General features: G+C 42.7%; 10 protein-coding genes across 15 annotated transcripts; 5 read left to right on the top strand and 5 right to left on the bottom strand.

Moving 5' to 3' along the window:
- Positions 1–5,275: 5,275 nt before the first annotated feature.
- Positions 5,276–6,559, top strand: LOC107278763 (transcription factor bHLH150). The gene has a single exon (XM_015772631.3). The coding sequence runs from the start codon at positions 5,441–5,443 to the stop codon at positions 6,167–6,169; it is 729 nt and encodes a 242-aa protein (XP_015628117.1). The 5' UTR covers positions 5,276–5,440; the 3' UTR covers positions 6,170–6,559.
- A 2,552-nt stretch (positions 6,560–9,111) lies between these two features.
- On the top strand, positions 9,112–15,021 carry LOC4327703 (probable folate-biopterin transporter 4). 2 transcript variants are annotated; one of them, NM_001409243.1, is made up of 7 exons: positions 9,112–9,657; positions 10,755–10,882; positions 11,884–12,105; positions 12,196–12,648; positions 12,736–12,933; positions 13,712–13,849; positions 14,467–15,017. In NM_001409243.1, exons 1-7 carry the CDS (start codon positions 9,550–9,552, stop codon positions 14,726–14,728), a joined length of 1,509 nt encoding a protein of 502 aa, NP_001396172.1. In that variant the 5' UTR covers positions 9,112–9,549; the 3' UTR covers positions 14,729–15,017. The 2 variants fall into 2 exon arrangements, with proteins under 2 accessions (NP_001396172.1, XP_066163199.1); XM_066307102.1 differs by having other exon boundaries at positions 9,432–9,657; positions 10,763–10,882; positions 14,467–15,021.
- Positions 15,022–15,187: 166 nt separating this feature from the next.
- LOC4327702 (kinesin-like protein KIN-14A) lies at positions 15,188–24,150 on the bottom strand. 2 transcript variants are annotated; one of them, NM_001409241.1, is made up of 20 exons: positions 23,939–24,150; positions 23,007–23,293; positions 22,671–22,926; positions 22,445–22,527; positions 22,295–22,348; positions 20,970–21,041; positions 19,827–19,889; positions 19,469–19,550; positions 19,281–19,376; positions 19,038–19,208; positions 18,852–18,958; positions 18,575–18,753; positions 18,285–18,446; positions 17,934–18,184; positions 17,584–17,747; positions 17,003–17,293; positions 16,605–16,915; positions 16,327–16,505; positions 16,145–16,234; positions 15,188–15,751 (listed from the first exon to the last, which is right to left on the bottom strand). In NM_001409241.1, the coding sequence occupies exons 1-20, from the start codon at positions 24,006–24,008 to the stop codon at positions 15,681–15,683; spliced, it is 3,039 nt and encodes a 1,012-aa protein (NP_001396170.1). In that variant the 5' UTR covers positions 24,009–24,150; the 3' UTR covers positions 15,188–15,680. The 2 variants fall into 2 exon arrangements, with proteins under 2 accessions (NP_001396170.1, NP_001396171.1); NM_001409242.1 differs by lacking the exon at positions 16,145–16,234.
- A 3,209-nt stretch (positions 24,151–27,359) lies between these two features.
- Positions 27,360–30,047, top strand: LOC4327701 (GDSL esterase/lipase At4g10955). The gene is made up of 2 exons (XM_015774671.3): positions 27,360–27,703; positions 28,866–30,047. Exons 1-2 carry the CDS (start codon positions 27,588–27,590, stop codon positions 29,827–29,829), a joined length of 1,080 nt encoding a protein of 359 aa, XP_015630157.1. The 5' UTR covers positions 27,360–27,587; the 3' UTR covers positions 29,830–30,047.
- A 1,181-nt stretch (positions 30,048–31,228) lies between these two features.
- Positions 31,229–38,424, bottom strand: LOC4327700 (large ribosomal subunit protein eL20z). 3 transcript variants are annotated; one of them, XM_066311366.1, is made up of 4 exons: positions 37,125–38,424; positions 32,709–32,787; positions 32,447–32,561; positions 31,229–31,473 (listed from the first exon to the last, which is right to left on the bottom strand). In XM_066311366.1, the coding sequence occupies exons 1-4, from the start codon at positions 37,771–37,773 to the stop codon at positions 31,420–31,422; spliced, it is 897 nt and encodes a 298-aa protein (XP_066167463.1). In that variant the 5' UTR covers positions 37,774–38,424; the 3' UTR covers positions 31,229–31,419. The 3 variants fall into 3 exon arrangements, with proteins under 3 accessions (XP_066167463.1, XP_015620879.1, XP_066167462.1); XM_015765393.3 differs by lacking the exon at positions 37,125–38,424 and adding an exon at positions 33,488–33,782; XM_066311365.1 differs by lacking the exons at positions 31,229–31,473; positions 32,447–32,561; positions 32,709–32,787 and adding an exon at positions 35,327–36,287.
- Positions 38,425–42,206: 3,782 nt separating this feature from the next.
- LOC4327698 (C2 domain-containing protein At1g53590) lies at positions 42,207–47,907 on the top strand. Of its 2 annotated transcripts, none has more exons than XM_015766200.3 (12): positions 42,207–42,521; positions 43,278–43,352; positions 43,528–43,652; positions 43,814–43,909; positions 43,995–44,126; positions 45,147–45,299; positions 45,387–45,428; positions 45,507–45,555; positions 45,913–46,008; positions 46,082–46,265; positions 46,485–46,605; positions 46,864–47,907. In XM_015766200.3, the coding sequence occupies exons 3-12, from the start codon at positions 43,563–43,565 to the stop codon at positions 47,671–47,673; spliced, it is 1,773 nt and encodes a 590-aa protein (XP_015621686.1). In that variant the 5' UTR covers positions 42,207–42,521; positions 43,278–43,352; positions 43,528–43,562; the 3' UTR covers positions 47,674–47,907. The 2 variants fall into 2 exon arrangements, with proteins under 2 accessions (XP_015621686.1, XP_015621685.1); XM_015766199.2 differs by having other exon boundaries at positions 43,512–43,652.
- A 2,014-nt stretch (positions 47,908–49,921) lies between these two features.
- Positions 49,922–52,157, top strand: LOC4327697 (uncharacterized). The gene is made up of 8 exons (XM_015788733.3): positions 49,922–50,112; positions 50,207–50,298; positions 50,666–50,732; positions 50,856–50,886; positions 50,992–51,132; positions 51,558–51,583; positions 51,664–51,737; positions 51,815–52,157. Exons 1-8 carry the CDS (start codon positions 50,071–50,073, stop codon positions 51,873–51,875), a joined length of 534 nt encoding a protein of 177 aa, XP_015644219.1. The 5' UTR covers positions 49,922–50,070; the 3' UTR covers positions 51,876–52,157.
- Positions 52,158–52,361: 204 nt separating this feature from the next.
- On the bottom strand, positions 52,362–53,492 carry LOC4327696 (protein ASYMMETRIC LEAVES 2). The gene has a single exon (XM_015788621.3). The coding sequence runs from the start codon at positions 53,490–53,492 to the stop codon at positions 52,743–52,745; it is 750 nt and encodes a 249-aa protein (XP_015644107.1). The 3' UTR covers positions 52,362–52,742.
- A 780-nt stretch (positions 53,493–54,272) lies between these two features.
- LOC4327695 (uncharacterized) lies at positions 54,273–57,337 on the bottom strand. Its single transcript, XM_015788843.3, has 4 exons — positions 57,064–57,337; positions 56,079–56,213; positions 55,833–55,919; positions 54,273–54,727 (listed from the first exon to the last, which is right to left on the bottom strand). Exons 1-4 carry the CDS (start codon positions 57,190–57,192, stop codon positions 54,566–54,568), a joined length of 513 nt encoding a protein of 170 aa, XP_015644329.1. The 5' UTR covers positions 57,193–57,337; the 3' UTR covers positions 54,273–54,565.
- A 2,794-nt stretch (positions 57,338–60,131) lies between these two features.
- Positions 60,132–62,296, bottom strand: LOC4327694 (zinc finger protein NUTCRACKER). Its single transcript, XM_015779463.3, has 3 exons — positions 61,989–62,296; positions 61,505–61,901; positions 60,132–61,270 (listed from the first exon to the last, which is right to left on the bottom strand). Exons 1-3 carry the CDS (start codon positions 62,110–62,112, stop codon positions 60,304–60,306), a joined length of 1,488 nt encoding a protein of 495 aa, XP_015634949.1. The 5' UTR covers positions 62,113–62,296; the 3' UTR covers positions 60,132–60,303.
- Positions 62,297–67,754: the final 5,458 nt, after the last annotated feature.

Here is a 67,754-nt window from a genome sequence, read left to right as displayed (position 1 = left end):
TACATTTGCAGTGATACGTATGTGTGTGTACATACATACATACATACATACATACATATATATATATACATATATATACATATACATATATATATATATATATATATATATATATATATATATATATATATATATATATATATATATATATATATATATATATATATATATGTATTCTCTCCTTCTCTCTATATATGCATAGCTATATGAAACAAAAAGAAAACTAAGATATGCAACAATATAGGATAAAAACGTATTGCACACCTGGCCTCCAGTCAAAATTATTTGACGTACGTTAGAAGATTGAGAGGAGAGGAATAGAGAAGATTGAGAAGATACACAAAACGAGGTGAGCCATTAGCGCATGATTAATTGAGTATTAACTATTTTTAAACTTCAAAAATACATTAATATGATTTTTGAAAGCAAATTTCATATAGAAATTTTTTTTAAAAAAAACACGCCGTTTAGTAGTTTAGAAAGAGTGCGCCTGGAAAACGAAATAAACAAACTCACTTTCACCTCCCTTAGAACACAACTACTATATCATACTCCCTCTATCCCATAATAATATAAAGGATTTTAGAGAGATATGACATTTCCTAGGACTATGATTCAGAACATGAAGCCTATCTAGATTCGTAATCCTAGAAAGAGACGTATCCCTTCCAGTATCACTTATATTATGGGACGGAGGGAATATATTTTTAGTGGAGAGAGTATTCATTAATTATAGGGTCCCCTTGTCCTCTTGGCCACTTTAAAAGCCAGAAAATCGTAAATAAAATAAGTATATCGATATTCAAACTATAAATACCAAGAAATTGAGAAATCCATGAAATTAAGTTACATAGACAAAACTGTTTGAAGCCAAAAAGAAAAGTGAAAAAAATAGAAAAGTCGTATCAAAACGACTTTTTTTTTAAAAAAAAAAAAACTAGTGTTCTAAATTTTTGGGTCCCAGCCTAGTTCGTGTTGGCTCCTAATGCCGACTATGGTACTCATCATATCACCAAAATATGCATGGACTGCATGGTACAGGCACCTACTCTGAGACACAACGTACGTCACCTGAATATGCATGGCATTCCAAGCTTTGCAACGCGGCATAGTGATATCCATATCTAGGTTCACAAGGTCAAGAGGATGGATGCTGGCGATGACTCCTGAGCACGGTTGGAGGCAGATTGCAGTAGTAGTTGCATGGAGAGAATTGCCTGGAATGGAGGGAGGCCAAGTGGTTATACAACTATGCATGGGAGAGGAAAGAGAGACTACGTACGTCACATGAATGTTATATAGGTTAAAAAAACCTTAATATTGATTTACATAATACTGTATAAAGTGCTCGACTAACATGGCCCAATATTAGACTCAACGGTGATGAAAATATGAATTGCGAGATACTAATAGCTTTTCTGTATATATTTTACTTCGAACAATGGAGCTAGCTCCGGGGTAGGTTTGTGTGACCACCCGAACTTCGTGGTACTAACTTCACCCACGGTTGTTAGCATCTAACAAAATCAATCGATGATTGGGAAACATTAATAGTCATTTAGGTTCGATAACACTGTTGGCTCCGCTACTGTTTATTCTTGCTCATGCATACTCCTCGATCTAGCTAGTCCTTATCAACAATAGCTTAAGCTAAAGCATATGTATCTCAATATTTTTCTAGGGCTTGAAGAGTTATTAGAAGGTTGTACACGATTAAAACTATAAATATGGTACCTCCTTAAAGAAAAGAAATTTAGCTAAGCTCGTACTATATAACAAAATTGCAGGTATATTGATAGATTAAAGAGCTAGCTATATTACATCACAAGTTTGTTTTGCACATCGGTCAAAATTTCACCCTGTGTAATACCCTTTGACATAATATATTCAAGTGTGCATTTCGCTCCCGATAACCCGTCAAAAAAAATAATCTCAAGCTGCTAGTGCTTAATCAAGCTCCACACCTAGCTAGCACCACCAACATTTCATTATTATTCCCTCTTAAACAAAATCGTCCTCCTAGCTAGCATGAGCCGGCCACTATACCAATCTAGCTAGCTCTCGTAGCTAGCCGGCTAGCTACAGATACATTGCAAACTAAATAATGCATACAATCAATCAATGACGATGTGGTGACCACATGCACATATGGATGTCTAGCGCGCCGTATAGCTCTAGCTAGCTCCCAAATCAAGTCCCACTCCCACCTCGATCAATCGTGTTTCGCACCCATGAATCTCTCTGTGACGACCGCTCGCTCAAACCTGCAAAATTGCTAGCCGCACCACGACGTGCCTACACAGAAACCATGAATTAATGCAGCATATATGCATGCATGGTTGGGTGCTCCACCGGCCCACCCACTCTCCTCCCCTCTACCCCATGCTGCACCACCACCACCGCCATTGATCACCACTACTTGGATGATCACTTATCAATCGAGTACAGCTAAGCTAGCTCTATGGGCTCGTGCCTTTTGCCATAATGCTAGTAGAGAAAAGGTCTTTACTCCCGGTTCGGAAACCCCCTGTACTCCCGGTCTTTTGGCGTAGATAAGGCTCTATGGACGTTGTGCGTAGATAAGCCTCTATAGACGTTGTTTTAAAGAGTGAAGGACGGATTATCATATTTATTTGTCACATTTACAAATTTACCACTAGTTTTTTAATTTTGTAATGTTGTCACTCAATGACAGTTCTAGTGATTTCTTTTTTAAAAAAAATAGTGGCAATGTTGCATTAACGATTCAAACCAGTGACAAATTTACAATTAACCATTTTTAGTCTGATGGGCATTTAGTTGATTTTTTAAAGGGAAATTTAGTTGATTTGACGATCATAGTCTAGGTAAGGGATGCATATAGGAGAAAACCATAAAGAATAAGGAAAGAGCTAAGTTTAATGGATTATTTTAAGAACAAAAGAGTTAGTGTAGCGGGTAGCAAAACAAATGATGATGATAGAATATAACGAGGTCACAGTATTTATGTTAGGCCGTTAGTATAATGTTTGTGAAACATTTACTATATTTATAGAATTTTAAACAAACATAAAGTATATGTGGATTGAAACCGCAGAATTAACCACTATAAAATATAGTCACACGAGTATACCAAAATCCAGTGCACTTTCTGGTGGGGTTTTGCAATTTTCCTAATTGCCGAGAACTCTAGTCCTTCTGACCATGTGAGTATGTGAATGTGACAGCAACCACGCACGAATCCTCCACAGTGGAATGATAACAAGAAGGAGAAAAAGGGAAAGCCTCTTCTTTTCCCCTTTTCCGGATTTTGATAGATCGGTAGCGACGACATGTGACCTGCCGGCCGGATCCAACGTGCTCGCACTTGCTATCTACTAACATTAGCTTACATTACATGTACATATGTTCATGATAATAATTATCTTGGTCATCAAGACATCAACGTGTCATTAATCAACAACATCTGTAGTAATAATGATGCAGCGACAAGAGGACCAAAAGAGCTGATCACTGCAATTCCCATCCCAAACATTCCAATTAGCTGCTTACTTACTGCTATACGTACTCAACTGCTGTGCTAAGTTCAGAAGAACCACACGTTTATCTGTATCAGATACAGAGCAAATAGTTCCCTTGATGTATAAAGCTCAAAACCAATTATTCCGACGTTGTCAGGATGATTTGGTCAGTGTTTTTTTTTAGTTAGAAAGGGAATAAATAAAAGATGATTGACAAGTCATGTTAACTAGATAAGGGGGGGATTAAATTAAACAGAAATAGTGATGATCATTGGGCTCTGTTTTCCAGTTGTTTGTCCACTAAGAGAAAAATAATGAGCAAGCCACTATTCTGTTTTTTCTCATCTGTTTCTTAACTTGGACACAAAGAATAAAAGTTTAGAGAACTTGATTAATTAAATTAATTTTCTCCCTGCTCATGATGTTAGTCAGTAGTCACCGACTTTAACGACGTTGTTGTTAGATGAAGCCATAATGTCATCTCTTCCAGAGGAATTTCTACAAAACAACACCTACCATCTCTTTCTCAGACCTTTTTAGCTTTCCCAATAGACAAATTAACCTACGTGTGCTAGCAAACTATGTTATACATACCGATATGATTCAATTGGTATGTGAATGAGTTACGGTGGCCCATTTCCCTATATAAATGAGGTTAGAATTATTTGCTAATAGGGTCTATATGTTAATCAATCACCCAAATAGCTAATTAACTGGTACTAGTAGGACCAATCTAATTTTCAATAGATCAATGTAGGGCCATTTTACTTATCAACAATAAGCAGAAAGGGAAGACATGACAGCCAAGATGGTGTCACGGAGTCCTCTCCAGAAAGCAAAGCTTGGAGACAAGCTCATTCGCAAGAGGAGGCGCACATGGAAACCACAAACACAAAAAAAAAAAAACAATCAAGAAAGCAATCTTGCAATGGCGATTAAATTAGTAGCAGTGTGTTAAGCATTAAATTAATGGAGAGCACAAGATAAAGAAGGGCCCCCATCAAAAACCTTAGGAGGGGAATCACATGAATACACATGAGGCTAGCCGGCCCATCCCCGGCGAGTGGGCCCCCACCCTGTTCACATGTCTCCATCTCACCCCACTAAACAACTCAAAGAAAAATCATATTCCATTCCACACTAATCCTCAACATAATATTTTACCAAACTTTTGAAATAAGAAAAAAAAACTTTTAAGATCACTTGCTTTTTATAATACAGAAGGAATCATATAAGAAATCTGTTTAAAAAAACTTGCATACTAACTTGAGACGATCGGACTCCTAACTGCAGTTCATGATTTTCTAAAAATATATATATCCAAGCAAACTCCCACAGTGAATTTCATCTTAAGTAAACCATATAATAATAATAAGACTAAAATAGACTTTACCTGTTGCAACGCACGGGTATTTTTTTCTAGTAAAACATAAAAATAAATGATAGGATTGTTACAACTTCTAAAGTGTAGCCACCCCATTGAACCAAAGTGTAGGTACTCAACTGCAAATTCCCCCGAACACTTCGGTGGCGGAAGGCCAGGCGTGAAATAGTACAACACCAAAGCAGCCGCGCGCACTCAACCGCGACAGCGCCTCGCCTGCCCTCTGCCTACCGCGAGGCGCGACTCATACCTCGCTCGTCTCACCTCACCGCCAAATTCCACACCAAACCGAACGATCAAAAGGCGAGGCGAACACCACCACCACCACCACCACCTCACCACGACACCACTCCCCATGTCTAATCCACTCCGCTAATCACCACCACCCCCCGCACCAAATAAGTACACCCAACCCCAACTACGCCACAAAAGAAAAGCTTACCTCTCTCTCTCTCTCTCTCTCTCTCTCTCTTCTCCTTTCCCTCTCCTCCTCTTCCCACCACCACCACCGCCGCCGCCGCCTGATTGGTGGTAATCGGAGGTGGAGGTGGGCGTGATGATCTCTACAGGCAGCGGCTCGTCGTCGGCGGCGTCGTCTTCTGCGTCGTCGTCGGGGGTGAGGGTGGCGGGCATGGCGAAGGTGCGGGGGAAGGCGGGTGCGGGTGCGGGCGCCGCGGCGGCGGCGGCGACGAGGACCAAGTGGAGGAGCGGCGCGCAGGAGAGGATCTACGGGCGGCGCCTGCTCGACGCGCTGCGGGCCACGCGGGACGGGGCTGCAGGCGGGGGCGGGGGCGCGCCGCCGCAGCCGCGGGCGGTGAAGGCCGCGGCGGACTCGGCGCTGGCGCTCACCGCGCGGGGGCAGTCGAGGTGGAGCCGCGCCATCCTGCTGGCCGGCGCGGCGTCGTCCAGGCGCCGCGTGCTCGTCAAGGCCGGCGGGAAGATCCGCCGCGGCGGCGGTGGCAACAGCTGCCGCCGCCCGCAGGCGCGCGCCGCGGCGGCGGCGGCGGCTAAGGCGGCCGCGGCCGCCTCCTCCGCCGGCGAGCCCCCGATGCTGAAGGAGAGGAAGGTGAAGGAGCGCCTCCGCGTGCTGGGCCGCCTCGTCCCCGGATGCCGGAAGCTCCCCGCGCCGGCGCTGCTCGAGGAGACGGCCGACTACGTGGCCGCGCTGGAGATGCAGGTCAAGGCCATGCGCGCCCTCGCCGACGCGCTCGCCGCCGCGCAGCTCTCCTCGTCAACTCCGCAGCAGGCGGAGGCCGCCGCCGACGAGACCGAGATGGAGAGGTGAGGGTTTCGTGGTCAATCGTGAGTTCATCACACGATCGATGATGCTGGATTCGATTCGATGGCTCGGAAATTGGAACGGCTCGGGGAAAAAATAAGGGCGATTAATTAGTGGATTATTATTGCGAGAGGGTTTGGGATTTGAGGAGGGTAATTGCGATGATTGATGCTGCTGATAATGCTGCTGCTGCTGCTGCTGCTGATGATGATGATGATGACGATGATGATTTGTAAATTCTTGATACTTGTATAAGTAATGCTGCTCTGCTCCTCTCTTGTTTTTTTCTCCTTGATTCTTGAAATGTTTTTCTCCTCCTGATTTCCAAATCATGTTGGGGATTCCTGATTTCCTGTTTCATCTTGATTAGTAGTATTATGCTGTGATTGGGGATTAGTGTGTTTTGCCCTGTGTTAATCAGGGATTATATGTTCTCTCTTTTTTTTTTTTTGCTTGCGAAGAATTGGAGAGAAAAAAATGTGAATTCTCTCAAAATAGGTATTATCTCCCAATCTCCCATACTATCCACTTGTCAGGACGATTTCTTCGTAAGATAAGGTACAAAAACATGCAAATTGATTGACAGAATCTGAAAAAGAAATGCCTATGTAGCTATAGCACCAGCAATTCGAGACTCGATTAAATACCAAATCGATGTATGAACAGTTCGTACTTTGCTTATCGCAAATCTGGATGACCAAGAACAAAGAAGCAATCCATGATAGCCAATTTGGTCATTGCGGGGAAAGAATCGCACAGTGCTAACCACACTGCAGCTACTGCACTTTCGCAAAATGGATTTACTGTTATTAAATTTCTAACGATTTTGCTAGATATTTGTCATCAAATTTCTCCCCCTAATATTTGTCAGATGTAATTACAGTACAATCGTAGTGTAATTATACTGTAACTTGCATGTAATTACACTGTAACTATAATGTAACTTGTATGTAACTTTCAAGAATCTCTCGGTAACATGTTATTTCAGTAAAATAGAGGTCGTGGGAACAAATTCTTTCATATATGTGTGTGATGTGATTTTTTTCTTCCTCCATAGAACAAATCTTGTAATAGATCTAACGATTCAAAATTACGTGAAACTTACATACAAGTTACACTGTAGTTACATGCAAGTTACAGTGTAATTACATACAAGTTACATTGTAATTACACTACGATTGTACTATAATTACATCTGTCAAATTTTTAGTAGAAAATTTGTCGACAAATGTATAGGTGGTCCCAATTTCTAATGCCGTCAAGACACGGCAATAGTGTGCGGATTGAACTAATAATTGGGTAATTAAACAAGAACGCGTAAGGCGAAAGCTTCCTCTGATTCCTCTCTGGTCTCCCCTGAGTCCTGACCCTTCTGCTACCGGATCAGATTCAGACCGCCCTGACACTCGTTGGATTACCAGAAAGTTGCCGCATTTGCTGACAAGAAGATCTCTGAAATGCCTTTTTTGCTGGTAAAAATGTTCTCTGCACGAGCGATCGACAGCACGGTGATGTGCACCCTGCATCTCCTTATCATCGTCGACTTTTCATTTTTGTTCTTCAGGTTATAGCATCCTGCATCCTGCATCCTGCTCTTTTCGATTTGAAGAATGGGAAATGGGGCTTGTCTTGAGCTTTTGTTGCTTGTTCATCTAAACAAACTTCCCGTCAAAATCACATCATCTTAGCAGACTTGTGGTTGAACTAAAGAAAATATGATTTGGTATGCACGTGAAAATCCTGAAAAAAAAGGTAGGACTAGTTGCTTGGATAGGAAATTACAATCGGTTAAAAAAAAGAAAATAAGATTGACAAACATTACTCTGGGTTTGCTAATTAGCGCACGTGTATTATCAGTGCACATTTATTTTCCTTTCCAATAGCACTTTCATACGAAACTTTCTTCTCAAATCATTTTTAAGGCCTCAAAACTTTTATCTTGGATTACAAAATTTTCAACTTAAAATTTGAAAACTTTTATTAAAAAGTGCATGTGCAAACGCACCTGCACAAAATAGCAATTTCGGCATTACTCTCAACCTGAACAGTACAAATATACAATGATCATCCCATTTACCAGAAGGAAAGGAAAAAGATTGTACTGTCTCGTCACTAGATAGTTATAAATGAGTGGGTATCTTAATGATTCTGTGATCACTGTTTCATATATATAAGTTTTTTTGTTAAATTAGGAGTAAAAAATGTGACCATTCATTGTTCCATTCCTTAAAAATGAGATTGCTTAGGACACTTAAATTTGTGTAATTTGCTTGTAAACATTAAAAAAGTATCATAGCTAAAAAGACACCTTACAAATTACCAATTTGCTGGAAGATACTTTCGGCTCAATTAAAGTAAAAAAATTCTTCAGACGATAATACCCATTGAGCCATAGGCTTCTTACATGGTATTGGAGTGAAAACTTAGAAATTATACAAGTCTAAAGTATCCTAAGTACATTGCTAGCATATATCATATTCCAACTTTACTCTAGCCTCATGTTTGAAACTTTTGGCTCTTAGAGCATTCTTATCTTTTTAAAAAAATTCTTCAATTGAGTCTCAAGTGTCATATAGCAAAATTTGTAAAAAAAAAAAAACCCTAAACACTACCAGTGCTCTTGCAACGCGGCAATTCTTACCGAAGAGGAAAAAATAAAAGAAAAAGAGTAATTTTTACTTTGGGCCACTTTTTATTACCGGTGTTTCGCTTTGGACCACCCTTCAACAAATGTTTTCAAATTGGACCGGTTAAGTTTACCATTGTATCACTTTGGACTACCCTCAACTCTCTTATTCATCTACATCCAATTTTTCATATGTTAAAGAAACGGTCTAAATACAGCTAAAGAGGTTTATTGACAAATAGGATCTGGCATACTCGAGGTCGTTCATATACTTGAGAAGAGAATCGGGGTGGTCCAAAGTGAAACAAATGTAAGATTACCCAGTCTAATGTGAAAATGTTAGTTGAAAGGTGACCCAAAGTGAAATACCGGTAATAAAAGGTGACCCAAAGTGAAATTTCCTCAAAGAAAAATAACCATTTCTAATTGAACGGTCAATTCTTACCCATTCATGGTTCGATTAACCATGAATCGGTTAACCGAACGGTCCAAAACACTGAGCCAACTGCCAACCAAGGCAAAACGGGCCAGTCAACGGACACGTCACCCGGTCAGCGCCATCGAGCTCACGCCGCGTGTCTCCTCTCCTCCTCATGCCGAGGAGACGACGAGCACGAGATCTCTCTCTCTCTCTCTCTCTCTAGCTTCCACCTCCTGATCCACCCGAACCCTAGAATCCACTGCGACGAGCAGCTGAGGAAGAGGAGGAGGAGGAGGAGGCGTTCTCCTGGGAGGGGACCCCGTCCCGCCCGTTTCCGCCATGGCGGCGGCGGCGGCTTCGTCCTCCTCCTCGCCGTGGGCGGGGCGGATGGCGGCGGCGTTCGGGGCGCCGTTCCTGTGGCTCGTCTGCCTGATCTACTTCATCCAGGTTCCGCTTCCCCCTCCCCCTCTCCGCGCCCACCATTTCCTGCGACGCGATTGATCCCCGATTCTTTTGGAACGCTCTCCGTTCGTTCGATCGTTCGTTAGATAAGAGTTACGCGGCTTCCTGGGAGGAGTGACGACAGCTGTCCGAAAACCTCGCGTTTGGATCCATCAGCAAACGCGGAGCGGAGGCGAGATGCCAGACGAGTTTGAGATCGACATGTGGTAGTGTGGTACATCCGTGTGCAAGAGGCCGAACTGGTCGCTGTCTGTATAGAGATCGAGGAGTGCTTATAGGAATTTGGGTTCGGATGATTACATGGTCCTTTTGCTTCCTTCGCTTTTGTAAGGCAATCTTGGATTGTTTTTGCCAGGTCAAATCGTGCTCTCTGTGTAGGATGATATTATGGATTGCTTCTTGTGTCTTGGGTTTGCCTAAATAAGTAATTATGTCATTCATTTTAAGAATTGGAGGTCTGATGGCTGCATGAACACATTTTTCTTTTAAATATGAAATCGAAGGTAGTTCATTTGTGATCCGTTGTAAGGATTGGAACTCATTTAGGGCATTAGGAGGGTAGAGTTATTTCTATGATAGATGACTCAATATGTTTCATACTAGATTTAACTGGTTGGTTGGTGTGCAGACTTAGGTAGTGAAAGTTTCTCTAAAAAGAGCTTAATGTTGATGGAGAATCTCAGATTTGTGAAACTATGGAATGCTATACGAGTTCAGCTTCGGACTGTAATGTCTGAAAACAGCCTAGTGTGATAATTTCACAATTATAGCAAGGATTGGTGGTATGTCATATGTCTTAGCATGACATGCAATGGGATGGGGACCAAATTTGTTTATTTGTGTTGTGAGCTCATGTGCCATGCTTTGGTGATATGTCAAATGTTAGCATGTTCAATTAGTTGTAAATTCCTTGTCTCAATCAGAACTCTTCAAGATAAACTGTATTTTGTAGTAGAGCTAACTAAATATAAAGAAGGCAGTTTTGGTTTACCGAAGCTTATTTTCGCCATTAGTTGAAAGCTTAACAAAGCACTACACCTTTTACTTTGATAGATTTTAATATTTATTCTGCAATTCTTTAGGGTTTCAGGTCTTTTGTCTGGACAGCTGTCTCGTACCAAATGAAGGACATGATGAAACTGTCACCATCAACATCACAGTTTTTGGTCTCAGTTGCATATTTCCCTTGGAGTATAAAGCCTGTATATGGGTAATGTTACTTCTGTTTGCTTCTGCTGTGAACTGAAATTTAATCATGTTCCCTACAACCTAATTATGTTTTTTTTGCTACAGAGTAGTTTTTGTAATGTACTGTTTCAAACATCATGTGCCTTACACAGTTACACCTTAGTTTCAGAAATCTTACATGTAATTATACTTCTTACAACAACAGAGTTTCCCTGACATGTTTACTGTGGCTTATCTCTATTGCAAGTGATTAAAGTGTAGTTGCTTACAAACAGATGGGTGCTCAATATTTCCTGAGCAAGCAACAATTATTACTTACTGCCTTCGGACAATTTGTCAATTATGACAATTATAAATATTCTTTTGTAGCATAAGAGCTAAACAATTTGTCAATTTTATATTTACTGCCTTCACACAGATTAACACGATTAATTCTAAAGGATGTTTCTGAATAGGGTATATATCAACTAATTTTGGAAATTATTTTACTTTAGTGGAAAATGGATTAATATGTGCACTGCATTTGGAGACCCGACAGTAAATGTGAAAAGGCAAAAGGAAGTGCTGCAAGCACTCCAACATCGATGGGTATTTTTTTCTGTTGGATCGCTTAGTTTTCCTCATGCATTTATACCCACTCAAATGTTTGCTGCATACTTGCTGTGGAGCTGTGCATTATGGCATTATGTAACAGATAGTCCTGTGTAACATTAAAATCACAGGTCTTAGAAATTTCTTCTATGTTGAATTGCACGGCTTGTCGGCTTCTGAGCACTGGCTGCCCATTACTGTAAAACATCTATATGCGTTTGTGTATAACTATAATGAGTTTCAGATTGTACTGTACAAAATCCAGATACTCGTTACTTCCGGATGAGTCTCCTCTGACTACGTCAGAGGGACTTTGTCACTGACATGTGGGACCCACAAAGGTTGGGCCCACACATCAGTGACCCACGTCCCTCTAACTTTACGTCAGAGGAGCGCGATCCGTTACTTACACATGCATCTTTGTGCCTGCAGGATTTTGTCAGACTGTATTCCCATCAAGCAGAGGAAGCGTACGCCCTATTTGATCATTTCTAGCTGTCTATCTCTATTTCCGTGGCTAATCCTTGGGATGTCAGAACCTTTGAGGAGCTCAAGCAATTTTCTTACTGCTTTGCTGATAGTACAGAACTTGGGATCTGCCATGGCAGATGTTGTTATAGATGCAATGATTGCAGAAGCAGTTCGATCAGCTGGGTGAGTATCTTAGTGTAATATTTTCACTGGTTAGCAACTACTATATGATTACAGATTATCTGAACTCAAAACTTGACTATATTTTTCCAGGCCAGAATTTGCTGGTGATCTCCAGTCACTATCTTGGTCATCAATGGCAGTAGGGGGGATTTTTGGGAGCTTATTGGGGGGATATGCACTGTCCAATCTCCCTATACATGTTATATATATTATTTTCTCGGCGCTTCCATTGTTTCAACTAATTTCCTGCATATTTGTTGAGGAATCTCCAAAAGGATTTGAGAGTAGAATGGATAATGCTGCACCTAAACATGTCGAGGATCAAACTATTGATGCTTCTCCCGGAAAAAGCTCTAGTGAATCATATAAATATGAAGATACTAGAAGGCGAAAAGGAGCTAGGAGAAATAATAAAAGGAAATCATTGTCCAAACGACCTGAGGACCATGACAAGAACAAGTCAACTAACTTAAGGCCATACTTGTCTCTGAAATCAGCATTCTTCAGTTTATGCACAGCATTCAAACAACCAACTATTTTACGGTAACTAATCATGTTATGATTTCATTTCCTCTTATGTTTACCCCTGTCACTGAAGAGACTAATTGATATCTTCTTTTTACCTGCCAGACCTATGGCGTGGTTTTTCTTTTCGAATGTAGCAATTCCAAATATCTCAACAGTCATGTTCTACTATCAAACAGAGGTCCTACATTTGGAGGCATCCTTTCTGGGGACTGCACGTGTAATTGGGTGGTTCAGTCTAATGCTTGGCACATATATCTACAACCGCTATTTTAAACACAAGAAACTCAGGAATATTCTCATGTAAGTTATTTTTTATATAAATGCAAAACCATATGCATTACTGGCACGTGTTAGGAAGTTGAAATGTTGACATATATATGCTTAGTGTACTCACTGAGAATTGCTATTGGATAATTTGCTAAGTTTATCGAAGGAAGAATTACCAACCTCCTCCCTAAAATCTGATACCCTCTTTGTTTGCTTTCTCCAAACAATGGGCTGTTTTGGATTAGTGCCAAAAACGTGCCCTACCAATACTTTGGTAGTTTGAACAGTGTATCTGGTGATTTTGGTTTGAAGCCAAATCATTGGCATTGCCAATGCCCAATTTGATATTTTCTATATTCTACTCAATGCTTGGTTCTAAATTGGCCTCAAACCAAATACAACTCTACCCTACCAAAAAATTGGTAGTACCAAAACTTGCCTAGGTTTTGGCACTACCAACATTTTGGTAGGGTATTGAACCAAACAAGCCCAATGTGCACCTTAAATAACCCCAGGAGAGAGAAGTGTTTAAGGTGCACTAAACATATGAAAACAGAATGCATGCTGGATTATTTCCATTTGCGTGAGCATCAGAATTCATGAGGGATACATTATGCCATTGTCAGTTACCTTTTGTTCTGTGCTTTGGCCCAGTTAACAACTACGTGTGCACATGCTGTATGATCTTTTATCCTGTTACAAAATGCATATATAATTCTTTATGAGCCATTAGCTACAATACAAATATGTTTTTACTTACTTAAAGCCTTCATATTTATTACTTTTAACATTTGCTGTTCTTATCCCGCAGGTTTGCACATGTTGGTCTTGCCATAATTGGCGTACTGGACATTCTTTTGGTGTTGCGGTTACATGTTCACTATGGAATTACAGACAAATACATGGTCTTGTGGGGTTCTGCTTTGGCTGATGCAATTAACCAGTTCAAGTATATACTTTGGCCTCCATTTTTTTAATCACAATATCTATTGCTTAATTGATAACAAGCCCTTGCAGTGTTTCGAGAACCAGTTGTAGATTGGTTTCTGCTATTTGACTTGGGTCTTATTGTGCTTTGGTTAGGCACCATTCTGAAACTAGCCTATTTCCACAATATCTGGATAAGAAATTACATAACCTTAATAATATTCAGATGAACATATTAGTAAAATGGCAGGTCATGAACTTCATATGACTAACTGTGACCTCATCATTAATTGTCCTCCATCTGTGCATTTTACTTCAAATTGAGAAAAATGCTCTTTATTATCTAGTAAGATCACACCTATTACCATAAATAGTTAGTACTGGTTTAGTCACATCGAAATATTGTTGTTTTATTACCAAGTCAACACTAAAACAAACATGTGAAATTAATCTTTCAATTTAGGGCTTGTGATACAATTATGGGCATCACTATTGGTGTTTACCGTTTGTTGTCTTCAGTTTTGTAAATTACAATCTCATCTGACTCTCTTTATTTCCATCTGTTATTCTTGTGCCCCTCCTTTTATGAAAAATATAAATCAGAATACAATTTCTGAAAAGAATATTCTCATTTGTCAGGATGATGCCGTTCCTCATCCTCTCTGGGCAGCTTTGCCCTCCTGGAATCGAGGGAACACTGTTCGCTCTGTTCATGTCCATCAACAACTTTGGCTCGACTTTAGGCTCATTCTTGGGAGCGGCTCTGGCGTCAGCTTTAAGCATCTCATCAGCACAATTCGACAATCTGGCGCTCGGCTTAGGTGTACAGCTGATTGGCACTCTCCTACCGGTTGGATTTTTGTTTCTGATACCAAAGGAAGTTACAGGGCTAACGTCATAGGAAGAGGGATACACATACCTGACCATCATTTTCTTTTTTCCGGATTGGTTTGCAGTCTTAAGTGCTGGAGTAATTCAGAACAGAAAAATTAAAGGTAGCATGATGAAGGTACTAAGGTAGTCAATTCTGTTGAAAGATGTATACATGAATACACTAGAGTGAGGAAGAATACAAATAGACAGTAGATGGTAGGCATTGCCAAGAGTTGAGCAAAGGTTATGTACCTGCGTAATGTACTACAGTGGAAGTGACATTTTTTCCCCGGAGAAATTGACATTACTGACATTGGAATCTCTCTCGTGCTTTTGTTTTCTTTGCCCTCTAGCGGATGAACCTCCTAACTTTTCTTTTGTGCGATACTACTGTTTATTGGAACCTCATGTGTCAAACTACTGAAAACAGACGCTATTTTTTGTTTATTGATAGGGCTTCATATCATAGAAACAGGATGGAAACAGGGGCTGATAAGAAATGAACATTGCATCATGAAAAAAGTACAGAAGTATGTATGACAATTTGAGACACTGCTATTTTCCCTACTCCCGATCACAACTCATCCAGGCCCGGATCACTTGCATTCATTTCGTTAAGAAGTTTACAGCATATCAGAATGCAACACAAGTACACACAACCGCCCGAATCACTTGCATTGCATTTCGTTAAGTCTGCAGCATATCAGAACGCAAGACAAGTACATAGCCGCTGTTTCGCCTTCCCATCTTCCAAGGTTCAATCTTTGTAACCTCCTAAAAAGTCCCAATCGTTACAAAGAATGTAACCTAGATGTTGCCCTACTCTGAAGTCTGAAAAATGGGGTTTCCTATGAAGATGAGACTTTTCAGCATAAACAGGAGCTAAAGTTCACCGGTGACTTGGAAGAATGTTTCAGCCTTGGCAAAGGCTTGTACCCCCTCAGCTTGAAGTGAAACTTTCTTAGTATTTCTCTTCAGACTCACAGCCATCTCTTCGCCTTTGCAGCTGAATTCACCGGGGGTGGTGTCTTGGCACCTCTTTTATCGCTACCTGCAAACCAAACAAATTGTTCTTCAGTAAGAACTGAGGATCATCATTCATCACACAAAACCTCCTTTGTTTTAACAGGGGGCAGAAGGATCTAAAGTAAAACAAATCAGATGGGTCTTTTGTTTGACAGAATTTTCCTCTTAAGAATGCAGTTCGGAATGAATAAAATACAGTCTAAAGCATCCATTACGAGCTAACAATATTTTCAGGAAGACACATATAGGCTCAAAGGGTAATGGCAAGAATCACGGATGTTAATGATGTGGCCTTGGGTTGCACTCCGGTATGTCTATCAAGATTCAAGCATTACTATATTTTTGGGAAACGGCAAAGCAAGCAGGTAATAGTGGCATGGGAAGCTAAGGATCGGTCAAGAAAGATTAGAGAATTCACATTGATATTGTTCAGGCCATCTGACCCAGGAGAATGGCAGTGGCTTGTACTCGCTGGCAGCACATGCACTGATTGGGCTATTTTTAGCACCTTCCATCAAATGACAAGACAGCCTTTGTCATCACGATTTTAAGGATTTGAAGCAGAGAAAATTAGAATTTTCTTGGTTCAGAAAAACTTACCTATATCTGACTTCCCTCCTAGAGATGATCTACGTGACATGGTCGATGGTGGTGGTGGGAGACCTGTTAGTGATTGTCTTCTCCTTAACCTTAAATCAGGTGTAATTGAAGATGGGACATCATTGTTTGTGCTATTAGCAATTTTAGCAGGAGTTGCTTGTCCTAAATGTTGAACATTCCTGCAACATATTTACAAACAGCAGAGAAAGATTCAACACATACGAAACACTGTATGTTGGTTTGTGATAAGAACATACTGAAGAGCATGCTATACCCACCTTCTTTCAGAGCCATGGATCAATTTTCCTATGCTGCTTTGAATGGATTTTCTTAGATGTGATCCTTTCTTCGTTGCATTACTCGAGGTCATTTTCTCCAATTTGGCAGAAGAAGAAGGTTCATCGGTCTGACCAACTTCCAAGTTCAAGTTCCTTGATCTACAAGGTGTTCTCAGGAGAGTATCCAATCCTGATTGCTTGGACGAAATATAAGCATCAGGGTGTAGTCCACAAAAGGGAACTGTGTCCACTGTAGTAATTATTTTCTCGGTCTCCTCTCTAACTGGATCTTCAGAGGATGTTGCAGACATCTATTTACAATTGGTGAAGAAAGGCAACGGGTCAGTTGCTACAACATTAGACAATATGAAGCTATTGAGATATAAGAGCAAGAGTACCTGCATTACTGATCCTTGGTGCATGATGTGGTGATTGAAGCCATCAATGCTGTCATGAATTGTAGCATGATCTCTGTTCAACTTTGTCACTGAAAGAGGGGACTTTGGTCCCTTTCTGTCAGGTATGCTACCTTTGCCAATACCAGTATTCTCTAGGCTTAACCTACGTGGCCTTGGTGGGGTGCGCTCCGGTACTTGTTTTGCTCTCTCCCTCACCACTGTATTTTCCTTTAGTTTAAATGATGATTTTTCCAGCTCTTTGGCTGCAAGTGCCCTCTTGAGATTTTCTACCTGAAAATAGGTTGTACATTAGATGTATTTTCTTCTGTTTGTAGAACGAATGAAAAAAAAAGGTCAGATAGTATGTGGAACAGTAAAAAATATATATACATTTGTTCCACAAAGATAAATGTAAACATTTTGTTGGGAGAAAACAAACTTCAGTCCAGCATTTCAATCAAAACAATAATTTTACTGCATTACAACTTCTTAATAGGACGATCACATTATATTATTCATTGTAGCAAATCTAGCATTCATGTGCTTAAAGAAACATTTATGTGGTAACAGAAAAAATGTACCTGCTCTTTAAGCTCCCTTATTTCATTGCTTTCTTTGTTTGCATGTGCAGTTCCAAGTTCAACGCAAGAAGCCCTTTGAGCAAATTTCAATGTGCTAAGAGTTTCTACATATGAATCTGCCTCCGGACTTATGTGGGCAAACATTAGCGTCTTCGCGTTTCCCCCTATTGTTGGCGAACAGTTGATCGGTGTTATTGCTGGAACTTGTATTATGATGCTAATAAAGTGTGAGATAATTCAAGATAAAGGCATATACCATCAAGAGGGACGGATCAACATGTTGATCAGTCATATTGGTATCCATAGCTAAAATAATTGGTGCAAACATGTTTAAAGGGAGAAATATATACCTAATGAACTCTGCAGCAATTGGGTGAGTTTGCTATTTCTGTAGGGAATGTGAGAATTCTTCTGAGCTAAGGCCGTGATAACATCTCCCAGGCAGGAAAGTGACTTGTTAATGTGCTGAGCCTCCTTCAACCTGTCTCCTGTGGCTTCCGACCTATCAACTCTTTCACTTCCTGCAAGATCTACCAAATGCAAACTGCTACGGGTTACATTACCAGACATGTCCTTCCCATTAACATGGACAGTCAAGATACTGCAGAAAAAAAAAGATTAAAATGTCAATTGCAAAAAAAATATTAGAAAGACAGCAAACCAAAAGGATAACTAGCAAAAAGATATATGCTGATAAAAACCTATGGGAACGACTGCTTCTATGGTTCATTGCTGTTGGACTGGAAGCCCGGTGCTTTTCACCCAGAAGCATCAAATTGATAACGTCAGAGGGAGACTGCACTGGGCACTTTTTTGCATCTGGAAGGTTCAACAGACCGTTGCTTGAAGTCCTTATATCTAACGTAAAATCAATGTCAGGGACTAACACCAACAAATTTTCGACACAAGTAAAACTCCCTTGTGCACCATAGCAAATTTGATAGTACTAGAAAGAAACTAGCAATAATAGCATAAAGGCATAAAAGGATATTTAGTGCTTGAAGTGTCTTCATTTAAAAGGTCACGAACTTGCTCATTGTATATTTCAACCATCTGTACATGTATATCATACTTTACATCTTCCCTAGAAGTTGATGTCTTGAAGAGATCGTTCAGAGCCATATAACTGATTCCCAAATCTTGAGATGACAACCCACCAGATGGACCACACTAATCATCATATGCACCATAAAAGAACAATTAGATGTGATCAAATAAGTTGTTAAGCAAATAAGGAGCAACTGTACAAAATATGGTTTATTTTATACCATTGTATGAGTTTTTCCGGAACCTGTCTGCCCGTAAGCAAATATGCATACGTTATAGCCATCCATTACCGATCTAATCAAATATTGTGTCTCCTTATAAACCTCATCTGTAAAAGAAAAACAATATGAAGACAAAACAAACGGATAATGGCTGATACCTCTTTGTACAGTTTACACCCATGTTACCTTGAGTAGTTGTTGGCCCAAAAATTTTGTTGAACTGGAATATCTTACGTGTAGTTTGCGGCTTAAGTGGATCACAGACCATTATTGAGCCATCATTTCCAATATGTTCAATCGAAGAAATTGACTCTGAGTTAATAAGTGGTCTTATCCGGCAGAATACTCGAATATTTCCTGAAAAGGAGTTCCCAGAAATTATTCCAATAATAACATTAATGGCCAAAAATGGACTATACCATGTGATACCTCGCAATTCTTGAAGCAAGTTATACAAGCTTTTGTTTTCTTTCACAGCTTGGTTATAACCAAGAGCTGCTTTGGAAAGCCCTTGTACATTATCACCTGTAAGTTTAAGTTGCATTGTTATTCCACATCATTAATGTTTGATGTCATTTTCTCGGATACCAAAAAATGACTAGGTTCAAAGATTGCACCTAATTTAATGATATCATCTTGAAACTGGGTCTTCAAAGTCCTAAAGTCAATTTTAACCTCTTGAAACATAGACTTCAGCTCCTGCAAAATAAGCCATTTAATTACAATTGGATACAAAAACAGAACACATATAAACCAAGTAAATTACCAAGAGGAAAATAAACCATTAATATCAATCTACAACAGACCTTGTATGGTAATGTGGATTTCAGAAACACAGAATAAAATTCATAATGTAACTGGTAATAATTGATATAAACAAGAAAAATAAATAATCATGAATTGAAATGAAACCGTGAGTGGATGATGGTAACTGTTAAATCTAAATATAATATACATAGCAGCATGATATCTCACCAAAAGTTCAGATTCCTGTGCTTGCAAGAGGCGCCGTCTATTTTCAACCTGTGAATTTGAACTCTACAAGGCACAATTGGTATAATGTATCATAATTATGTACAGGTTGACTACCTGACTGCTCAGTAATACTTGGAATGACTGAACATGCAAACTCAGAAGGAAAAAATGATTTTATATTATACATCAAGGCCTTAAAATTGCTTCAAGACTTTAAAATAAGAATGCTACCAAATTTTCCTTAAATATTTTCTTACATTTATAGATCAATACAACACAACTAGAAGTGTCCATATGGCATATGCTATTAGTGTTTTAGAAAGATCATAATCATGTTTGCAAATTGTCTAAATCCGATTTTCTTTAAAAAAATAATTACCCTACCACATTGCCAAAATATAACAAAATGCGACAATGACAACACAACTAGAAGTGTACATATGGCATATGCTATCAGTATTTTAGAAAGATCATAATAATATTTGCAAATTGTCTAAATCTGATTTCCTTAAAAAAAATAATTACCCTACCACAAGCCTTATGAATGATAGGCCCTATTACGGCATAACCAGTTTTTTAGACCCTGTCAGTTCTAGAACAAATTCGGGAAATCTTGAGACAAGGGTTTGAATCGAAGAAAAGAACTTATTTCAGCAGACAAAGTGTCATGAAAATTAGTACACCCTCTGCTACGAAAGTATTTGTCAAGGAAAATCTGTGCATATGATTTTCATATCCAATCTAAATAATTAAAAGGTATTAACATTCGGAGTTCTAAAATTTTACGTGACCAGGAGTATTATGTCTACTAGTGAATTTCTTAGAATTTAGTATGAATTTATTCCGTTCTTGGATTTAGTAAGTACTAGAATTTATTCTGCATCTCAATTGTGAAGTGTGTTAGTAAGCCTAATATAGCTTGTGAATAAAATGCAAAATAGCTCATAACTTTTTAACACAATGACCAAAAGATAAAAAATATACAATATGTCAAGCTAAGAGAATGCATCACTGCTTAAATACAGAATTTTGTTCTTCGCTTACAACTGCTAACATAACCAAAACCAGCTCCTACTTTTAGTCTTTTACTAATAAATGCAAAGTTGAATTGAAATTCCCAATAAATAATTGCAAAAATGGTACCTCAATAGGTGGACATGATTCATTTTTCACTGTAACACCTTCTGGAGAAAAGAGTTGAAGAAGAGGTTCGAACTGCATTAAAAAGCATCATTTCTGCTATAGTTAGTGCCGACTGAAATATTACTCAAATTCAGAAAGTACCTATTAACATTGACAAATAGATGAATAAGCTACTAGTCGAACCAAAATGGTCATAGTTTATTGCGCAAAATGCACAAATTTAACAGCATAAACAAGAAAAACCCGGTAGTACCTTGGTGCAAAAGTCAGATAATATAAAATGTGACAGATCAGATATGCCAACTTCAGCTTTTTACCATATGTTACACTTCCTAAATATTATCATTCAGCACAGTGAAACTAAACAAAAAATTTTAGTGGTCAACATATTGAACAGCACAACAAGGTGACCCTAGTTATTATCTCTAAAGGGTGTATTGCATCCATGCATGTACAGAATACAAAGTAAAGTGGGATATCTGTTAGTGGTAGTATAGAGGAACAACACAGTGATAATTAGAGATATAAACAAGTTATGATTAAATTATGCAATATAATTGATCATCTATGGAAGGCAGGGTTACACATCACATATATGTGAAACTGTACACTTGATGAAGAAGAATACAAGATGCATGGAAACAAATAGGATGGTACAGATTTAATTGAGATGGTGATTAGGGAATAGAAAAATATTTGGTACAACAACCATCTGAATAGACATGGACTTATGATTGACAAAAAAAGTTTCCAATGCTCTGTTGCAAATAATAGCACTTCAACTAATAGGGTAGGACCACAGCTGAAAATTGCTAAAAATCATTTGATCAATCGCTTAGCTTGCATATATGACACAAGGATGGTTGAAAGCACTGCAAAGATGTGCTTATTTTTTTTCTGTTTGAAGCAGAATGTACTCAAATTAATACCAAAAAGTGCCTGAAGATGCCTCAAAAGAGTTCCATGATTAATCACCCCCATGAATTTCTGCTCCAAACTAGATGCTATTTGCAAAGGTGCAATGAGAATGACATAATACTATACTTTAGGTGACAAACGACATCAAGCTTCATCGTTGCAATCATTGTGTAGCATTACCATTTTTGCGGGTGGATAGCTATAACTTGTATTTCTCAAATATCCTATGTTATCATCATATACCAATATTCCATGTTTCAATAGGTCAAATTATTTGACTCACATAACAGTGGAGATAAATGCTGCCAATAGGATAACTTATACATGTTGAAAAACAGTCTAAGCAAAACGAAACCATGGATGAAGTAGTGTTTTAAACATAAAAAGTAGATGGCATTACAGTGTACCTGTTCCTTTTCCAGTTGACGTGATAAAATAGTTCCAACCAACTTATATGGATCCTGGAATAGTGATCAAAACATGTCAAAAACATGGATCATGATTTAAACAGTACAATACATGTAACTGGAATCCTCATATCATTTTTTACTAATAACCTTTTTCAGAGAATCATTGTCCAAATTTTCTTTACAACTTATCATGCAGTCCAAAATAACCTTCTGAAGTCTTTCCATTGCCTCTGAAAATGCACAATAGATAGCTGGTTACATTGTTGATGATGATATCAATGCAAAGAAGTTATTATGTACATGTAAAAAAAAGCAGGCAATAAAAGTTATACATAAACTGTATCATGTGTTCCAAGAGAAATGCATCACAAACCTTGACAATTAGGACCCACATTTTGATTTGGTTGTCTCTCGGTATCAGTCTCTACCAAATCTAGACGTTTTGGGGTGGAAGAAGATCCGGAACAAACATATTCAGACTGAACATGACTTGCAGAACGTGTTGCAAGAGGTGATTTCAAGTGCTTGAGGTGCCCATAACTTCCTCCCCGTTGCCTCCACTCATGATAAGACTTCAAGGAAATGACACAATCGACAATCTTGCCTACTGACCCAGCATCAATATTGTCCTGCAGAAGCAACACAATTTTCTGGGTGATTACACATCCCACCATCAGGATTAAATTGCTAAGCATAGTTAAGTAGCAACCTTTTCCAAATCAGAGGCCTCAAAGCATGGAAGCTTCAGCTCTTGAACAGCAACCAAGAAGTTCCGGATGTTCTCAAAATACTGGAAAGCCGTCGATGGCTGGCTATCACAGGAGGCATTAGCCACGACCTTTGGCACAGCGCCTGGTTGTATTTTGTTAATTGCCTTGCATAGGACAATGCCATTCCTTACAGCGGCAACAAATTCTTGCTCCGATGGGCACCGGGAGAGGCCGAAGGGCCCTATCACGCTCTCAAGCCAGGTTGCAGCCTGGTGCCGTCTCAATGCTTGCAGAAATCAAAGAAACTACAATCAGCCAACGAATTTAACGAAAACTAAACCAGCCAGCATTAGAACAGCAAAGAAATTTTGCGTGCTACATTCTATTAACATTATTTACAGTACTATATTATTCTGGAGACAAGGATGGGATCCATGTGGCTATTGCTTATAGAAATTTATCTACGGATCATTGGGATTGAAACAGCACGAGACAGCTTGGAGAATCACTGAGAACTAGCTCTCTAAACGCATTCCTTGCAGAAACCACGGTCCAAGCAGAAGAACTAGCTCTCATAATAGCAAGACTATCGCGATTTAATCAATAGAAGCAAAAGCTATGCATCATATCGCGTAAGATTGATTCGGGGCCTCCGCATAGAAGCGCCCAAAAACGATCACGAAGTGGAACCCCAGCGCGAGATTCTCGCAAGCACTCCACCTAAGTTAGCAGAAATGCCCCCACCAAAAAAAGACCAAGAGCTTTTGCCCCCCCACAAACCCGCCTAAACTCTAAACCCCAAGCAGCAGAGCAACCCGCAAGCAAGCAAGCAAACCATGGAACCCTCGACGAGAACGCCATGAGAGCGATCGATCCACCGATCGAAGAACCCCCTCGATCGGTATCGGGCCCGTGGGAGAAGAGATCTTACCAGCCTCCTCCGCCTTCCGCGACGCGAGGCGGCCGTCGCGGAACGACACCCTCCGCGGCTCCGCCGCCATGCCTCCCCCTCTCCCGCGCTCTCAACCCCCGCCCTCGTTCGCCACGAGCCGCCGCCGCGGCGCCCTCGCGACGCCCTGGGGCTTCTGGAAGCTTCGATTGGGAGGAGGAGGAGAGGGAAGCGAGACGGGGAAGGGGATTGGTTTGAATTCGAAATGTGGGGTGGGTAGTGGGGTGGGCCCGGTCTCCGAGGCGGTCCGAGATCTCGACACGGATCGGACGGACACGCTCGCCCCGCTGGGTGGGTGGTCGGTGCGCGTGCGGTGCGGCGCGGCGGGTGGGGAGCTCGAGGCTCACGCTTACACGTGGGGCCCGCGGGTGGTGGGGCCCAGTTGTCATCGGCTGCTGCACGAAGCAGGGCCGACAGCGTCAGGTGCTCCGTCGCGACTGCATAGGCACGGCTTAACAGCTCTATATACCGACCGACGGCCGACGAGACGGCAGCTCCGCAACGATTGAACACTGTTGCTTTGCTTTGCTTTTGATTTGGGATATTAGGAGAAACGAGAATGCTAGGGGACGGGATACCGTCCCCCAACAGGATAGCTCCTATCCACACGTGATTTTTATCCATACACTCACTTGTCGCCGTCGTCGTCCCCCGCCGCTGCCGCGCCCGTCCCCCGTCGCCGCCGCTGCCGCCGCGCCCATCCCCCGTCGACGCCGCCGCTACGCCCATCCCCCACTGCCGCCGTTGTTGTCCCCCGCCGCCGCCGCCGCCACGCCCATCCCCCACCGCCGTCGCGCCCGTCCCCCGCTACCGCTGCCGTCGCCGTCCTCGTCTACAAGGGACGGCTGTTGGGGGCGACCGCGCGTGTCGGGGTGCTCCTCCCCCAACGGGATGTCCAACCATATTTAGTAGGAATCACCTGATACCTGGTAGGTATCATCCGATACCTCGCAAGTATCACGTGATACATGATAGAAATCGTCTGATACCTCGCGAGTATCATGTGATACGTGGTAGAAATCGTCTGATACATGACAGGTATCGCATGATACCTCGTGAGTATCACGCGATACGTGGTTGAAATCATCTGATACCTGACAGGTTTCACATGATACCTCGCGAGTATCACGCGATACGTGGTAGAAAATCGCATGATACCTGATAAGTATCACATGATACTTGTAGGTATCACTTGAAACGTGTGTAGAATCGTCTGATATCTGATAGGTATCACACCTGATACCTACTCGGGATCATCCTGTTGTGTAGAATCGTCTGATACCTGATAGGTATCACACCTGTCGAGGAGAGATCCTCAATAGCGGGGAATCGTGAGACCCCCCATTTGTGAGTTCGGCCTGGGGCGGAGGCTCATCTCTTGGAAATCACTCGCTCGTCCCTAGGATTACCGGCAAGCTTGCACGCAGTCGGATTATACAGGTTCGGGCCGCTATGGAGCGTAACACCCTACTCCTGTGTTTGGGATTATGGATGTGTTTTACAAAGATTTCTTCACTCTAGAAAGCGCACTCGCTTCCTCTCTTCTGGAGTTCAGGTTTTCTCGGCGTCCCCCCCGTCTCAGTGGGCAGGGTCCTCCTTTTATAGCTCAAGGGGATACCACATGCGCCGCCTCTACCTACCCTCTCTCGGAGGGGGATCCCACTCCACTTTTCCTGGGCTTTAAATCGTGCCTTCTCCCGGAAGCTAAGCAACAACCGGTTCTCGAGTGGAACCAGGTGCCGGCCCCCGCCTGACACGGTGGACAGCCCTGTCATTCCCTCATAAATGAACGATGACCTGTGACAGCCCTTCCTCGAGTGACGCTCGGACGTGACGGGTCATACCCACCCCCACTCCGCCGGGTACAAGAGCGACGTGAGGACATGATTGCCCTATCCGTCGGATGTGACGGTGTCAGGCCGGTCACAGATCGGTCACATCCGTTGGACAGAGGTTAGCTAGGCGCGCCGCACGTCTGCCCTTACCGCATTAAATGCGGTGAGGGACAGTTGGGGCATCGCACATTTATGGCTGTTCAGCCTGTGCTCTCGCTCTCTCCCTCCGCCGCGTGGCAGCCGGGTGAAGGCCTCGGGGCGAAGCCGCGGGATAGCCCGAGGGGGTGACGCCATGCCCCGCGCCCCCCCCCCCCCCCCCCCGGCGCTTTCACGACTCGCGTGACGCACGAATGGGGCTAACTTGCAGAGTCACGTGGCCGGAGGGAAAGTAATTCCCCTCTACTTCACACACATACCCCCGGGTCCATATCTCCGACAACACCTGATACTTACTCGGGATCATCCCGTTCGAAAAACGGGATACCGTTATATTGCAGCCCCCTAGGAGAAATTGTTTCTACTGAATATCACGCCCTCCATCCCAAATAAGTGTAGTTTTGGGTTTTCATGTTCAACGTTTGATCGTCCGCCTTATTTAAAAAAAATGACTAGTATTTTTATTATTATTAGATGATAAAATATAAATAGTAATTTATGAGTGACTATTTTTTTTAAAATTTTCAAATAAGACGGATGGCCAAACGTTGGATATGTGTTCCTAATAACTTAAAAAGGTAATGCTGAAAAGTAAACTACGATAACAAAAAAAATCAACTCTAAAATTAAGTTTTTAAAATTTAAATTTTCGCTAGCTATGGCTGAAAAGATTAAAAGCACGTAGAGCTCTAAATTTTGGGCTAATTTGGTTTGAGATCTAAATTGACCTTACCAATATTTGGCAATTTCAATAGTGTTTAGTGTTTATTTAGTTTGGAGCCAAATTTTGATATGCCAAATTTTGATCGCCCACCTGCACCCGCTCGATGGCGGCGACGTCTAGCGGTGACTTCTGGAGTTAAGACAAGGCCAGCATCCAACTGGAGGGGAACGAGAGAGGTGGCTGGACTGTATTTTCCCATCTATCAGCCACTTGTTCTTTCTCTCCGTGACAAATACTTATTTAGTCAACTGAGTTTGACTTGTTTTGGGACATCGATTTTCGGCCTGACACATAGTAGCCGGCTTCTACAATGTATTTGGTTCGGTTTTTTCTGCCCGCGTCGGTTTTTGTCTCACACCGGAGCATCCTATTAGAATATTGCACTGAACATATTAAAATATATATACACCATACTCGGCATAAGAAACCGAAAAAAAAAACAACACAATATTCGTGCCCATATTAAAATTTGCTAATCAAATTCTCGAACTTACGTCTTCTGCCTTTAAATAAGTGACCTAGTAACACCTAATGAAAAGGTTATTTCTGTTAGATTCCGTTTGTTTCCTAGCTACAGATGACCACCACCAACAGGCAACAGCAGCAGCGTGGCGCCTTGACCGTTTGACCTCGCAACCGAACACGCAAAAGTACAGTAAAAAAACGACCTGGCGAGGCCGTTGCGTGCATCAGCGCGCGCGAGATTTCCCACCCGCCGCCGCGTTGGCGCCCCGTATATTCTTCCCCGCCCGCACGGGCCACGGATCCATCCACCCCCTTCCTTCTCTCCGACGTTGACGAGCGCCTCCTCGATCGGCGGCACCGGCGCGCCGCCCCCCTCTCCCGCCTTCCCTTTCCTTCTCCGCTAATCAACCGGTGGTGCGAGAGCGAGAGCGACGGGCGGAGGGGATCGACGATGGGGAGCAACGGCGGCGGCGGAGGTGGCGGGAAGCAGGTGCTGTGGGAGTTCCACGCGACGGGGCCCCGCAACATCTCCAACCCCAGCTGGAGGGACCTCATCCGCTCGAGCTGGTTGGTGGTTCGCGACCCATCCCTTCTCCCTCCCTCCTCCTTCCGCTGTTGGATCGTCCATGAACATGCACATGTGCTCCCATTCTTGGTCACTCGCGTACGGTTTTTGTTTACATCATTACTACATGTCTGAGATGTTTGGAGTGTTAAGGCCATTCCCAACCCAAAACACTAGACATAGTTTCCATAAACTCTACGTCATCGAGAAATTAGTACTAGACACTAATCTTCCAATGCAAACACCACTATTCCATATTTAAATTTAATGCTACTTATCTCACATGATGTCTTGGATGTTGTGTAGAAACGATGTCATTCTCTTTCCTCATTTATTCATTTATCATATTATTTTTCATCCTATGTGGCAGCTTATTTAATGCTATAGACACCATTCTAGGAATGGCCTTACGCGTGCTTGGGTCACTTGTCTAGAACTGTGAATTGTTACGGGATTTTTACCTGCCTGCCTGAGAAATGGTTAACTCTGCGTGGAGTTCAGGGATTTTTCGTGCTATTTGATCGAACCTCGTGTCAGTCGTGTGCATGGAGCTTAAGGATTCCTGGTGTTTCTTTATGAAACCTACAGAGCTAGTCCTAAAAGATATTATGTATAAAATACAGTTGCCCATTGAGAAGTCATACATAAGTACATAACTGAAAAAGCAGAGGAATGTGGTGCAAACAGCTGTTGCAACCAATTGCCGAGGTAACGTGTGTTCGTCATATTTCAGTATGATGGCAACTAGATAGTACCATGCCAATATCATGTTTTTTTTAATCACCAGTCAAGGCTGTAAACAAATTGAATGAAGTAGTAACTAGGATTGTTGGCAATATGTTAGTTGACCGCTTGTCATACTCCAGCTTGTAGAATGCTGGTCGTGTAGTGGAAATAATTTTCAGGTAAAGGAACATGTCAAATTTTATGGCTTTAACATGGTGCATTGAACAAAATATATATATATATACTACTCTCTATGTGCAGTGTCGTGTCCATAATTTTGCTTAAATGTAAATGAAATTTAGTCCACATTCTTGTCCTAGGGATATGAGTTCCCTGTTTTGTTTCCATTTCTGGAGATCATGCCTTTTTGTAATGTTTGATAACCAAACTAGTAATGTGGGTAGCACTGATTTAACAGCATTATTTATGCTTCTTCAGGACAGATCCCAACTACCGAAGAATTGCGGTTTCATGCTTCGTGCAGGCTGCGTATCTACTGGAGCTAGACAGGCAGGAGAAGAGAAACGGTGAAAGCGCCCTTGCTCCTAACTGGTGGAAGCCATTCAAGTACAAGCTGGTGCGTCCTCTAATTGATTCTAGAGATGGATCCATATATGGTGTGCTGCTAGAATGGGACCAGCTTGCTGCCCTATCAGACTTGATAGTGTTGAGACCTAATGGCGCCCCGAAGGTTGTCCTCGCGATAAGGGGAACAGTACTTAAGCAGTCGACAGTTGTGAGAGACCTCGAAGACGACTTCCGGTTCTTCACCATGGAGAGCTTGAGGGGCTCTGTCAGGTTCACCGGTGCTCTCGAGGCGCTCAAGTCGGCGATCGACAAGCGTGGCAGCAACAATGTGTGCATTGCTGGGCATTCCCTGGGGGCAGGCTTTGCTCTGCAGGTTGGCAAGACTTTGGCTCAAGATGGGATCTTTGTAGAATGCCATCTGTTCAATCCACCATCAGTCTCACTTGGCATGGGGCTGAGGAAACTTCAGGAGAAAGCCGGCAAGGTCTTGAAGAGATATGTCAGTGGAAGTTCTTCAAATGCTACAGAACTTTCTCACCCAACAGAGGATGGAGGAGCAGCTTCTGAAATTGGAGAAGAAAAGCTGATCAAGGAGGTAAAGAGATGGGTGCCAAACCTGTACATAAACAGCTGTGACTACATTTGCTGCTTTTATGCTGATCGCAGCGGTGTCGCCACTGTTACTGCCGAGAAGCATGATGGCCATTCTGGGACTCATTCCAAGCTGTTTGTGATTGCCAAAGGACCAAAGAAGTTCCTTGAAGCTCATGGGTTGCAGCAATGGTGGTCAGATGATTATGAACTCCAGTTGGCCGTTCATGATAGCAAGCTCATGTATAGGCACCTTAAGTCGCTGTATGTGAATGAATCATAGGAAACTGAATTTTGTAAATGCATCGTGTTCTTTTGCTTCTCTAGCCAAGAAAATGTGAATTTTTCTTTTGAATGGCGCATGGCACAAGCCTCGTACATTCTTTTTTTTTTTTTGACCTGGAAAAACAATCCCAGTGAGATCGCTGGTCACCAACTTCACCACCTCAGGGGGTACATCATCCCAGCTAAGAATGTTGTGAAGCTGATCATTACAACCCAGTGCCGCTATAGCATGCGCTATTTTATTACAATCCCGAGGGCAATACTTAATAGCAAAAGAACTAAAGCTGGAATTTACAAAATTATTCATTTCATTCATTTGATTGCACAGAAACGCACCTGGTATCTATATCCATTCCTCAGTGACCCAGGTTTGTTCTCAGGGCCAAACTGTTATGACAAAGCCTCCATATGAAGTGTTTCACCTTTCTCGGAACCTGCATATTCCATACCTTCTTCCAGAAAAAGATCAGGCTTGTTACTCTCATTGGATGTAGCTGCATTTCCTCTCCTTTGTCTCTGTCTCTCCCAGTCTCGGTGCACTTTATATGCCGATTTCACCAAAAACAACCCCTTCTCGTCATAATGCCATGCCAGTACATCATCCATCTCAATGTGCACTGGGATCAAGCGAATTGTGTCAATATCCTACTCCCAGAAAGTTTGCCTTAGCAACTCAAGATCCCAACTCCTAGTACTTAGATCAATTAGTTCCTCCACCTCCGTTATAATATTGTTGCCTCTCGGCGTAATTGGTTTCCTTGTTTGGCCACTGACCAATACGGGTCAGACCAAATATTTATGTGTGAACCATTACCAACTCTCCATATCATCCCATTCTTCAGTACCCCAAGGCCTCGACAGATACTCCTCCAAGTGTAGGACATGCTTGCTGTTTGCTTTGCCTGCAAGATGTTCCCCTGTGGGAAGTATTTTGCTCTTCGGACCTGGGCACACAGAGACTCAAGGTTTTGCAGTGATCTCCAACCCAAACAACTAACTGTGAATGTGAATATGACTTTTTTTTTTTGGTAACCCAAACAGCTACCTTATTGAGTATAGTTGTGGGATTATGTGTCCAATGTTTAATCGTCCGTTTTATTTGAAATTTTTTATGATTAATATTTTTATTGTTATTAGATGATAAAACTTGAATAGTACTTTATGCGTGACTTTTTTTTATTTTTTTCACAAACTTTTCATAAACCCTACTGGACTTAAAATGGGACGGAAGGAGTACATTACTACTTTAAGCTCTGCGATGGGATAACAAATCCAGACTTCATCAGACACTTCTTGTCAGATCGAGCAAGTGACTACTACTAGATCACCAGTTGACAGTGACAAAAGTTGAAAACCAAGCCACAACTTCTATTTTCCTGTCACATTAGATGTAGGTATTCAAAAGGCGAAATCGTCTCAACCTGATTTATTTATGACCATGAACAAGGGCATCCGTTCTCCTTGTTAAACATTAAAAAATCAAACGGAAAAGAAAAGCTGAATAAGGTACATCGCAGACGACATACTAAATGTTTGTGCATCCATGAGATATACAGTATGTACAATAACGACACAATGTAAAATGTAATTAAGCAGCTCCAGCGGTAGCTCCGATTATTATAGCAATGGTGGCAAGGACAGCCTGTTACATCATAAAAATGCCATTAGAGTGACTGGAATTTTTTTAAAAAATACAAGGTACGACTGAAACTAGATAACTGATCAATCTAGAATTTCATCAAAGCCATTTCCACTTATCATTACATTAGCTGTTGGTGTTACCAAGAGAATATGCATCAATGAACGAATTATGTTAAAGTACGACAATGTTCTCTGGACTTGATCCTTCATGTATATATATGCTCTGGCTACATACATGTCCAAAACTCGTGTGGATTATAATGGTATTGGCTCAAGCAAGCGTGCAACTGGTGAAGAGCAGAGATGCTTCAAACATGAAAAACAGTAACCTAAGGTATGCACTGTATATGATTGAACGAAGTTAACTCTATTGTTTTTTTCTGAACCAACATTGAAAAAAACATTGAAAAAAAGATCAGACACAACAAGTTCATTATTGTACCTGTAACCTATTTTTGCAGTACTTTTTTTGCTGGAATGCTGAGGCTAACATCTATAAAGTCATCAGTCCAATTCCTAGTTCCCTACTTGCTCCTGATGCATTATTCAGTATTTGCACAACAAAGTCTGATAGTTGCTTTGTTTTTAGAAACCAAACTTCACGCCTTACAAGAGCAAGATGGACAAATAGCCGATGTGCTTGACCATTCGTTTTTGTTTCATGAAGATTATTCATGTAAACAGCTATACGAGGAACCCAAAACAAGCGCGCACAAACTTCATGTACAATCCTGAGGTGAACTAATATTTACATCAGCATGTCATGAGAAATATATTTTCAAGTTTCAACACACAAGTATGACAAATGGAATTATGTATTCCTTGTAAATGACTAGTACTGATCTGTTTGATCACACACACCGAAAAAGAACAGATGGAATAGGCAGCAGAAATGGTACAATGCACTGCAGTAAGAATCAAAACAAATAATGTTATAGTATCGGATGAACTCAAGAATAAATTATGTTACTTACCGCTATAGCGCATGCTACATATCCTGGTTTCTCCCTGTAGTCCACTCTAGAACACCACAGTAGGAATGCTCCGACATACCAAGGAATAGCACCGAGGAAGAAACCGACTATGAATCTAAAAAACAAGGGTTTGTCATGAGGATAAGCAGGTACAGTTCAAGAAATGGCATGATGCACCTAAAACTTTTGGGGTACTTTTTCCAGATTTCAAAGATGATGTTGCTACAATAAGAAATAGAAGAACAAAGCAATGCTCGCTTACAAAAACCAGCCAATGCCAATCCCACAGCAAGGAAGGCGGTCATGACCATGTCCACGAGCACCTGCTTCATAATCTCGAGCTGAAAGAAGAGCAACGAGGTTACAATGTACTGGTAATTTTGTAACAAAACTTATCTGAATAAGTACTAGTTAATTTGGAATATAATAAATACATAAAGACTGGACTAACTCAATTCTGTAAAGGACTGCTTTTTATGTCAGAAAAATCGAACTCCATGTGCCAAAATATTTCACCGTTGATTACATACAAAACTCCAATCAAACTAAGGTACTAAAGAGGTGTTAATTTTGCCATTAAGCACCACCCCAGTAGTCACTACACTAGCTGCCCAGGTTTATGGAGTAATGGAGCAATGAGTTTTAAACAACAGGAGCACACTACTCGCCTACAACTGGACATCACGTAAGTTTCAAGCAGACCACCTAAGATTTTGCATATCTTGGACCAACAACACGAAAAAAATTGCATAATGGCAGTAAATAAAAACTTCAATTCCACAAAGCACGGTAAATTTCAAGCAGATAGATCCCGGATCGCGTGATCATGCCAAAGATCTGTAAGAAAACGCCCTCTAATCCTCCAATTCACCTCAATTTCGACCAATCACTCATCAACCGGTTCTAGATGGTTCAGATCAAGCAGAACCCCTCCACGATTTGAGCCCGATCACGCACCACCGAAATTCCAGTGATCCAGTCCAGACCTAACCTAACCCGCATCCCTCGTGATCCCCCAAACCAGGCAGGCCAGAACATTACCGGGAATGCCCTGGTACCCGCCGCGGGGGCGGTAGTATGGATCGCCCTGGCCGTAGAGCCCCGGCGGCGGCGCGGGCTGCGGGTACCCGACGACCGGCGGGCGCGGGGGCGGGTAGCTGGGCGGGCCCTGGAACGTCCCGTACTCTCCTCCTCCACCTCCTCCTCCTCCTCCGCCGCCGCCGCCCTTGGCCTTCTCGCGCTCGTCGCCGCCGCCGCCGCCCATCTCGTCCTCTCTTCCTCCTTGCCGCGTTCACACTGGTGACGAGAGCCCAGGCGAGGGGCGTTTAGACAGCTTGGATGTACAGCGACGGGGTCGGGGGGCCTCGAGCGCGCGTGGTCCGTCCGATGCGTGACCGACGGTCCAGATCGTACCTGGGGGATCCATTCTACTGTTCCTGTCGCGAGAAAGGAATTAATGGCTCGTGACGCTGATCGACGAACGGGACCGTGCCATCTTATTACTACGACCGTGTCGGGCCCTCGATAAATCGGTCGAGAAAATTGACATTTTGCCATTGTCAAAACATGTTTTGCTAGAATAACACTTTTAAAAATGATTTCGTTAAAATATCACTCTCAAACAGGGGCAACATGTTGCAATGCCATTTCATCCATTTCTTCTCAATTTAATGATTTTTTCTTGCTGAGATGATAAAAATACCCTTGGATCCTATCTCATCTCTCTTCTCTTACCTCATCCTCTCTTCGTTGCAGATGGTGGGTGGCGCTGGCGCAGCTCGAGACCATCGCCGTACCGCTACGAGATGAGAAAGCTGGCCACGTCGGGGATGGTGCCGACGCCGCCCTTCACCGCCCTCACCAGCTTGACGGCGAAGCTCACCGGGTTCACGCACAAGTTGCCGGCGGTGGCGACGGCGACCGGGAACGGGGAAGGCAGCGCGCCTTGGGACGAGGAAGGCGCCGGCGTGGACGGGGACGACAGTTCGGCTCGGCGGCGCGGCGCACCAAGCACTCGACCTGACCGCGCGCCACGGTGTCATCCCCTTCTCCGATGAGCTCCTCGATGTGGGCAGCGACCTGCTCACGGCGGAGCTCCTTGTCGAGGGGACCTGCTCGCGCGCGCAGCCGCAGCCAGCTCCACCCGCAACGTCCAGTCGCTTGAGCGGGCCCTTCAACCTCATCGGGGAGAGAGATCGACGCCGGCCATGGTGGAGCTCGCCATTGAAGAGGGACTTTAAAATCCACCACGGAGTTAAGCCGATTTGAGTGGGATTTGTCGGGGGAATTGATGAGGAGGACGAGAGGAACTGATTTTTGCATTCAAATTTGGGCAAGAGCAACCAAGGAGGGAGATCAATTTGGGGCATGAGTTCATCGAAGAGAGAAGGATGGTGGTGGACGAAGGTGGAAGACGCTCCTGCCAAGCAGGCCCCACGGCTGAGGCAAGGGCATTTGGGTCAAACCAAATAAGCAAAATGGTGGAAAACATTTGCAAATAATCAAAATTGGTTAAAATGGCAGTGTGGCAAGATGGGGTCATTTGAAGATGGCATTATAACGAAGCCACATTCGGCGATGGCATTCTGGCGAAACCCCAACCCGAGAATGGCTAAATATCAATTTTCTCTATTAGATATCCCATCGTTTCACTTGTTGGAGGAATAAACCAAGCAATATTTACAAATGGAGGAATAAACCAAATAACATATTTACAAATGAGAAATAATTTGAGAAAAAAGTTTTATATATGTGTTCTTAACGATATAAAAAAACCGAAAAATAAACTTCAATGAAAACCCCTAAAATCAACTTCAAATTTAAGGTTGAAAATTTAAATTTTGGCTGATAAGCATAAGCGTAAGCTAAAAGATGAGAATGTGGGATTGGAACTCGAAACATTTCGCTTTGGTATTATGTTAAAAGTTGTATACATCGACTACTAATGCAATTAAAACCATAGGGAAAAGTACGAATTACCCCCCGAACTACCGTGGTCGTCCGAATTACCCCTCCCCCCGAACCACAAAACCGGGCATTCTTCACCCCCAACTATGCAAACCGGATAAATTACCCCCCTCGACTCAATCCGCGGTGGTTTTGGTCCACGTGGCGTACATGTGGCAGTCCAGTTAGTACACGTGGCAGTACATGTGGCGTACGCGTGGGCCCACTTGTCAGTTTGTCCCCTCTTCTCTCTCTTCTCGCCAAGAACGGGCGCCCGCGGCGGACCTCCATCTCTCTGTCACCGAGAGGCAACGGCGGAGAGGGGCGGCGACGACAATGTGCGGAGGCGGAGCTCGGGTGGCAGAGGAGGAGCCTGTAGCTGCCGGCGCTCGGGGCGGCGAAGCTCGAGAAGCCCGCAACTGCCGGTGCACGGCTCGTCGAGGCGGTGGAGGGGGCGCTCGCAGAGCAAGCAGATGACGGCGGCGGGCAGAGCTCGGGCCGGTGATGGCGATAGGCGGAGGCGAAGCTCGGGCGGCGGAGGAGGCGCCCGCAGCTCGGACGGCTGCGGCGGGAGGACGCGGCGGCGGCGGGCGGCGCCAAGGATCCCCCCTGCTCTCTCTTGCGCATGCTCTCGGAATGGCAGCCAGCGGCGGGCGGACCTCATCCGGGCAGTCGGCGGCGGAGGCGGTCCTCGCCCGGTCGGCGGCAGGCGGCGGAGGCGGACCTCGTCCGGTCGGCGGCCGGCGGCGAAGGCGGACCTCCTCCGGGCGGCCGGTGGCGGAGGCCGAACCTCGTCCGGGCGGCCGGCGGCGGAGGCGGACTTCGTCCAGGCGCGAGCCTCCGCGGCGGCGCCCTCCACCGCCCGCAGGTGCGCCACCGCGCCTCCTCCAGCCCACTGCCGCCCCGTGAGAGAGAAGAGAGAGGAAGAGAGGATGAGGAGATGACAGGTGGGTCCCACAATTTTTTTTTATAAATAGAGTGCTGACTGGACTGCCACGCGTACGCCACGTGGATCAAAACCACCGCGGATTGGGTCGAGGGGGGTAATTTGTCCGGTTTACATAGTTGGGGGTAAAAAATGCCCGGTTTTGTAGTTCGGAGGGTAATTCGGACGACCGCAAAAGTTCGGGGGGCTAATTCGTACTTTTTCCTAAACTATAGAATTGATGATGAGAGAAGAACAGCCAAAACTAAAAAAAAAAAAAGAGGAGAAAGGTAGGCTCCCATCGTTGAGTAAGCCAAACGGCATATTTGCAAATGAAAAGAAAATTTCTAAACAAAACTTTTATATACATGTTCTTATCAATCTAAAATCAAAGGCTGAAAAATAAACTTCGGTAAAAAAAAATCCTAAAATCAGCTTAAATTCATATTTAAGGTTCAAAATTCAAATTTTGACTAATAAGTACTCCATCCGTAAAAAAAAAACTAGATTTATTGTAGTTCATATTGATTATACTGGAAGGGGATTGGGTTAAATCCGTTAATTTTTTTTAGGACGGAGGAAACATAATAATAATAATAATAAGGAAAAAGTACGAATTACCCCCTGAACTATCGCGGTCGTCCGAATTACCCCTTGAACCACAAAACTGGACATTCTTCACCCCCAACTATACAAACCGGACGAATTACCCCCCTCGATCTAATCCGCGGTGGTTTTGGTCTACGTGGCGTACACGTGGCAATTCAGTCAGCATTCTATATATATATATAAAATTGTGGGACCCACCTGTCATACGGTTCTCTTCAATCTCTCTCTCTCGGGGCGATGCACGGCTACGGGGCGAGCAGGAACGGCGGGCGCGGGTGGCGGCGAGCGGCGGTGTGCGGGGGCGGACGGGCGGCGCGGGTGCGCGGGGGCTGACGGTCGGTGGGCGGCGGTGGCGGAGGTGGGGGCTGAGGGCGGCGGCGCGGAGGCGGCGGCTGAGGGCGGCGGGGGCGGCGGCTGAGGGCGGCGGACGTGCCGCCGGTGGTGGTGTTGCCGCCGCGTCGCCGCTCGGCCTAGACGACGCCGTCGCCGCCCCCGCGCACCCGCGCCGCCTCCCATAGATTGAAGAGGATTGCTCAACTAGAAGCGCAGCGAGCAGAACGAAACACCGAGCACAGCTCATCCTCCTCCGACGACCCGGCGGCGGCGGCGACCTTCGACGACGGCGATTCCCCCACGCCGCTGTTCGCCGTGGGGACCCCCTCGTGCTTCCCCTTCCCTTCCTCCTCGACTCCTCGCCCTCCCGCACGAGTTTTCCCCCCACCAAGCAGAACCGGATGCGGCGCGCAGGCCTCCCCGGCGGCACCCTGCAGGTGCTCCTGCAGGCACGGTCGAGGTTGGCGAACGCGCGGCGCACGCACCGGAGCTCCTCCCGGTCCACCTCGCTCATCCGGCGTACCGCCGCTCCGCCGCCCGGGGATCGTCGTCACCGTTGGTCATAGCGGCGGTGATGGCGTCGTCTAGGCCGAGCGGCGACGCGGCGGCAACACCACCACCGGCGGCACCTCCACCGTCCTCAGCCGCCGCCTCCGCGCCGCCGCCCTCAGCCCCCACCTCCGCCACCGCCGCCCACCGACCGTCCGCCCCCGCGCACCGCCGCCGCCCGTCCACCCCCGCGCACCGCTGCTCGCCGCCAACCGCGCCCGCCACCGCCCGCGCCCGCCGCCGCTCGCCGCCAGCCGCGCCCGCCGTTCCTGCTCGCCCCGTCGCCCTGCATCGCAGAGAGAGAGAGAGAGAGATTTTGAAGAGAAGACCATATGACAGGTGGGTCCCACAATTTTTTATATATATAGAATGCTGACTGGGCTGCCACGCGTACGCTACATGGACTAAAACTACTGCGGATTGGGTCGAGGGGGGTAAATGGAGAAAGCTACGCATCGGACGTCTGGAGATTTGCAAATCTCCGGACGATGTTCCACTGTATGTTGAATGAATGTTGCAATGTTCCATCGCTCGAAAAAAAAAATGTTTCAACATAAAATCTCCAGACGATGTTTCACATTATGTTGAATGAATGTTGCAATGTTTCACCGCTCGAAAAAAAAATGTTTTAACAAAAATTGTTTCTTGATGTTTCATCTTTCATTGAATGTTTCACCGTGTTTCACCGCTTTATCGAAGATGTTTCAATCGAATGCAACACTCGATAATGTTGTCTGCAACAAAAAAAACCAATATATGCAACATCCGAAGAAACCAAATGCAACATCCACTACCGATTTAAGAAACATCCAGAAAAAATGGATTGCAACATCAGGAACACACTATGTGCAACAAAAAACATGTAGTGTGCAGCCTCCTCACCTTCGTCGCCGAGCTCAGAACCCTCTCAGGTAATGGCGTCTCAAGCATTTCCGTCGTGCTGCCCCGTTGCCGCCAATGTGGTTGCCGGCGCTCACCGCATCCCGCTGTCGGAACTGCTGCACCGGCCACCACTCGAGCGCATGGTAGTCCTCGCCGGCGACGAGCACCACCCTACGCTTCCTTTTCCATCTGTCGTCGGGGAGAAGCTGAAGAACAGCGGCGCGCGGTCGTCGCCGTTCGACGCCGCCCGACGCCTCCATTGCCAGTGCCACCAGGAACACGGCCACCGCGTCTGCCACACGACGCCGCTGATGAACGTCGCCGGCGACACCAGAATCCGGCCATCCGCGACGGCAGCCCCGCCGTCTACAGCGGCGGTGGCGGCACCGGCGCCGGCTGATGACGCCGTAGCCGCGTATGCAGCGTGGAGACGTTGAGAAGAAGTTGAACGAGAGGTTGGGGATGAGAAGGAAGAGGATAAGATGGGGAAAGGTGGGCCCCATCGACCGTCCGGAGTTTGTCTCGTATCGGACGCTCGATACGAAGCATTTTCGGGGCTAATTCGTCCGGTTTATATAGTTGGGGGTGAAAAATGACTGGTTTTGTGGTTCAGGGGGTAATTCGGACGACCGCGATAGTTCGAGAGGTAATTCGTACTTTTTCCTAATAATAATAATAATAATAATAATAATAATAATAATAATAATAATAATAATAATAATAAGTGAAAAGATGAGGCCGGTACTATCTTCACGTACCCTAATTAGTAATCACTAGCTTATCAGGATAAATAAAGAAGGAGAGAGATCTGGGCGCCGACCATTCGGACATTTCGAAGAATCTGGCTCTTGGAAGAAAATTTAAGCACGGTGTCTCGTATGATCGTCTCATTAGGATTGGATTCTCAGATAGCCCATTACCACAAGCCAAAAATTAAATTTTGAACATTAAATTTAGAGTTGATTTTAAAGCTATTTCATTGTACGTAGTTTATTTTCTTCATTTGCTTTTAAATCATTATAAACACGTATATAAACGTTTTACTTATAAATTATTTTTTATCTACTAGAAAAAATGCACGTGCGTTGCAACGGGTAAAGGCTATTTTAATTTTATTATTGTTATACGGTTTAGTTAAAGTGAAATTCATCGTGATAATTCGCTTAGATATATTATTTTTTTTCTAGAAAATCATAAGCTGTAATTAGGAGTCCGATCATCTTAAGTTAACATATAAGTTTTTTTAAAGATATTTCTTATACGATTGCTCATGTATTTCTGAAAGCGAACAAACTTAAAACTTGACTCAAATACGGAAATATAGATCTGTATTTCTAAAAGCGAACGAACTTAAAAACCAACTCATCAACAGATGACGTACCAAAGTACCGGTAAAAACATCTTTAATTTTTATAATAGTAGAGATAGAGATAGAGATAGAGATAGGTATATCGTTTAGCTTATTCCCTTTTAATCTGCTCAATCACACAGTAGAATTAACGCCAGATGTCACAGATAGAATGCTCTCTGGTGCACCATCACTACTCACTCACAAGAGAACGACCGGACCAGGGGACCCTGCACGCTGCTGGCTGGCTCAACATGGCACGTACTCCATATATGCACGAATTCCACGGGCCATCGCTTTCTGAATCCTGACAATATCTCCAGCCTAATTAACTACAGCAACAATCGTACGTGGACGGTGGACCCACGGCATCGTCTCTGGTCCCGGGTAATCCCAAATTCCCAATATCCAAATGGATTATATCGTCGACAATAATTGTTCTGCTTGATGATGAGCTAAGGAGAAATAATTACGTACTGTGGAGTGGACACTTGTTTAGCTTAAGCCTTAAGATAGGTTTCTTGCGGTTAAGATATGGCATGGTCACCAAAGCACCAATTAACGTGCTCCAGATCGCACGGTGGGCACGGGGTTTGAGATTAGCGTCGGCACGTGAGGACGACGTGAGCTGGCAGGTGAGGTGAAGCCATCGCCCGGGAATATCCGTGTCGGCAAGATAAACAAGTCCGCGTCTCTGGTTATTTATTTAGTACAAAGTTAGTACTAGTATTACAAGCTGATGTTAGGTGTTGATGTGTGGCTGGTTTGAGGTTGATTATATAGTTTTCTATTGTAGTTTATTTTACAGTATTTATTTTTAATTAAATAGCTAAGGACATTACTAGTATATAGAAGTATATTTTATATTTTAGTTATTAATAAATAATATGAATAATTATAAATATAAGTCAAGAGATGATCTGATATTTGTGGAGGGGTCAAGTTGCAGAGTGTTAGTCGACAAAACTAGTCACTACTTCACGACTGTAGAGTATTTTAGTTGATTTACTTTTGACATACCGGGGAAAACCGTGCAGGTTAGTATTTCACTGATGTCATGGTGTGTAGGGTTAGTATCTGACTGATATCATGGTGTGGAATTCAATTAATATGCTTTTCTTGTTTGTTTCTAACTTGATATAGATCTTATAAACATTTTGGTCCTTCACGCCTCATCAAATTTTCAGTCCACTACACTTACAGACCACTGGCCGTGTAAAGATTGTGTATACGTAATAATGGAGTTAGAAAAACTATTTTTTTATGTTAGATAGGACTAGTAATATTAGCCTTCTAATATGATGTAAAACCAACCATAAATAAAAGCTTTTTATTTATTTGGTTTGTTATCGACTCAACCGTACTTAAAATTGATAAAGCAACAAACAGAACATGTATAATAATAACTATTTCTACCCTGACACAGTTTCCTTCCCTCGAAGTTTCCACTCTTAAGGCAGTGTTCCGCGTGCACGTTTTTTAAAAAAGTTTCTATATAAAAATTGCTTAAAAAAGTTAAATTAATCCTTTTTTAAAAAAAATAGCTAATAATCAATTAATTACGCTCTAATATACCGCTCCGTTTTCCGTGCATAGATGATAGGTTCGCAACCCTCTCTAACGAACACAGCCTACTACCACCAAAATATACCCCTACCCTACATTACCAAAATTTAGCAATTTATTTTTTTCATATTACTAAGGGTGTGTTTGGTTGCAAGCCACACTTTGCCACAGTTTGCCACGCCTAAGGTTAGGCAAATTTGACAGGTGTTTGGTTGTAGCCACAGTTGTGGCAAGATTCCCCTCCAACAAATTGGGTCCCACGTGTCAATGGCTCAAAAAAGTGTGGCAAGATTCCCTTAGGCTTAGTAAGTTGTGGCTAACAATTTGATCACTTCACCTTAGACAAGGTGTGGCAACTTTTGTTGGCAAGTAATGGTAAAGTGTGGCTGGGAACCAAACAGCCCCTAAAACTTGATAGTGTTAGACAACAACCAGTCACGAAAGAGGTTGTGCCCATTGGCACATGATGACATGAACCTGACCGAGCCGGAGTTGAGTTGGGTGCGCGTGCGCGAGCACCTTTTTCTGTTGGTCGACGTTGGGTGCCTTTCTGGCAACAGTTTCTCACTTAGGCCCCTACCATTTCCCAAAATAACTTTTCCGGACCAGACCACGCCTCACTCTCGTCGGCTCGTCGCCTTGTCCGCGCGTGCGCCACCGTTTCCACCCAGATTCGCGCCCGCCACTTCCGACTAGCTCTTCGCGGCAAAAGAGATCGCCGGCTCGCCGGCCGGCCCGGAGCGCGGGGGTTCCGCTTCCGCGGCGGAGCAGCCGTCGGCTGGGGAGGGGAGATGGACGCCGGCGAGCTGCCCATCGTGTACCACATCGGCATCGTGCTGGCCGCGCTGTGGGCCGCGGGCTCCCTCGGCTTCCGCCACTCCGTCCTCTTCCTCCTCGCCTTCCTCTACCTCTACATGGTACGGTGCTCTTCTGCCGCTGCCGCCCGCGCCTCTCGCTGATAAGTTGATGCGACTTTTTTTTTTATCTTTTTTGAGCTCCTTTACGGCATATGCTTAGGTGACAGTTGTGATGGATGCATCGCTCTCTGGGAGGTTTTTTTTTTTGCCTTTTGTTTCTATCAGAAAATTTCCTTTCCTTTCCTTTCTGCGATGCGACTGATTTTGTATCTGATTCCGGTTGCAAATTTCTTTCCTTTCTGCGATGTGACTGATTTAATATCTGATTCCGGTTGCGCTTTCTTTAAACTTGAGTGTATAATTCTTAGTGTGTATGGGAGAAAATGATGTATATCGACATGCTTTGGAATGGTTGAACATGCTATATGGTTGCTTGTGTGCTATGGACTATGGTTGGTTGATTACCACTGGGACATGGTGCTAATTGATAGTTCTCTATCCATATGTATATATCAGCTGGTACAATGGTAGGGACATCAATACTGCCCTATTAATCTTATGTATTCCATAATTTTTGTATTTTGGCCCTTTTTTATGGAATTATTTGGTCACAATTGGATATGTACTAAAGTTCATGTTATGGAATAGAATTTATTTCTCTTTTAAATAAAAGAGATAGAGTGGAATTCATAGTTTCATACTTCCAATATAGATGAATCGGCATGTCTTACACATCAGATAATCGAAATGAAACAAAAATATGTTACTCTTTCGTTCCAGAACTAAAGTAAATATTGTGTTACCTTTTCATTGTAGGTAAATGCTCGCTGTGCAATGAAATTGCGGAAGAGAATACAACATGAAGAAATGAAATCTGCCTACCAACGAAGAGTATGCTCCTTTCTATGATCTATGATTTGTTCTTCTTTTATATTTTGCAAGGATGAACCTGGTTAACTAGGCTCCCACATTCTTTTGCTACTTTTCTATTTCTACTGAGACGTCTGAGAACGCTTGAGTAGATTTAGCTCATTTTGTTTTATGTATCAGCTGCTATCTGATGCAGAATCAGTACGCTGGTTAAATTATGCAATAAAAAAGATGTGGCCTATCTGTATGGAGAAGATCGTCTCACAACTTCTACGACCCATAATACCATGGTTCTTGGATAAGTTCAAACCTTGGACAGTTGTACGGTTTCCTTCTTGCCTCTTGCTTTTGCAATTGATGAGATTCCACTATATGAATTGTACCTTGAAGTTCTAGTTTTGCCATGAAGTTCTATAAATTTATTTTTATTTCTTTAAGTAGGCATTGCCCTCAATAGCTCAACTGTTGTAGTTATCCCGCAGAGTAAAGCAGGAGTTCAGGAGCTTTATATGGGCAGGAATTCACCACTGTTTACTTCAATGAGAGTTTTACCTGAGACATCAGATGATGACCATTTGGTGGGTACTAATGTCTTCTGATTTGAGTATTTCTTTTTCGTCCATGGTAAAAATTGTAATGATTTTTGTGCCATCTGATGGCCAGGTTCTGGAGATAGGGATGAATTTTCTATCTGCTGAAGATATGAGTGCTGTACTTTCTATGCAGCTGCATAAGAGTGTCGGACTTGGAATGACTGCAAACATGCATCTGACTAGCATGCATGTTGAGGGAAAGGCAAGTTCTACGTTTTTAAGGGGATGCAATTTATCTACTTAGCTTCATTATTCTGTCACTAACAAGATCAACTTAACATACTATTAGAAATAATCAACTTTTAAAGCCGTTACAGCACATGGATTTTCAAGTTCTGTGTTGTTTATATCTAATGGTAAGTTTGATTTCGGAGATACTACACTAAGTCCAATCACTAGATTTATTTGTATCTTTTACAGTCTGCTTCATTAGGCACACTTAACTTTTTCAGGTTTTTTTTCAGTCTATTTTGATCTTGAAATCATCCAAGCTATTTGTTTGTGGTTCTAACGAAAGCAGACAGATATTTGGTGCTGAGACAAGTATGGTGTATTTCCCTCTAACATAAGAAAGCTCCTTTCATCCTAAGTGGATTGAAATTTATGTTATGATGATGTTGCCTCTGATATCCAAATAGTATGTGAACAAACTATACAGATTAACAAGATACACATATTGCAGAAGTCTCTTGATCTTCCGTGTTCATTATACTCAAATTAACATGTTAACTCAAAACTACATGAGTAACATAATTCTCCCAAAAAAAAATTGATGACATAATTTTTTTATTAACCTCTTGCTAAAAAATGGTCAATGCTCTCTACTAACCTTGCTTGAAAAAAACAGATAAGGACATTGTTGACCCAGCGAAAGGAACAGAAAAAAAATCCTTCGTTATCTTAATGGAGGCAAAGAAATTCTAGGCAAGCACCATTGTTGCTTGTGTAGGTTGATTGTGATGCTAACAAAGGGAATGGGGACTTCATTGTCAAGAAAGGAGATACATATTCTTCTCATTTTTAAGAAAGTAAAATAGTAAAGGGAGATCATTATCTAAAAATGTAAGAGAGGCACTGAACTGTTTGTTTAACAAAATATTATTGTAAAAAACCCTCCCCAGGAAATCAGGATAAAAAGTTATAGAGTTTCTGCATATATTCGTTCATTAAGCAGTTTCTTCCCTTACATTGTACTCAGAACATGCATATGTTCATCATGCAGATTCTAGTCGGTGTGAAGTTTGTCCGGAGTTGGCCATTTCTTGGCCGTGTAAGACTATGTTTTGTGGAGCCTCCTTATTTTCAGATGACTGTAAAGCCACTCATTGGTCATGGGCTTGATGTCACTGAGTTTCCAGGAATTTCAGGATGGCTGGTGATTCTCCTGTACCATAATTTTCGTTTCTCCAATGTTAGTGAATTTGTTTTTTACTGATCACTTGGCCCCTTGGAATTTTTCCAGGATAAGTTGATGGATACTGCATTTGGGCAGACATTAGTTGAGGTTAGATTTTTATGAACCTTGGCTGAAGGCTGTTCATTGTATATTTTTTCCTTGCTGATGCAACTTTTCTTCTTCCAGCCCAATATGCTTGTTATCGATGTGGAAAAATTTGTATCGACTCCCTCAGGTAGGAGGAAGCTTTGCTTTCTGCTTGTGTTTAAGGAATCATCCTTTCATTCCTGTTGTTTTCCTTTCAATCCTCCTATATTTTGTGTTAGCTTCCAACAATTGTAGGGTTAGTCTATTATCATATGAATCGGCCTCTTTAGACCACTTGCTTTAGCCAAGTGTTCTAGCAAATGCTAATAGGATACGCCCCTTCAAACCCTGTCATTGCCTTGTGTTTTTTAACCTACCTTTTTTTAGAAAAAGAGTATTTCTCTTTCTAACTTTCTCTGATGACAGACTTCCAGTCTTGTTTCAAGAAAAAATATGATAACCATTATTGCTGTTTACTTTGCATTAACTTCTTCACATTCTGCAGACAATGACTGGTTCAGCATTGAGGAGAGACCTCCTGTTGCATATGTGAAACTTGAGATTTTAGAAGGATCCGACATGAAACCATCTGATATGAATGGTGAGAATTACCTGCATTAATGTTCATGTTGCCCGTTGTTTGATTTTGACTCACCTTACATTCCATTATATAGGGCTCTCCGACCCTTATGTGAAAGGTCGTCTTGGTCCTTTTAAATTCCAAACTCAGATACAGAAGAAAACACTATCCCCTAAGTGGTTTGAAGAATTCAAAATACCCATTACATCGTGGGAGTCATTAAATGAACTTGCCATGGAAGTGTGTGATAAGGACCACATGTTTGATGACTCGCTTGGGTATGTCCTGTTTACTGAACTCGTGTTGCTAAATGGTCAGCTATATTTGGCATCAACTCATTGCTGTATTCAGTTTAACTTTGTAAAAGATGACAACTTGGCACTTATTTTATCTCAGCCTCAGAGTTAGCCTTTCTGATGTTTTATATTGAATTGACCTATTTGGTATTTTATACTAGAAAAAAAGTGAAAGTACATTACACTTCATTTTGTTTACAGAACATGTACTATAGATATCCATGAGCTGAGGGGTGGTCAGAGACATGACAAATGGATATCACTCAAGAATGTCAAGAAAGGAAGGATTCACTTGGCAATAACAGTTGAAGATATATCAGAGGTTGGTGATAACATTTTTAATTTTTTTTTCCGTATATTTTTGGAACATGTAAGTAGTCATTTCATGAAGGTAGGGAAGTTGCAGCAAAATGATTGATAGCACTAGACACATCCTCTTCATCAGAATATTATCTAGTAAAACAACTGTTGAGCTAAACTATACATTATGCATTGAAAGCTTTTAAAAGGAAACTGCAAGTACGTATTTAAACTGTTGAAGTTCGCCCCTACCTAAACTCATTCACAATTGTATTTTCAGGAGAAGGGGTTGGAAGAATCATCAAGGAAAGTTGATGCTGAACTACCAATATCAACATCCGTCAACAAGTTTAATGCTGATGAACTGCCTGATGAAAAGCAAGTCTTAGTAGATGAAGTGGAGCACATTAACATTGATGGGCAAGAACAACCTGGAGGATTATATGTGCATCGCCCTGGCACTGGAGTTCCCAAGACATGGGAATCACGGAAAGGGCGAGCACGTAATCCTGACACGGAGATTTACAAAGAAGTTGACAAATCAAAGGATGCGCCTACCCCAAAAAGCAGTGGACAAGGGGGTTTTTTTGGCTCCTTTTTCCGGAAGAGCTTGAAGAAGGGAAGTTTCCATGATATTGATCCCGGTATTCCTACAACGCCAGGGCCTCAGAGTGCAACAGAGCTTGATCCGAAGATCCCACAAACTCCACGTCCAAACCTTAAGGAGGCCGGTGAAAAACGGACATCGATAAAGATAGTAGTCGATGAAGATGCGAAACCGACAAGGAGTGCGGGAGATGCAGAGAACTTGACAGAAGATGTAGCCAAGGTGATGGAGAAAAACGCAGGTGAGCCAGGTAGATCACTGACAAGCATACTGAGTAGAAAGATTTCCAGGAAGAAACCAGAGGACAAGCTGTCTGATATCCCAGAGCAGACTGAAGCTCAAGCATCTGAGTTGGTGAAAGAAGGGCCTGTTCCAGTTGAGGGTAAACCTATTGATGGTCATCCGACAACTGAAAATGGCCATGGAGATGGTGCTTCAGGAGAAGCAGCTGAAACGCAAACTAGTGCTCAGACTTCACAATGATTACAAGATCAGCCGCTGCTGTTGTTGCTGGTAGTTGTAGGTTTGCTTTGTTGTGCTTGTAGAACAAAATTACTTTAGAGATTGTGTTACTTGTAAAATACAACAAAACATGATCATGTTGTAAAGTTACCTGCTCAGGTTTATACACGTCCATGTAAATCAAAGTTCATACTGTAATAACTTGTAAGTATGTAAACATGACTACACGAGAGGTTTGAGGGTACCATTTTCTCATGTTTTCGGTGGCAAAGATAATTTTTCGGATGAAATATTGGCAAAGCAGTGAAACATCTATCTATCTATTATATTATTAAAACAGCTTTGAAAAGAAGCACCACGTTCGCTGTGGGGGCTAGAAATTCCCACATTAATCAGAGAAAAAGAAAAAAAAAGAAAAGGAGAGTCCAAGTAAAAATACAATTTAAAATAAGGAATATTGAAAGAAGAATCCATATAGGAACTCAATACAAGATTAATTAAAATTCGGAATAAAAATAAAATAAAATCTGAATTAGCAAAAAAAAAAAGAGTCCAAGTAGGAATACAATTTAAAAATAACTGAAATTCGGAATTAGAAATAAGGAATATTGAAAGAATAGTCTATATAAGAATCTAATACGAGATTAATTAAAATTCGGAATAAAAAATAAAAAAATCGAAATTAGAAAAAAGAAAAGAAAAGAAGAGTTCAAGTAGGAATATAATTTAAAATTAACTAAAATTCGGAATTAAATATAAGAAATATTGAAATAAGAGTAAATATAAGAACCCAATAGTAGATTAACTAAAATTTGGAATAAAAAATAAAATATAATCTGAAATTAGGCAAATTAAAAAGAGAGTTAAAGTAGGAATACAATTTTAAAACAACTGAAATTGAAAATAAAAAATAAAAATATCAAAAGAACACAATACGAAAAATAAAATACATTCTGAAATTAGAAAAAGAAAAATAAGATATCATCTAGGAATACAATTTATAAATAACTAAAATTGGTGATAAAAAATAAAGATTACTAAAATAAAAAACCATCTGAAACATAGGACGGGATTAATTAAGTAACATACCTATAGAGGAGCAGAGTGGTGGCAATTGATGGGACATCTAAAAACTATTAATAAAACAACAAATACAATCCTAATGACGACTAAAAAGAAGTACAACGGGCAGGTTGTGAAGCAATCGGTCAAGGCGGGTGGCAGGAGTTCTAGAAAGTAAAAAAAATAAACCTAATGATAATCATATTTGATTTCTAAAATCTCAATAATAATAAAAATGAGAGGCAACGGGCGGGTCGTATAGGAGTACAATGGCAAAGTCGACGATGGTTGGTGGGTCTTCTAGAAAGTAAAAAAATGAACTCCAACGATAGTTATGTTCAACTTTTACAATCCTAATGACAATAAAGAGTATGCGGCGGATGGGTCGTAGAGGAGTACAGTGGTAGCGTTTGACGGGATTTCTAAAAATTATAAAAAAAATGAAACCCAACAAGACAATAAACTCCAATTTTTAAAGGTTCGGGCTTCTAAAAAGTAAAAAAATAAACCCCAATGATAATCCGTTTGATTTTGAAATCATAATGACAATAAAGAAGGGCGGCAGCGGGTGAGCCGTAGAGGAGTACAGTGACAAAGTCGCTGACGTTTTGGCGGAACTTCTAGAAAGTAAAAAAAATAAACCTAAATAATAATTATGTTCGATTTTTAAAATAGCGATGGCAATAAAAGAGAAGATGCAGTGGACGGTCATGGATGAATATAATGGCAGTGTTTGTCAGGACTTCTAGAAATTATAAAAAAGATACCCAACAGAACAATAAACTCTAAAACCTATAAGTTTTTAGATCCAATTTTTAAAGATTCCAAGAAGAATGAATAGAAAACAGTGGTAGATCGAGCAAGCAAATAAAGAATAATGTGACAGAAGTAAGGGGTAGGAACTGTTGTGACTTTTAAAAACTAAAAAAAATTAAAAACACGAGGATAATAAGGTTTAGTCTTTAAAAATCTTAAGACAACGAGATAACTATTTAACAAATTTGAAGTAAAATCATATTAAAAATATATAATTTTATATAGGTGCTAGCCGTGCAATTGCGCGGGTCACCCAGCTAGTTGAACATATGATTAGCGTGCTGTTATATATTCTGTCAGGTTTTGAACAATTTCAGGTTTCTAGTCAGTAAACCAAGAGAAAATTCAACCAGTTCTGGTAAAGCCCGGCCCATATTGGCCCACTAGAACCGTGGCCACTTTCCTCGGCCCATCGTGCCATCCGTCTCTCTCACCGTCTCCGTGCTCCTCCGCCGCCCAAGGGTGTCTCCGGCGACTCGCCCGGCGCCGCACGCGAAGCCCGGAGATCCGGCTGCGGCGGAGGCGAGAAGGAAGAGGGAGATGAGGGCCGTGGTGCAGCGTGTCCTCTCGGCAAGCGTCGAGGTGAGCGGGTTCCCCTCTCCCACTCGCTAGCTAGGAGGAGGAGGCGAGCGGCTGATTCCTGATTGGTTGGTTCCCGTGGGTTTTTTGGTTGCAGGTGGAGGGGCGGGTGGTGTCGGCGATTGGCCCCGGCCTCCTCGTCCTTGTCGGCGTCCACGAGGCCGACACCGACGCCGACGCTGACTACATGTGTGTGCCCAGCTTACCTGCTCTTACTATTTCGTTCTCGCATCTCACTGAATCTGGAATCTGTTATTTTTTACGTGTTTATTAGCTACTTAGCTTCTTTAGTGGAGGGAGATATCATGAATTCGTAATGTAGAATGGGAGAAGAAATGATGGTTGTTGATAAATCAATGATACTAGTACTTGTTGCCATGTTTGATCTGGAAACGTGTATACTGTATAGTTTGGAAAGAGCTTCTTAGTTCTAGTTCAATTACAAAAGTTCCATCTTTGCGTTTCCTGCAATTTTGTTTATGCTCAGATCTTCAGTAAATGTATGATGTATCCTTGTGTTATATTGTCACTCTCATACTAACATGACCTTACGCAGTTGTCGGAAGGTTCTGAACATGAGGCTATTTCCTAATGAGAAGACTGAAAAGGCATGGGATCAAAGTGTAAGTCCTGACTCATCTTGGTATCAATATGACAAAAACAACCTATTCAAGCATGTCACATATATCTCCTGTACTTCATTTGAGGTTTGAAGATGAACCTAAATAACTTTTTCCTTCTTGCAGGTTTTGCAGCGGAAATTTGAAGTTCTATTAGGTAGGAGTAATATAATACAGCATTTCTAGTCCCAGATTTGAAAATTCTTAAGCTGTAGTAGCTTTGTTGTTATTGACACCGTTACTAAGCTGATATACTATTCAGTCAGTCAATTTACCTTATATGGAATCCTGAAGGGTAACAAGCCAGATTTTCATGTGGCTATGCCACCTGCTAAAGCAAAGCCATTCTATGCTTCTTTAGTCGAGAAGTTCCAGAAATCATACTCAGCTGATGCAGTGAAAGGTAATATATAATGCATATCTATCATTTCTTTTTGCACTATGTAACTAGCAGTCCTGAGTTCCTGGTTATCTAATTGTTGTTCTTATTACAATTTGTTCTTTTGTAATCCACACAAATATGGCTATGTTGGTGTGTTGCGGATTTAAGTGATTTTTTTCCATGTTTCTCATGGTTCCTACACTCAAGATTATTTTATAAAGCACATTCTAAGATGTATTGCTGGTATTGTACTTCACCATAGTAACTTCTGCTATCAATATATTATAATTGTTCAACTCTTTTATTATTTTTCCTTTCACTTTCCCTGATATATTACCATGAACATTTATATTAAGTATTTGCTCAGAGAACAAAATTTATTTATTGTAAGCCATTGTCAGATGAGCTATTTCTAACATGTCTATACTTTTAACTCGTCTTGGCAGATGGCATTTTTGGAGCAATGATGAAGGTACCTCTGAATAAACATATGCTGTAATTGCCTTTTTGTGCTCTATTACCCTTTAAGATGTAAATTCAATACTTTTGCAGGTTTCTTTAGTGAACGATGGCCCTGTAACAATGCAAGTTGACTCATCCTCATTGCAAAATCCTGCTCAGTCAAGGTGAGCTTTCCTAAATTTGCGTGCTCATGCTCATAAGGACATGGCTGATTTTATTCATTTTTGTGAATCTTTATTAGCAATGGTGATGTTGGCTCAGTTGGGGACAATGAAGCACAAGTACCTAAAGAGACTTCTTAATCTCTGTAACTGGTCTTCTACCCTTCCTGCACATGATTTGAACATGGTTATCGCTGTCCCACATCAAGCCATGCAGAATTTTGAGTTTGTTTTTGAGGTTTGAGCAGGAAGAAGCCCTCCAGTGAGCTCGTGCCATGGGTGCTACAAGTCGTGTTTTCATTTCTCCACTTAAATATTGATTACTGGGGAAATATATTAGTATTCATTTCGTCTTCAAAGACATGAATTTTATTACTGATCTGTCATTCATACACAAATATCAAATTGATTCAGTTGGCCTTAGTGTTTTGTCATTGTCGTTTAACTCCAGCAGTTTACTTCCTTCATCCCATAAAAAACCAACCTAGTACTGGATGTGACATATCCTAGTGCTACAAATTTAAACATATCTCTGTCTAGATTCGTTGTATCAGAATATGTCACATCTAATCTCATATTTGTTTGTTTTTTGGGACGGAGGGAGTACTCAAGTTCAGCACTAACAGCTTAAAGGAGTAACCGAAATGATTATATTCATTTCTTCTGTGAGATGATAGCATTATTTGTCTGAGAACCATACATCAAAGGGATATGTTCATGCATATTATTGCTTGAGCTTTTAGCTGGTTCCTAGACCTTAATTAGTACTTTTGCAGCATATTATTGCTAGAGCTTTTCTGGCAACGCTGCTACTAGCATGAAACTCATCTCTGAAGCTGATGAACGTACAAGAACTCAAGAAGGTGTATTATATTCTAATTTGACCCACTCCTGGCCATTTGCTGCCAGCATCACCTGCAGTTGCAAAACACAACGCAGACGAAGCCAATACATCCACCCGTACAAACCCTGAACCGTCAACAAAAGAAAGAGAGAAGCTCTTTCAGCTTACCTCGCGGCGTCGCTGATCTTGTCCCTGTAGTCACCCTGACCTCTCACAGCTGCGCCGGACCTCGGCACGGCGGCGGCGTTCGCCGCCGGCGGGCAGACAGACACGGCGCGGTATCGGTCGTCCTGCGCGTGCGCGACGAAGCCGGTCACGGTCTGCGTCGCCGGAGCTTGCACGTGATGAGGCGGCGGCCGCACGGACGACATGGCTCCATTGCCGTTGGCACCGCGGACGCCGGCGGCGGCGGCGACGAAGCCGCCCGGCACGACGGTGGCGTTGTGCGGCACAACATTGCCAGGCCTGGCGGCGGTGGCGCCGTTGTACGCCGAGACCAGCAGCAGCTGGTGCTGCAGCGTCGTCGGCGACGAGGCGTGCCTGACGCCGGCGGCGCCGGCGCAGCACGCGCACTGGTCGGCCTGGCGGCGGAGCGCGGCGTTCTCGGCGCGCAGGGCGGCGTTGTCGCGGCGGAGGCAGGAGACCTCGCGGTAGCACCCCTCGGAGGGGTCGCGCTCCCGCCACCGCGCCTCCCAGGTGAGCGTCTCGGCGGCGCGGCGGCGCGCCGCCTCGGTGGCGTTGGCCTTGATGAGCTTGGTGAGGTTGGCCACCCCGAAGACGAGGTGCAGCGCGCGGAAGTCGTTCATCCTGTTCGCCGGGAAGTAGGCGGCCAGCTCGCAGTTGGGCTCGCACTTGCGCCGCTGGTGCTTGCACACCGCGCACGCCCCGGCGCCGCCGCTGCCGCCGCCGGTCATGTCGACGGCCGGCGACAAGCCGACGTACGTACAACGATCTCTACAAACTCAGCTGCAAGATCGAAGCATTAGCATATATATGCATGCGATGGCAGGATGCGAGTCAGCAAGGAGAGAGAGAGATTGCGTGTACATGCATGTACACGTATATATACACTCACAAGATGGTAAGGTTGAAAGTAGGGTTTACGGTTTTGTAGGTTGCTCACAGGAAGATTTCACCGCAGAAATAGGGGCATGGAAACTTCTTATCTGACATCTGTGTAGCTGCATGCAGCGACACTCCCAATATATGCAAGATGTATAGTAGCTCATGTACCATGTGAGGAGTTTGGGGACAAATGAGTAAATGTATAAGTGGAATGTAGTAGAAAAATGTACTAGTATCTAGTATCAACCGAGTAATGTAGGACAGAAAAATGTATATGCAGTAGAAAAATGTGCTATATCAACTTCAAGTGATATTGTAAGAAGTGGTATGTATGTTGTCTCCGAATAAAAAATTTCATTCCAGAATGCAGCGGCACAAAGGACATGTGTGCTTACATTCAGTTATATTTACTGAGTGTCTTTTTTTCAGATAGTGGAAAGGTCATTTCCAACTGTGCAGCAGAACATAACGATTGGTTATTTTTGAACCATGGTTCCTGGCACAGATTAGTTTAGCAACAGATAGAATCTGTTGAAATCATTTACTTCTGATATGCAATCAATCTCAACAAATATCACTAGACAGAGTAAAAGGAGGCATTCAGTTCAGCCGTAGCTATGTGCGTGATGTGTTAGCAAAGTACAATATCACATTCACTTTTACTCTTTCGAACTTGTTCTATAGTTACTTACCCAGAAGTAATCTACATGATACAGTGCCTTTTTCTATCCTTGGCCTCTATTATTTTAGGGTGTCTATGGATCATCCGGCATATATTTTGATCCATACACCAAAAGAATGGGCATGGCAATGAACTGCCACACAAGAATCACAAAACAGATCAGTGAAATTTTGAGGTGTTTTGCGCATCAACTTAACAAAATATCATCCTGTTTCGCCTGACCCAAGTTAATTTGATTGATCAAGCAGGTGTTGCTGCCTTGCTGCTTTCTGCTCCATGAACACCTTTGAAGTTCAAGATTCCTGAAAGGCCTCGTCCTTTAGCGAGGTGCTCAATTTCAGCAAGCCTCAGTTTAAGATCCTCCAAATCTTTAGATAAACTCTCTTCCCGTTGTTTCAATTCCTTGAGATCAATAAAAACAACCGTTAAGCTATATTTTGGCATTATCAATAAGGAACCTGGAAATGAAAACAAACATCTCTCTGAACCTACGCATATTGCTAACTTTTACTATGAAGATAACTTAAATGATATATTGTCAAGTAGACCGGTGATTAACTTCTTATAACATTTCACATCAAGAATGACATACTTTACATATTCTAATAATATTCTGGCAGGAACTAAGATTTTAAATTAATAGTTAATAAGAGATTTTTTGGTCAACAGTGAGTAGTAAATAGGTATCCTCATTCCACATGCAAAGTTTCACCAGGTAAATGGTGATTTCACACTTCAAAATGTTTCTAAAGGGTGGCATTCAAGGTGTGGTTGAAGAACACCTAGCAGTTCACTAAAAACATTTCTGCATGTGCATTCCATAAATTTAGACATAAATCCATATTATTTGGGACATGTTCAACTCTGCTTACTGCAGCAGCCGCTGTGGCTGCGACAGCTGAAAACGACTGCAAGACAGCAGGAGGCATAGTACTAAAGCATGTCTTATCAACTGATACGTCAGGCATCGATCATGACCAGTTCCTGGTGATTAAACTAAATCAGGTTGCCACCTGCTAATTGTTTTCTTATACAAGATTCAGTGTAGTTATTTGGGTTGTTCATTCCTGATTTTGGATGAACTGTGCAAAACTGGGCATAGTAATTTTTCTGATGTGTCCTCTGGGAGCTAAGCTAAATATGACACTAAGCACGTTGATTTCCACTTTTCAGTCTTAAACAGATTGAGTAAACCCAGAATGAACAGGCCTAGTCGTTATGATACTAGATATGTCTATCTCCGTATTTACATGACAAATTTTCAGAACCCAAACTGCAATCATGAGTTATAACATCTTCCTATGGACATCAAATTTAAATTACTCTGGCTACAGCATAAGGGCTTATAGATTAGAGTTTTGTATGTTCATTCTTACGTGCAAGATTAAATAGTGAATACGGGATATATGGCTGTTAAGTGTTGTAGCATATTTATGTTCGTTCAAACTCCAGGAGAAAAATATAGAAATGAGTCAATGCTAGACCGAACCACGTTAGAAAGTACCACCTCAAGTTCCTGTTTACGAGCTTCCTCCTTCCTAGCCTCTGACCTTGCATTTCTTTGCACCTCAAAAATTAAAGCAGCAACAGCAACCTAAAACCAAAAAGATGCAGGTTTCATTTCCTGATATTTCAATTATTTTCTTTATTTTTTCACATAACAGAGCAAGGTTACTTCAGCCCAGCAAATATATTCCTGTGGCTACTATAAATCTATTGGCATACAAGGTTCATTGTAGGTTAAGTGAAGTACCGAAAAAATAAAGCCTTCTCCAATGAGATCCGTAGCAGCTTGTACAGCTTTCTCCTCATTTAAAGGTGTGATTTCCACATCTGTTGCATGCCCATAAATGCGCCTTTGTATCCTTGTAGTAACACGATGGTTAATCTGTAACAATTGTTATAGTTACAATCGGTTAGTTATATGTCAGACCTCATAAGGGCACAAAGGATACGGCCACAGCCCACAACACGTAAATACATTTGAGAGGGCTCTATCTTAGAAAAAGCCAGATGTACAAATTTCCAAAAGCATAAATCCTAAGGACAAGGATAAATCTCCTCAAGGTTCATGCTCCCTGTATTCCTCAATCCTTATTTCTCTAATTAAAAGAATATATGATGTGTATTCTAAGTCAGATATGTGAAATATGAAGCTCCATATATGGCAGACAGCTCACATCATAGACAGAAACCTATCATAGATCAGTGTCCAGCCATTTCTGACAAGCCAGAATCGAACAACCTCAAATGGGATGAAACGCTTATTGATGAATCTATCAGCTGATGATCAAGACCAACTGACCTACAATTAAACTACAAAATGCTTGCACAACACCAAACAGCTAAAGTTGCTTCTTGGAAATTGCTCCACCCATTCGCCAGATGGTACTGTGCTGAAGTATCATCAAGATTCAAGACAGCCACATTTCCTCCTACTACTCTTTAATTCTTTATCTTTACATTCTGTCAACTCTGCAAAATCCCCTTTCACGGGCACACATTTCCTCTTTCCTTTTTCCCCCGAGGGGCACACATTTCATTAAGTATGTAAGTTTTTCGTTACCAAGAAATGGATATTGGGAGTAAATAGCCCTAACCAGATCCCCTTCCCACGAGCCTAACGGATGCTGCTCCGATCATTTTCCCTTATCAAAATTTCCTTCCCTTAGGCGCTACTTTCTCCGAAGAACACAACACGATGAGGGGGAGTAGGAGGAGGAGGAGGAGGCCCCGACCTGCGCGATGCAGATGATGAAGTTGCGGAACTTGGGGTGGACGGCGGCCTGGTTCTTGAGGCGGCTGGCGATGGGCTTGGACAGCGTCCGCAGCGCCAGCGTCCCCAGCTTCGCCACCGGCAGCGACATTGGCGGCGGCGATTCCCTGGCCTCCTCCTCCGGCGGCGGAGGATTGGTGGAATCGTGAGGGGATTCGATTCGATTCGATTCGATTCGATGGGGGGAGCAGTACAAGGGTGGGACGCTGATTGGTTGTGTTCCTGTGAAACGGAACGGGAGTAAGGGAGGGAATGTGGACTTCCTTTTGTGATGAATGGCTTTTCGAGTTTTGTTGACTTTTGACTAATTCATCTTCCCCTTTTTAAAATTCAACTTCTTCAAACCGTATTTTCTTGTCAAGCAAGTATACATAAATTAAAATTTTCGAATCAGAAGGGGATAAATGGGTAATTAAGTGGTTACGAATATTCATATTCTTGAGGCATCAACAATCCGGTGTATTCGAGCCATCTATTCTATTATTAATTTCTCTTGTTTTGAACGAAGTGAGCATAGTTTAGTTGTGGTGGAACAATTTATACGAATTTAAATTTTAGATTTGACACGGATGATCGTATTTATGACTAATTTTTCTTTCAGTGGTAGACAATGTACCCCTCGACTTGTGGAGTCGTGGTGACTTCGTCAATCTTAAGATAAGATATGTTGGCTCACTTTATGGCTGATTATTCTTACAGTGACACACTTGTTATAACTTTGTCAATCTCAAGATATGCCGGCCCAGTCTTTCGAATGTGCTCATATAGATAGATGTGCATGTATGCATTTATAGAGGTGATTGTGCATATGTTGTGAGCGTCTGCGTTTGTACTATGTTTCTAAAAAAATATTCTAATTGTTTGAACTAAGTTAAAGAAATGAAAGAACTATCATTTACCAAGAAAATAAAACAATAACGGGAAATTATTGACCTTGTTTCGTGGTTCCAATGATTTTATTGATTTACTTAGTTACTTTTGCCGGTTTAAGACATGAAGGGATTTTTTCCCACTTTTATGGGATAAATCGTTTCTGAAATGCCATACTAATAGTTATTACCTCCGTCCCAAACTATACTATATAGATAAAATCTCTTATATTTGTGAACAAGATAGTATATTTTTTAAAATAAAATAAAATAAAATAAATATGTGATATATCACTCAAAGTATTCCATAACATTTAGGGTCTATTTAGATGGTTGATATTTTCAGCTCTACCAAAGTCGGTAATGTAACAAATTAACTAAATATGTTTCTTCCAATACTACCTACCAAGATTTAGTAATTCTGAAAAATACTATCAAATTTTGGTAAAGCTTAACTCTACTAAAATTTGATACACCAAAATACGTTAAAATTTAACAGTACTAAATATTGGTATGGTTGATGTAGGTAATAATTATTTCGTCACTTCCTAGATGGGCATCAGCCCGTTGGTCATTTGGACTAACGAAAATGCATGAACTTAATTATCCTTCAAGAAATTAAGCACAGAAAAGTCAGAACACAGTATAATCTATAATCTAGAGTCATCGAAAAAGAATAACTATATTTGTTCGGGTAGTTTTGTTCTTCTTGTGTGATAAGGTGTTTCAATTGGCTTTAGGCATGCACCGTTAGCTTTCGGCATTAATAACTTGACAAAACTAGGCAATAATGCATGGATTTCTCGTAACATTTAACCCTATCTCACCTAGGTAAAAAAAAAAGGACATTTTTACCACATATACCTTCTGTTAACAGCTTCTCAAATTAACCATGCTCAACTACACATGCTATGCCCTAGCCAATTCCATACATTAGCTTTTTGGCTCTTTAACAAAAGTGATAGCTAGCAAGTCAGTGCTAGCTTATGAACAGTTCAAAGTTGATACTGACTAACTGTAAGAAGTTCCCTCACGTATAGCCATTTTCTTTTGCAAGTGTAAACAGTTACCTCTCCGATCAAGGGTAGATTTAGAAAATTTGTGATACTGGTAAGTGTCATAATACACTGCTCATATATATTTAATTCATAGTATCATCTTCTATATATAAACATTTGAACCATAGCTTTCACCGAAAATTGTTGCGGTCATCTAACCTACGCATATAGTATCCATTATCCAATATGTAAGTATGTAACTCTACCACCACACTTCATATTTACACCCTTTTGCTATTTTTTGACCCAATACAATGTGCAGTCATGTACTAAGGATCACTTAATTTTTTTGAAAATTAGATCAAGCAAAGCTCTTTCATGCTTTCCATGAACACTAGCCCCTGAAGTCTTTAACAAAATAATTAGTGAAAACATCTTCATAGAAGATCCTGTATCAGCACACCTTCCATTACAACTAAAATGCACTAAGCATACAGACAAATAGGCAATTAAGTTAAGCAGCAAGCACTAGCCTATGTGTGTGGATGTGCATCACTAATCAAATGCAAATTTCTGGAAGGGCGCCAAAACCAGTGGCATCCTCAACTGGATAACCACCTCCCCTTGTTGGTAGGTTATTGGGCACCCCATTGCTATGTTGCAAGCTCCCCTTTAGCTTAATTCAACCTTAGACCATTTGACATTTGGCTAAGCACAGCAAGACAGCTACTTAAAAATTGTTTATTATTAGGGGCAAAGATCATCCTTTATATATATGGCACTAAGGCTAGAAATAAAAATGCACATATGTTAAAAACAGGATCAAGCTAGCTGCATTGAAAAGGTAATTTGGTTTGTGCAATAATAGAGTTGTAAAGTGACATCCCCAATTGCCTTTTTTTCTTAAGAACAAAGTAGTACTAGTAGTAAACAAAGGGGAGAGATACTCTTTGATTAATGGTTCTTGAGAATATGCATAGATCTCTTGCCACCTTTTTGCTTGCCAGTTACCATTGCTTCTCTTCTTGCTCAATGTCTTCTTCCATGAACCCATATAGAGCATTTGCACAAAAAAAAAAAAACAACTCCGTTGAATAGTTAGTGCAGCCCTATCACCATGGCTCAAGTTCCATCAACTTCAAGTAGCACGATCAAGAGCATGGTTTGTGAAAACAAGAAATGAAATTTTAGTAAATTAAATTGGGTGCTCTTCTTGAGCCCTTTTGTGAGCTTGCATGCATGCTTCACTCCACTGTAGCTTACTTGCTTACATAGCTTCAAAATTAGCACTAACTAATCTCTTCATGGCTACAGAATTAGCATGCAAATTAAGGTTTAAATCCACCCATGTATCGACGACGAGCACAGTGCTTGCACGCCAACGCCCAAGAAATCCCTAGTTTCCTCTCTCCCGACGCCGCCGGCGTCCTTCAGGCCGGCATGGTGGCGCACCGCCGACAAGACGTCGTAAGGCACGTTGCCGGCGGCCCCCGTGAGCTCGCTCATTGCGCCGCCGAGGTTGGCATTGTGATGGCTCGCGGCGGCGAATAGGGCTGCACCGTCGAACTTGCCGCACTCGTCGGCCGGTGAGGCGGTGGCGCCGCCGGGCTTGGTCGGCTCGAACGGGGACACTAGGGGCATCGCGGCGGTGGATGTCACGGCGCCGATCTGCGCGGCCTTCTGCAGCAGAGCCGTCGCGGACATGTCGGTGGGCGCCGCGGGCTTCGCGTGCTGCTGGTTGCTGAACACGGACGGCACGCTCTCCGCCTCCTTCGCCGCCGCCGTGGCGCTCGTCAGCTCGCTGGCATTCGACGACGAGAGCTTGCCGTTCCCGTACAGCCAGCTCAGCTGCGCCGCGTCGAACTGCGGCGGCGGCGCGCCGGAGCTCGGCGCGAAGAGATCCACGTACAGCTGCGGCGGCACTGTCGCCGCGCCACCGCTGGCCAGGACGCCAATGTGGCCCATGGACGGCAACGCCTCGCCACCCCACAGCGACAGCCCGCCGTGCCGCGCCACGCCGCCGTCGCACAGGTCCCCACCGACGCCCCCCGCCGCCGGACCGAGCATCTGACCCGCCCTGAGCTGCCCTCCAGCCGCCGCCGCCGCCGGCGGCATCATCATGTTTGGCCGCATGCCCGCCATCCCCGGCCCACCCGACCCGGCGAACAGGTAGCTCTGCCCGCACAGCGACGTGGCCGTGGCCGCCGCCGCCGCCGCGGCGGCCCCGGACGCCGCGTTCAGCCTCGCCGTCTCCTCCGCCAGCGCGTCGCAGAACGCGCGGTGCGTGATGAAGCTGTCCCTCCTGCATCCAATATCCAACCATGCATGGATCGCGTTAAGCTATCGCCACCATCGTCGACGATCATATCAAAGCCTGGAGCTAACAAGCCATATAAAACTAATAAACTATAGTCCCCTCTTCTAATGAATGTATGCTAAAATTTTAGTGGGGGCTTTTATAGTTGTAACGCCGGTAGTAGGGGCTCGAGATCCTCCCGTGGCCGTGGCCGTGGCCATGGCGGGGCGGCGGGTGTACCTGGAGAAGAGGGTGCCGCAGTCGCAGCGATACTCGCGGGTGCCGCAGGTCTTGGAGTGGGCCTTCCAGTCGGACTGGACGGCATAGCGCTTGGAGCACTTGTCGCACTTCCACTTCTTCTCGCCGTGCTTGCGGCAGAAGTGCTTCTTGATCCCGGTGAGGTCGCCGAGCGCGCGCGACGGGTTGTGGTGGACGCAGCTCTTCTCCGGGCACACGTACACCCGCTTCCTCGGCTCCTTCCCGCTCCGCTGCCGCAGCTTCCACGGCAGGTTGTGCCCTCGCCGGTGCAGCTGCAGGTTCTGGTCTCGCTGGAACCCCTTCCCGCATATCTCGCACACGAACCTGTTCGTCGCCATCAGCGTCCTCGGCGACAGCGCGATCACCTCCGCCTCCGGATCTGCACCCACCGACATCGCCGTTGATCAGTCGAGTCAAACACAGCAAAATGGGGAAGATTTTGAGGTTAATTGTGTTGTGCACTTGCCTGGTGTGCCGGGGAGATTGCGCTTCTTCTTGGCGGGAGGAGGAGGAGGAGGAGGGTGTTCTTGCTGATGGTTGGTGAGAGGAGCGAAAGGGTTGGAGATGGCTGCGGCTTCACTAGTCGCCATTGTTATCAAATTGCTAAGCTTGTCGTTGGCTTGTTGCTAATTAATCGATCGATCTCTCTTGGGATCAAACTATGCTAGTTGCTGATCGATCTCCTCTTCTGCTTGACTAGTTCCCTTTGGAGACAAAAGGGCAACTTTTGTTCTTAGGTATGGGTCATTACCCCCAAGCATAAATAAGCTTTGCTAGCTAGTGGCAACAACAAAACCATCAAGGCAGGATAAATATAGAGCTTTGCTAGTGAGAGTGAGATCGATGGAGAGAGATTGTTTGTGTGTGTATGTGTGAGAATAAAATATTTGAAGTGGTAAAAAGGTGAAAGTTGAAAGGTGTGTCTTTAGGTGTTTGTGCAAGCATAGCAAGGGTTAGCTAGTGTAGCTAGTGTGTGTGGGTGTGCAATGCATCATGACACATATGATGAGGAGAAAGATAGGGAAAGGGGGAAGGAGGGGGTGGTAAAAAGCTGTGGCTTGGTGCCTTTGCATTTGGCATGATTAGCCCATAATGTGATGCTTCCTGCATCTGCATATCCCCCCTTCTCATCAAATCTCAGCCTTCCTCCCTCTCCCACTGCAAAGGTAAGCTACTGCAGCTGCTGCCTCTGGAGCCTGCACTGCAACAGTGCAATGCATGGGCTGCTACTTTCTTTGGCCTGGACCCACATGCAGGCACACACCTTCTTAAGTTTTTGAAAACTAGCTTGTTAGTTGTTAAATAGTACTCCCTCCGTTTTTAAATATTTGACGCCGTTGACTTTTTTAAATATGTTTGACCGTTCGTCTTATTCAAAAAATTTAAGTAATTATTAATTATTTTTCTATCATTTGATTCATTGTTAACTATACTTATATGTATACATATAGTTTTACATATTTCATAAAAGTTTTTGAATAAGACGAACAGTCAAACATGTGCTAAAAAGTCAACGGTGTCAAATATTTAGAAACGGAGGGAGTACTAGATTGATTGGATCAAAATCAAGAAAAGGGATTTGCTACAATTGTCAATTGATGTTGTTTGAGCCGTCATCTCAAGCGGGGTCCCTTGATAGGATTAGAATCACTTGATCCTGACTTGACCTGGATTTGAGGCTGATAAAAAGGGTGTTATATAGTGGGGATCATGTGGTCGAATTTGTTATCGTCTTATTGATCGTTTTGACTAGCTAATTGCTATGGTTAAAATTATTATGTTCTTGCTGACTAGACGGAAGAGATCGATGGATTAGTAATTTAATTTCTATGATAGGAGGAGAGTGATCTCAGCTTGCGTCAATACCAAAAAAAAAATATCTGATCGATCGTTGGCGTTTCTTTTTCATTATCTGCACCAGTGTAAAAATGACATAATAGTGTAAGATAGATGGAGTATTAAATGCATAGGGCCGAGCAAATCAATCCATTTCTCTCAAAATTTAGTATGTTCAAATAACACGATTCATGGTAGACACATTGTCTAAAAAGGAGTTATAGACAACAAAAGTGCTGCTTTTTTTCCTTGATTAAGTTCTGCCTTTTCAAAACGGAAGCTTTCATGTGAAGAATCCTGTCATCTTAGATTTGTTAATTTGGAAAGAATATACATAGCTTCGCTTAAAAGTTAGTACCGTTTTGATTTTAAAGGAACTGGCGAGATCAATCAAAAATAGACAGAATGGTGCATCAAAACATAAATTAACAACGAAATATGTTTCTTTCTCTTTTCTTGCACGCCAACTTCCTTGAGAATTGAAGGAAAACAATACAAGAACGGTTGGCCCGAGAACTACTAGCACACAATACCACAGATTCACTATAGCACTCGTGTACTCCTTCCGATCCGTTCCAAAATAATTCTATGTTGAAAAGGAACCGTCAAGATTCGTTGTACTATTCTATTTTAATCTAGGTTGATCTATTTTGAAATTGATGGAGTACTCCCATATATGGAGAATTTGCTACATTTTACAGTCGATCTGCTTCTCTTTTTTTTTGAGAGAGTCTCTGCTTAATTCTGATCGTGAATCAACAGGTAGCTAGTGTGAACGAGGTAATTAATAATTTCTCCATTAGCCCGCTACAGCTAGCTATAAACTATACTTTTTCCTCCCTTAAAAGTTACCAATATATATTTTCACTCCATATTACGCACGCATAGGCTAGCTAACTATGCATCCGATGATCCGAAGGTCAAACCATTAGTATACGCAGCTAGCCTTTCTACTCGCCTTGGATGCCATTCTACGTATGTAGTAGTAGCAATGTAGCATAGCACACGAGACGACGGTGACACAGTAGTGTCTAGCTACCACTGCACTGGGAGCTAAGCTAGCGCACGCACGAGAGACAACCCCAGCATCGTCATCCCCCACGCGCAGAACGAGACACCTCCGTGGATTAGGGGACAAATTACAATGCAAATCCTCTTATATATTCTACCAATGCAAATTTCATTGCTATAGCAAACTAGTAAAATTGATTAATTACTCTGTACGTGCGTGCTAATTTGATTAATCATCTAGGAGAACCTACGCCGGCGACGTAGCCATGATCGAGCTGGGCGCGCGTGCGACGACGACGGTGAGGTGAGCCCCAGCTACACGTACGCGGGCGGCGCGGCGGGCACGTGCGGTGGCGGGGCGGGCGGCGCGGGAAGCGAAGAGGGAGAGAGGCCACGGCCAGGGGGAAGGCGACGGCGGAAGCGACAGCGGCTGGAATATTTGTCGCTGGATGGCGCCAGCCTGCTTGCGTCTGCTCGCTCGTTGTATTGGAAGACTAGTTAAAAGAGAGGAGATCGAGATGGTGGTGGTGAGATTATTAACAGAGAGGTCAAAGGAGCTAGCTAGCACTGCAGGTTAATTTGTGCATCTAAATCTCACATGTTTCTAGACATATAGGAGAGTATGCTACATGCATGTATCCACTGATCGATCGATCTCTCGTGCACATGCATACGATCTGATCAGTTTTATTGATTCCCTAGTTTGATCGACTACATCAGGAACAACCCCTTTTAATCCCGGGTTGTAAACTGAGACGTCCAGTCCGGGACTAAAAATATCCATCTTTACCGCCGATCAAAATAGCCAACAATAAAAATGGATTTTTATTTTTTAGTCCCAGTTGGTAAGATGGTAGCGCTACCATTTTTAGTTTCGGTTGATTAGTTTTTTTCTTTTTTTCCATTGTTTTTTTTTGCTTGCATTTATTGTCACCCTCAAATCCCCACAAATCATCTACAATTGCCCATCCACAATATCATCCACAATCCACAAGTCATTGACAAAATCATCCACAAATCTAAAATAATATACAACAAAGTTTACAAATCATTCTAAAAATATTTTAAAAAATCACAAAACAACAGCCGCCGCCGGCCGCTCCCGCCGCCCGACGGTCTCCCCTCTCGTCGGATCTGGCGGAGGGGAGACTACCTGGCCGTGCACCGCCTCCCATCCCGCTGCCACTGCCGCTTCAGCGGCCCGGTCGCCGCTGCGGCCGCTTCCGCCGCTCGGCCACCGCCGGAGGAGAGGCCGCCACCTGCCATCGCCGTCATCGGAGGAGGGGGGAGGAGGGGAAGGGGAGGAAGGGGAGGGGGAGGAGGTGGAGGAGAGAAAATGAGATAAGGACGAGAGGCAGCACGCGGCTCGGGAGAGTTTTCATGTTTTTTTTTTTAATTTGGGTCCTGGTTGATATAAACAATTAGGACTAAAGATAATAGGGTCTGACATGTTTTTGAATCGGGACTAAACATGATTTTTAGTACTAGTTCTTACTCAAATCGAGACTAATGTGATTTTTACGTGACTTAGCAAAGATCACTTTTGTAGTAGTGTGTGTATCCAGCCGTACGTACGTACGTTGCTGGTATAATATGTACAACATGTACATGACTCTTTCGTGCGTATATAGGGTGCTGTAGTTTTAATTTGATTTGTACCGCAATTTGGTTTGTTGGTTCACATTAAGGCCGAGTTTAGTTCCAAATTTTTTCTTTGAACTTTCAACTTTTCCATTACATCAAAACTTTTCTACACACAAAAACTTTTAACTTTTCCGTCACATCGTTTCAATTTCAACCAAACCTCCAATTTTAACGTGAACTAAACACAGCATCGCTAGAGCCAGTCAATTTTGGAACTAGCCCTAGTTAATTCATGTCAGTGGCCGGGCGTGCAACTGCAGGCAATTAATGTTGTCAACGCCTGCCATATTTACATGCACCCTGCAGGACGTAACGTATATGCCGGCATGCAACACAACATGTATAGTACGTACGTTACGTACGCACTATATATTGCCATGCATGGATGGACTTCTCATGTTTGTCTTTTGCAAATGCAAATCCTTTCTCAACCCATCTGTAAATTAATTAACAATTAGTCACCCTTTTAAAAAAGAAAAAACAACATGCATACATATGCATGCCAAGACGAACAGCAGTTTACCATTCCATGACTTTCTGGAGTATAGATCCAGCGTACGTACGTCAAGCTGATTTTTTGTACGTATGCAACAAGTGCAAATGCTCAAGGACGATTCTCAAATTCAAACCAACATGCGTCCACAACTACATTACATGCATAACAATACAGGTTAAGCTCTGCGTCATTTAGAAATGATTAGTTTGGATCGATGCTGCTGGAGTGCTGGTCAGTACAGTGTGGTCACACAAACATTGGCGTAATTAATAAAGGATTCAGATTACATCAACTTGCATGAACATACATACCTAACACGTACTGTAACATGCAATGCCTAGTCAGCTGATGTGTCTGATGGTCACATGCTTGTCTCACTTAGAATTAGATTCCTCTTTAGCTCCATGGAAGCAGTGTATGTCAGGGATAGGAGATGGTGACCAACTACACTGTTTAAAATCTCTGACTAGATGAGTATAAAACTATGGATGTCTAGCTATCTGCGAGGAGCTGGTAATTAATTAACTATATTAGTTGGCTACAGGGTTTAATTATCTATGTAGTTATGATAATTAACCGCAAAATTTGCAGAGTTAAGTACTTGCATTGTACTGTCGTGTCTCGCTTGTCACACACTGATGGAAGCTTTCACCTGGTCTCTCGTAGAACTAGAACGGCGTAGCTAGGATAACTAGTAGAGACTAGAGAGAGGGTGTGATTTTTACTTTTACCTTCCAAACATTTTAAATTTGAGTTCTGTACTTGCTTCCAACATTGCGGTAATTAAGGAGATAGAGTCATAGAGGGATCATTCATTAATACGATCGAATCGATCCTTAATTAGTTTAGCTGGCTATATTTCATTTGAGGTTTATCATTTCAATTTCTGAATATACATCTTAAAAAGCGCCTTTAATTTGAAGCAAAAGATGGTAATTTAACCAAGCCACTCAAAAAGTAATCCCACACATATATGTCGTCGATGCTAATTAATAAGAAGATTCAGTCATGCATGACTCAAAAAAAAAACAAATGCTAATTAAATGCATGCATGGGTAGTGTCATGAACATGTCATGTCAGTCAGATCAGTCAGCGTACTACCGGCAACGTGTTGGATTTTAGAGTCGCTAGGCGTGTATCAGTTAATTACAATTAAACTTAATTTGCACAGCTCTTCCGAAATCCAATGTGATCGAGAATATATCATGCAAACAAGATCGCATCAAGCAGCAGGCAGCTGCAGT

The sequence above is a fragment of the Oryza sativa genome, chromosome 1 (assembly GCF_034140825.1).
Source record: "Oryza sativa Japonica Group chromosome 1, ASM3414082v1".
NCBI classification, from domain to species: domain Eukaryota; kingdom Viridiplantae; phylum Streptophyta; class Magnoliopsida; order Poales; family Poaceae; genus Oryza; species Oryza sativa.
This window is presented reverse-complemented; position numbering and strand designations above follow the sequence as displayed.

What these genes read in the sequence shown, in the direction of transcription:
- LOC107278763 (XM_015772631.3), top strand. Translation starts at nt 5,441, where the DNA reads ATGATCTCTACAGGCAGCGGCTCGTCGTCGGCGGCGTCGTCTTCTGCG.
- LOC4327703 (NM_001409243.1), top strand. Translation starts at nt 9,550, where the DNA reads ATGGCGGCGGCGGCGGCTTCGTCCTCCTCCTCGCCGTGGGCGGGGCGG. An exon ending in AGTATAAAGCCTGTATATGG is followed by an intron (nt 10,883 to 11,883) that starts GTAATGTTACTT and finishes TTGTGCCTGCAG; the next exon opens with GATTTTGTCAGACTGTATTC. An exon ending in GAAGCAGTTCGATCAGCTGG is followed by an intron (nt 12,106 to 12,195) that starts GTGAGTATCTTA and finishes ATATTTTTCCAG; the next exon opens with GCCAGAATTTGCTGGTGATC.
- LOC4327702 (NM_001409241.1), bottom strand. Translation starts at nt 24,008, where the DNA reads ATGGCGGCGGAGCCGCGGAGGGTGTCGTTCCGCGACGGCCGCCTCGCG. An exon ending in AATCATGTCCACCTATTGAG is followed by an intron (nt 19,890 to 20,969) that starts GTACCATTTTTG and finishes TGTGCCTTGTAG; the next exon opens with AGTTCAAATTCACAGGTTGA. An exon ending in CTTGCTTCAAGAATTGCGAG is followed by an intron (nt 19,209 to 19,280) that starts GTATCACATGGT and finishes ACTCCTTTTCAG; the next exon opens with GAAATATTCGAGTATTCTGC.
- LOC4327701 (XM_015774671.3), top strand. Translation starts at nt 27,588, where the DNA reads ATGGGGAGCAACGGCGGCGGCGGAGGTGGCGGGAAGCAGGTGCTGTGG. An exon ending in GACCTCATCCGCTCGAGCTG is followed by an intron (nt 27,704 to 28,865) that starts GTTGGTGGTTCG and finishes ATGCTTCTTCAG; the next exon opens with GACAGATCCCAACTACCGAA.
- LOC4327700 (XM_066311365.1), bottom strand. Translation starts at nt 37,773, where the DNA reads ATGAGCGAGGTGGACCGGGAGGAGCTCCGGTGCGTGCGCCGCGCGTTC. An exon ending in TGAAGAGAACCGTATGACAG is followed by an intron (nt 36,288 to 37,124) that starts GTGGGTCCCACA and finishes ACGGGGCGGCAG; the next exon opens with TGGGCTGGAGGAGGCGCGGT.
- LOC4327698 (XM_015766199.2), top strand. Translation starts at nt 42,396, where the DNA reads ATGGACGCCGGCGAGCTGCCCATCGTGTACCACATCGGCATCGTGCTG. An exon ending in CATCAGATGATGACCATTTG is followed by an intron (nt 43,910 to 43,994) that starts GTGGGTACTAAT and finishes TCTGATGGCCAG; the next exon opens with GTTCTGGAGATAGGGATGAA. An exon ending in TTGGGCAGACATTAGTTGAG is followed by an intron (nt 45,429 to 45,506) that starts GTTAGATTTTTA and finishes TTCTTCTTCCAG; the next exon opens with CCCAATATGCTTGTTATCGA.
- LOC4327697 (XM_015788733.3), top strand. Translation starts at nt 50,071, where the DNA reads ATGAGGGCCGTGGTGCAGCGTGTCCTCTCGGCAAGCGTCGAG. An exon ending in CTCAGCTGATGCAGTGAAAG is followed by an intron (nt 51,133 to 51,557) that starts GTAATATATAAT and finishes TCGTCTTGGCAG; the next exon opens with ATGGCATTTTTGGAGCAATG. An exon ending in TTTTTGGAGCAATGATGAAG is followed by an intron (nt 51,584 to 51,663) that starts GTACCTCTGAAT and finishes ATACTTTTGCAG; the next exon opens with GTTTCTTTAGTGAACGATGG.
- LOC4327696 (XM_015788621.3), bottom strand. Translation starts at nt 53,492, where the DNA reads ATGACCGGCGGCGGCAGCGGCGGCGCCGGGGCGTGCGCGGTGTGCAAG.
- LOC4327695 (XM_015788843.3), bottom strand. Translation starts at nt 57,192, where the DNA reads ATGTCGCTGCCGGTGGCGAAGCTGGGGACGCTGGCGCTGCGGACGCTG. An exon ending in GAGAAGGCTTTATTTTTTCG is followed by an intron (nt 55,920 to 56,078) that starts GTACTTCACTTA and finishes TTTTGGTTTTAG; the next exon opens with GTTGCTGTTGCTGCTTTAAT. An exon ending in CTCGTAAACAGGAACTTGAG is followed by an intron (nt 54,728 to 55,832) that starts GTGGTACTTTCT and finishes ATTGATCTCAAG; the next exon opens with GAATTGAAACAACGGGAAGA.
- LOC4327694 (XM_015779463.3), bottom strand. Translation starts at nt 62,112, where the DNA reads ATGGCGACTAGTGAAGCCGCAGCCATCTCCAACCCTTTCGCTCCTCTC. An exon ending in CAATCTCCCCGGCACACCAG is followed by an intron (nt 61,902 to 61,988) that starts GCAAGTGCACAA and finishes CGGTGGGTGCAG; the next exon opens with ATCCGGAGGCGGAGGTGATC. An exon ending in TGCGGCACCCTCTTCTCCAG is followed by an intron (nt 61,271 to 61,504) that starts GTACACCCGCCG and finishes TATTGGATGCAG; the next exon opens with GAGGGACAGCTTCATCACGC.